Raw genomic sequence first — 72,089 nt, 5'->3', positions numbered from 1 at the left:
GGGAAACCAGTTCTTCGTCCTGGGGTCTGAACTCGGGTCAGCAGGCTTGGCAGTGCCTTTACCCAATGAGTCATCTCAGCCCCAAATTATTACCTTCCAATGGAAACAGTGATATTAGTATGTGAAAGACTAATGGATTCCAAATATTCGCAGAGCTCTATCTTTTAAAAAATACCTCTAGCAGGGTGGAGGTGCCACATGCCTTTAATCTCAGCACTGGGGAGGCAGAGGCAGGGGGATCTCTGAGATTGAGGCTAGCCTGGTCTATAGAATGAGTTCCAGAACAGCCAGGGCTACACAGTGAAAGCCCATCTTGAGCCCCTGCCCCCAGTCTTACTTTTGTGTAGTCTGTCTTTGTTTTATTTATTTATTTTTGAGACAGTGGTGTCATGAAGCCCAGGCTGGCCTTGAACTCACCAAGCAGTGAGGGTGGCCTTGATCGTGGGAGTGGCACCATGCCTGTCTCTTTACTGTATCAGATGAGGACAGCAACTATTGTTAACATGCCTATAACTGTATAAACAGTTTGGATGTGCCTGTAAGAAATCACTGCTTTCTAAAAGAAGAGGAAGCTAGGGCTCAGAAAAGGCAAGTTCATGTTTTGCTTGGGGTCTTTCTGGCATGGTGGTCAGGCTCAGACTAAGGTCTAGCCCCAAAACCACCTCAGCATCCAGTCCTCTCTGCCCCACCTCCCTCGGAGGTTCAGAAGCCACCGGAGCTCCACATTTAATGGGAGACTCTGTAACTGAGGCTCAGAAGAGCACCAGGATGGGGGATGAGCTCAGGGCCATCGTCTCAAGACACAATTCTGTAGGCATTTTAGGTGTGTCTTCTCTTGGGCTGAATGCGGAACTGGGGGTGGGGTGTATGTGGTTGCTATGGCAACAGTTGATATCAACCTGAGATCTGGCCAGAAGGGAAATAAGGAAAGGAGTAGAGAATAAATGGAAATTAAGTCAGTTGTGGCCCAGGTCTTAATCTCAGCAACTGGGAGGGAGGAGGGCAGAGAATCAGGAATTCAAGGTCACCCTCAGATACTTTGCCAAACTGAGGACAATCTAGACTATAGGAGTGTAACCCTGCCTCCAAAGACAAATAAAACAACAACAAAACAAAAATAAAAAGGAAGAAGGAAAAGAGGAAATGATTAAGTAGAAAGAACCCAGTAGGATTCAGGGTGCACGGTGTCAGACCCCAGCATTGAAGTGAAGAATAAAGCACTGGAATGGAGGTCCGGCTCCTGCTAACAGTCAGGGGGTTGTCCCATCCTTAGCACCAGAGACAAAGGCTAAAGGAAGCCCTGACTCAGGAAGCCATAGTTTACCACCTTGGTTGGGCTCAGAGGAGACGCGATGGCCAGTCCTAGTGTGTCTATGAAAGCAAACCCTTTGTGGCCACTCTGAGCCTGGCTCAGAGACCTCTCTGCTTCCTGGTGTTGGGTGTGGACGGCCAAACTCAGTTACTCTCTCCAAGGCCTTCCTGCTAAGGGCAGAAGCTTGATGCTTAAGGCTAGGCTCAGGTTTGGGAAGGAAGTTCTGAGGAGACCTCTACACTCCAGAGTATCCAAACCACGAGTGTTCCGGCAGATAGTCATCTGCTGTCTTCAGGAGGTCCTGAACAGACCAGAACCCACCGGCCGGCTGGGAAGGAAGAGCCAAACTGTTTGTTATTCCCCTGGGAAAAATTTTAAAGAAGTATCGAGCAAATTTTATCAAAACCTGGTCTGTCCAAAAACAGAAAACATATTTGTGACTGCACCGTGAGAGGCAGGTTTTAGACCACTGCGTTTCTAACAGCTGAGTCACTGGATCCTGTGGCAGCAAAGTAGGGGTTTTTCGCAGGTGGGGGAGGGCTTTAAATTTCGGTAAGTCTTTCAGACCTGGGCTGGAGGATAGCCCAGCAGTGAAAATAGAAAATAAAAAGTCTAGTTACTTCAAAGAAAGGTGGGCAGGTCTGCCGGTTAGCTGATAGGATAGAACTTGTCATTATTCCGGGGTGATTGGATCTGTTTGAAATTAAGAACCTTAACAAAGAATGCTAGGGTTAAACCAGAACACAAAGCTGGGTGTGGTGCCTTACCTGCCATCTGGGTTTGCATACTGAGACCCTTCCTCAAGCAGAATAAAACAAAACAAAACGCACAGGCTGCTGGAACTCACTAGCTTCCCTTCTGTTTGGTTGGTTTTGAGACAGGGTCTCTCTGAACAGTCCTGACCCACTTGGAACTCTTTTTCTTGTTGTTGTTGTTGTTTTATTTTGTTTTTCTTTTTTTTTTTTTTTTTCGAGACAGGGTTTCTCTGTGTAGCCCTGGCTGTCCTGGAACTCACTCTGTAGACCAGGCTGGCCTCGAACTCAGAAATCCGCCTACCTCTGCCTCCCGAGTGCTGGGATTAAAGGTGTGCGCCACCATGTCCCGCTCACTTGGAACTCTTATTAACCAGGCTGGCCTTGAACTCACAGAGATCTGCCTGCCTCTTCCTCCTGAGTGCTGGGATGAAGGGCACATTCCACGCTTGGCCTAACTAACTTCTTTGAAGGCCATGGTTATTAAGTGGTAGAATGTGACTAGATCTCCCAAGTCCACCCTGAGAAACATAACAAGAGCCACAGATCAGCTGAAAAGGACGGTTCACAGCCAGGTGTGCCAGGTGTACCTGTTGCGGGGAACCGTGGATGGATCATGAATGAATGAATGAATGAATGAATGAATGAAGTAATACTGAGGAAATGAGCAAGTTAGAGAACTGAGGACCTTGACTCAAGGCATTTGTCCATGAGTGTAACCAAGGTTGAGCAGTTAGGATGGACCAGCTTCCCAACTTGCATTTTTTATCAATCATGTATATTGTCAGCATCTCTATTAAATATCAGTAATTGCTACATTAGCAAGGCAAAACAAACAGAAACCGTGCAGCTCTTCACTGTTCCCTATCAGTCCTGATACTTTGAGATGATAAAGTCTGATAAAGTCACTTTAGATGTGTGGTTCCAAAACTCACTCATTTATTATTGAGACATTGTCAGATAGTATAACCAAGGCTGGCTTGGATCTTGCCCAGGCTGGCCTTGAACTCCTGCTCCTCCTGCCTCGGCCTCATAAGCACAGTGATTACAGGTGTGTGCCACCTGTGAGTAATTATTATAATCACTATAAATGATTTACATTTATATATTTATTATTTATTTATATGTTCCACATTTAAATTTTGTTTATCACATTGACTATGTGTCTAGGGGGCAGGTTGTGGGCATGGAGAGGTCACAGAATGTTGTAGGAGTCTATTCTCTCTTACAGGTCCCAGAGATTGAACTCAGATCCTCTGGCTTGTCTGCAAGCACCTTTGTCTGCTGAGCCATCACACTGACCTGTTTATTTTTAAAGCCATTGTCTTACTATGTAGGCCTGGCTGACTTTGAATTCCCAGAGATCCACCTGCTTGTTTCCCAATGGCTAACATTATAGTCTGTGTCCTACGATGTAATTGTTGTTAATCTTTTTGTTTGTTTGTTTGTTTGTTTTTCAAGACAGTGTTTTTCTGTGTAGCCCTGGCTGTCCTGGAACTCACTCTGTAGACCAGGTTGGCCTCAAACTCAGAAATCTGCCTGCCTCTGCCTCCCAAGTGCTGGGATTAAAGGCATGCACCACCGCCGCCCAGGTATAATTGTTAATTTAAGAATGTCACCTCCACTATAGTAGAAGATTCTTTAAATGGAAAGGTTTTAGAAGTAGGGCCTCGCACCTGTAATCTCAGCACTCAGGAAACTGAGGCAGAAGCTCTGCCAAGAGCTCCAGGCCAGCCTGGAGCCAGACCATTTTTTGTTTGTTTGTTTGAGACATGGTCTCTCTGAATAGTTGTAACTGTCCTGGCACTTGCTATGTAAACCAGGCTGGCCCCAAATTCACAAAAATCCACCTGCCTCTGCCCCCTGAGTGCTGGGGTTAAAGGCATGCGCCACCACCGCCAGGCTAACATTTTTTTAAATCTTACACAGAATTTTACAATACATTATTCTTTTCGTGTCACTGATTAGGTTATCCATTCAATAAATACTTTTCAGGATTATATAACATGTTCAGAAGGGCTATCACTCTGATCATATACATTAATTAAAAGAAGTATAAGTGTGTCTGAAATTCTTAATTTCTTTTTCCTTAGTCAAACTCAGAGTGAGTTTTTAAAACCTTCTGTCATCAGGCTGGGGATGCGCGCAATTGGGAGAATAGTTGTCTATCACACACAAAGCCCTGGGTTCAATCCCCAGCACGGAATCCATTAGTTATGACAGTGTGACACCTGTAACCAGAGGTAGAGGCAGGAAGATCGGAGCCTCAGGGTCATCCTTGCTAACAGAGTGAGTTCCAGGCTAGTCTGGCTGACAGGACACCCTGGCTCAAAAACCAAAACCAGCCAAAACAAGCCATAGCCAAACTAAACTAAGCCAACTCTCAAGGTTTAGCAGGGCGGTGGTGGCGCACGCCTTTAATCCCAGCGCTCGGGAGGCAGAAGCAGGCCGATTTCTGAGTTCGAGGCCAGCCTGGTCTACAAAGTGAGTTCCAGGACAGACAGCACTACACAGAGAAACCAGAGAAACCCTGTCTCGAAACAAACAAACAAACCAATAACAAAACAACCCACCACCAACAACAAAACAAAACCCTCAAGTTTTAGCCAGGCGTGGTTACTTACATTCCTGGAGGTAGGAGGATTCCAAGTTCTAGGCCACCCCCCAACCCACCCCAACCCCCACCCCACCCCCACCTCTGGGAAATCCTATCTCACAAAACAAAGCAAACAACAAACAAACAAACCCCACAAACCTCTATAGTTAGGTGTGGATCCCAGGAAGAGAAGGTCAAATAAAGCAGATAAGGGAAAGGATCTAAAACTGAGCCACTGTCAGCTCAGCTTTGAGACTGTTTCTTACATTCCAGGGTTCAAAACCACCTCCAACATAGTAATTCTGAAGTCTGTTGTACTTCAGAATACTTTAATAAGCACTTTAATAGAAAGTAGCATCGGGACTAGAAGAGCTCTTAGGAAACTTGTTTCCATGTTTGTTTGGGTTTTTTTTTTTTTTTCCTTAGAGACATTCTGGGTCTCTCTGGCTGGTTTTGAACTAGCTGTGTAGTTTCAGATGGCCATGAACTCTTGATCCTCCTGCCTCCACCTCCCATGTGGTAGGCTGACAGGTAAACTCTACAGAGCCCAGTTTACATGGTGCTGAGGGCTTCATGCAGGCTAGGGACCACTGAGCTATGTTCCTAGCCCTCTCTTGGAACTTTTTAAAAGGCAGCCAAACTAATTAGTTTCCAAACACTATCATTTTTGCTGCTGTTGCTGATTGCTAAGCCAAATCAAGTGTTTTCTGAGGCACAGCAAAGGAAGGACGACAGATAAGAGGACTCTTGTAGTGACATTTTGGGATAGCATGCAACCATGCAGATTAACAATCACCCAATTTCCAGGGGCTAAAAATAGAGCATGGGTAATTGGGCCAAATGAGGAGTGAGCATGTGGACCTGGCAGTGACCTCCAAGCTTTGCTGTTGTCTTTCCAGTGACTTAAACTGAGCAAACGCTGTCTCCTTCCTTGAGTGGATTGACGCTTACAAGAATGGGACCAAAGCCTCTCCCAGGACTAAGATGCAATGCCTGATTTTTACATTTCTTTTCTTTTTCTTTTATTCCTGCTTTATTTTTTTTTTTAATTGAATTGGTTTTTGGAAGGTCTCAGGTAGTCCAGGCTTGCCTCAAACTTGATATGTACTATGTAGCCAAGGCTGACCTTGAACCCCTGATCCTCCTGTCTCCATCTCCCAAACTCAGGAATTATAGGTGTGTGTCAGCACACTTGGTTGCTGTATTTTTTTTAGTGATAAACATGGGCTACTTGTGCTTCCATTTGCCCTGACAATTAATTCACAAGTCAAACAGTCTCAACCCCCCACCCGCACCCCCAGCATTTTTGGATAAGCCAGAAATCTTACTGTCACACTACCTAGCAGCACCTGGGTGACAGTTAACTCACTTAGCCTCATGCTCATTGAGATCTAGAGCTGAGAGACCAGGTGTGTCGGAGAGCACAGAGGGTTATGGGAAGTGAAGATGATCCAAGCCCATTATAGACAGGTATGAAAATGTCATTAGCCCATTATGTATAGCTAGTATAAGCTGGGTTAGGGCTGAGGAGACAGCTCTGTGAGTGTGCTCCCGACACAATTATGAGAAGCAGGTTCAGGTCTCTAGGGTTCAGAAAGCCAGACATGATTGTGAGCTTCTACAGTCCCAGTGCTCCTACATGGGAGGTGGAGACAGGAGAATGGCCAAAAGCTCTTGGCCTAACTAACGACATGGAGAATGATGAAGAGATCTTCAACAGGGGGAAAGGCGAGGAGGAGAGGCACCCACAGTTGTCCTCTGATGTTCACATAGTGCCATGGCACACGCAGACCTACATTCAAATATGTGTATGTGCACTCTCTCTCTCTCTCACACACACACACACGCACACACATACACACACACACATACACACACAAATAAAAATAAAACAACAGTAAGGGCTGCTAAGATACCCAGACCTACACGGTAAAAGGTGAGAACGGACTCCTAAGAGTTACCCTCTTTCTTTCGTATGTGTACTGTGTGTGGCAAGCATATGAAAAATAGCCAATAGGAAACAAGGAAAGTAAATGATGATGTAATTCTAACAGACAAATACACTTAGTCCAGAGAAACTCAAGGGAATGGTGGGTATGGAAGTAGAGAAAGGAGGACAAAAGATGGCTCAGTAGTGAAGAGCACAGGCTGCCCTTCCAGAGGACCCAGGTTCAATTTCCAGCACCCACAAGGCAGTTCACAACTGACTCCATGTTCCATGGGATCCAGACATGTATGCAGACAAAATACCCATACACATAAAAGTGAAAAGAACTTTTTCAAAAGAGTGGTTAGAGAGGAGGATGGGCATGAATGAAGCATGGTTATATACACATATGGAAATGTCACAATGAAGCCTGGAAATCAGCATAACTAACAAGCACTAGTAATTATAATGTATGTGCATGTGTACAACTTACATATGATTTTATCCATTAGATGGGTAAGAGGAGACCCAACAGCAAGAAGACAGAAGGGTGGAGGAAGAAGGGAGAGAGGGGGGGAGCGAGGGAGAGATTGATTTAGCACAATTCTGATGATCTTCAAAGTGAACCATACAAATATAACATCGAGCTAGCCACAGACTCCACAGCTTACAGAGGGATGCGGAGAAAGTGGAAGAGATTCTCCAGGGAGTCACGGAGATGATTAAAGGGTTTGAGAAATCGGAGCTAGAGATTATTTAGCCCAAGTTAGAAGGCTGCTGGGTTTCTTAATGACAGTATGGGAGCATAGGAAGAGCTGTTACACACAAGAGAAAGAACAGTTGCTTTTTCTTCAAGGCAGAACAGAAGATGAGGGCTCAGAAGTATGGGAGGTGGGACTCAGGTATAAAAAGGGACTTTTGACATGACTATCAGATGTAGAATTACCCCAGGGGTTCTTGTCTCAATTTTCCCTTTTGCAACTCTATCTCAGATGTTTAAGCTCTCTGTTGACGGGGTTGGGTGGTGCTTCAACTGTAGCTTGCTTGCCTAACATGCACAAGGTCCAGCGTCTAAGTTCCAGAACTGCAGAGGAATCAAGGTCTCGGTCCCTTTCCACTTGGCTTGCTTCCCTTCCTTTATTCATCTCCTCTGATGTTAATGACCTGCTATAAGTTAGTCATTTCTAAAATGTGTGTTGAAAAATCCCCAGTCTAGCATGAGACAGAGACCCTGTCTCAAAAAAGAAAAAGAAATGGGGGGGGGGGGAAGAGTGCTGAACGTCTGACTTTTGTTCCTTACTTGTTCTACTAAGATGACATCACAGGTGACACTTTCCAGTCTTCAATGTCACCCCCCATTTATATGATGGCTTGGAGTTTCCCAGCTGTTATGTGATTCCTTGTTTAAAATCTCTGTACATGCTCCAATACTTACTTCTCTTCAATATTCAGCCTCTGAATCCAGTGCCAGCTTGTGTCACTACAAATGGGGCTTTTTCCACGATACTGTCATGTACTTGGTCACCCTCAGGATCTGATGGTTCTTGCCTCTTTTCTTTTTCTTCTTTTCTCTTTTTTCCTTCCTTCCTTCCTTCCTTCCTTCCTTTTTTTGTGTTTTGTTTTGTTTCCTTGTATAGCCTTGGCTATCCTGGAACTTACTCTGTAGACCAGGCTGGCCTTGAACTCAGAGATACCCACCTGGCTCTGCCTCCTAAGTGATGAGATTAAAAGTATGTGCCACCATGCCACACATCTCTTGGACCTTTCAAACTGCTGTTGTCTTTTTAGAACATACCATTTCATCTTTGGTTAATTCTATGCTTCCTCTGACCTTATCAAGTTAGAACAATGCTCTTCAATAAATGTTTGTGAATTTATACAAAAATAAATCTTGAGGAATACCATACTTTGTTTTGGTAAGTGTTTCATCTTCATATCCAATAACTACCTTTTTATAAAACATTTTTATTTTTTGGACATAGGGTTTCTGCTTCTTTTTCTTTTTTCTTTCTTTCTTTTTTTTTTTGTTTGGTTTTTCAAGACAGGGTTTCTCTGTATAGTCCTGGCTGTCCTGGAACTCACTCTGTAGACCAGGCTGGCCTCGAACTCAGAAATCCGCCTGCCTCTACCTCCCAAGTGCTGGGATTACAGGCATGTGCCATCACTGCCCGGCTTCTGTTTCTTATTAACAGAATTTAAGTGCCAACCATCAAAGTTTTTATTACCAGTCTGGGTATAGTGGTGCACATTTTTATTCCCAGCAGAGATAAGGATATTTCTGTGAGATTAAGGGCCATCCCAGTCTACATAAGGAGTTGCAGGATAGCTAGGCCTATGTACAGAGATCCTGCCTCGAAAAACCTTCTATCACTATGGGTAGAAATGTTTAAGTGAAAATAGCAGTAGGGGCTATGGGAGGTGAGAGGGTAGGAGGCAGAGCTAACAAAGTAGAGAATGTACAGAAAAGCCATACGGAAACCTATGATTTTGTAAGCTTTAAAAAATATAACTTTTCAAAAGAGAGTTTGAAAGCAGATTCCTTGCATGGGTGAAAAACACCGTTCTCAGAAGCCATAAATTATAAAGAAAAAAATCCCAGTTCCTAGTGTGGAATACCTCTTTATGAGTTGTTGGTCAGGGAGGCCCAGAGGCACCCCAAATATTGCATGCTACTGGCTTTGTTTTGGCTCCTCACTAGAACTATATGATAAGACCCTTTTACTGAAGACACTACAGGTTGGAAGTCAGAGGAAACCTCCTTCGTGTTGGCTGCCTTTCATTGTGGCAGAATGAGCTATGCCCACTGATGGGGAAGAAAGGCATTTCCAGTCTTACCCATCTATGAAGCCTGTGAACGCCAAGGCCAATCTGCAAGGCGAGATGCATTAGTGGCATGGCTGTATGGGTTAACCAAAGGGTTTATGATTGGACTGTAGACCCACTCACAGGTGGAATCCATATTTGGTACTGTAAAAGTGGTTAAAAGTCCATGGCGCGAGGTCACAGGCCCGAGGAAGGAATCTACTACTACTATTTTGCTACCTATACATTTTTGTGTTCACTCATAGACTAGTGCTGCTCTCAGCCTTGACCAAAGCAACTTCTGCTTGTAGTGAGCAAAGGTTAACTATTCAAAGTGTTGTGAATAAATGGCTTTTGAATGTTTATCCTGACAAAGGACATCACCAATACCCTCAGCTCCACACAAAGCCCAGAAGAAAGGGTGAGAAGAATGCTGTGAAAGACTGTCCCCTGGAGAGATGACATAGTCCTGGTCCTCGTTACCTGCAGGAGACCAACAACATTCTATTATGGATCAGGGAGGAGTTCCTGGGCCTCACCCTCTACTGAGGGGCTGTCAGCAGTTAGTGGGGCAAATAGAGTTATATTCCCCTTGTCTTGCTCATCTGACTAACATGCTGACCCACACCTATACAAGCAGCACTAACTAGATTAAGTGTGGTACTCACACACACAAAAGATGCGAAAGTAAGATGAAGACCAGTTGGAAAGAAGAATGCATTAGTGAGAAGGAAAGAGAGTAAGAGAAGAAAATGGGGGCAGGGAATACAATCTAAGTGTGTATGAATGGAATTGAGAAGGAATACATTTAGAGCTTAAAGTGTTTACAAAAGCCATATAAGTAAACAAACAGAAAAAAAGCCAGGCCGTGGGCTTTTTAGTCCCAGGACTCAGGAGGCAGAGACAGGCAGATCTCTGAGTTCAAGTCCAGCCTGGACTACAGAGCTAGATCTAGGCTACCCAGGTCTATATAGAGAAACCCTATTAGAAAACCCAAAAAGAAAAACAGGTTTAAAAGTGGTGTAAGCAGACTATGTTTATGATACTCGGCTAAGCCTTCTGCTCACCTGTAGTCTCCGCAGCTGCTCAGGTGTTTCCTTATACCCTCATACCCTTCTCCTACCTCCTATCCGCTCAGCACCTTCCACAGTCTCCTCTTCCTATTTCACATGACACCTAGTTCAGGTGACAGCTCTATGGAGCAGGATTAGTATTCTCATCTGAGCATTTAGTAATCTCACCACTTGTATGTAGACAACCTATATACATGTATATATACTACACCCAGCACATGTAGTATATTATGTATTGTATGTATATATTTCCTATGTATATGTGTACTTCATGTATATATTTCCTATGAGTAGTAGTCTACATATCTTTTTAAACGTCTCACAATGACTTCCAAGTCAGATTACCAATATGAGTCTCCAGTTTAACTCATCCTCAAGGGCTCATCTTTAGGTGCTGCCTGTCTCAGAGACTTGAGACTTATATACAATGCCGTTTTTTGTTTTGTTTTTGTTTTTGTTTTTCTTAAATTTCCACATCCAGATTTGTCAGTCCTCTCCCTTTTTATATTTATCAAAGTGGTCTCAGTGCTCTCACCTATCTAACAGCCTCTACAGCTCTCAGCCTGCAGGTCATGACCCATGACCCCTCTGGGGTTGGATGACCCTTTCACAGGGGTCGAATATATCCTGCATCAGATATTTACATTATGATTGATAACAGTAGCAAAATTACACCTAGGAAGAAGTAATAAATATAATGTTATGGTTGGGGTCACTATAACACGAGGAACTGCATTAAAGGGTTGCAGCGTTAGGAAGGTTGGGAACCACTAAAGGTGGCTTTTGGTCCTTTGAAGGGGAAACTTAAGGGTTCTTTGGAAAGTCAGTTGTGTTGGATGGTGTTTTGCTGTAGCAAACACATGAAGGAGTGTTTTCCTTACACTTAAGGAATTCCGTTACACATAGGTGAAAGACTAAGGTAGACTCATGAAGGGATGTTTCACTGAAGCAGACACAGGAGAGAGGATGGACATGTGATGAAGGACTCTTTGCTAACAACTCACATGAGTCGGTCTGCCTTACATTGCATAATTGAGCTCCATTTGTTGGGACTCCATAGAAAGAAACACACTAGAAAACTTCTCGTGGTGTGCTGCAGTTTCTTACTGCTTCCGAGGACTCAGGTTAATTGCCAGAGTGATGTCAGCTGAGACAGACCTGATGTTTAGAAGGAGTATAAACAGGACTCCAGGGATGATGGTGGAGGCTGAGCTTGGCTTGTTTATATAGTTAAAGGCTTGTACCCAATTGGACTGCTGGTGTATCCGTGAGGTGTTTGCGAGTGGATCGAACTGCTGCTGCTGCTGCTGCTGCTGCTAGCCTATGAACTGAACTGCCTATTTCCAGACAACACAGACAGGAGTTGCTCAACTTTTCTAAACAGGTCCACTTCCCCCATATCCTTTTCCACTACCTCTGATGGGTGGTGGACTACAAGGGAGATTTCATTTAAGAACCAGGATTAAAAGTAGATTTTGAAAAAAATTAAAGTTACAGTCCTTGTCTTACCTTCTCTGTGTGTGTTGTGCGATGTCCTCTCTCTCTCTCTGGCTCTCTCTCTCTCTCTCTCTCTCACACACACACACACACACACACACACGTGCACGAGAGAGCACGCGCTCGCGAGTGCGAGAGAGAGAGATGCACTGCTTCCTGAGTACCCAGATTTCTCAAACATTATTTGTTGGAAATAAACAAGTGAGACTGCAGGTCCCTATAGTTTGAGATCCTGACTTAAAAATTAAAAGGATAAATATGCATATTTGCTACAGCTCTCTGTGTCATGGGTCCCACTTTCTTCATCTCAGATAGTGTTCACCTCAAATGCAGCCATTTGGGCCTGCTTTCTGCCCTACAAGCCTCTAAAACCCTACAGACACTTTTCTCCTCTTATTCACAGGATTAACAGTGACCATTCTTCCCCTTAAGGTTTGTGTCCCTAGAAAGTCATCTTGACCTCAGAGAATTTCATTCCACTATTTTCTCTGGTGCATTCTGGTCTAGTCTAGTCTAGTCTGATTCTCCCAAAGCTCTCTTTAACTCTTCTTAGGGTTCCTACTGCTTTGATGAAATACCACGACCAAAGAGCAAATTGGGGAAGAAAGAGTTTATTTAGCTTATACTTTTACATTGCTGGTTATCACTGAAGGAAGTCAGGACGGGAACTCAAGTAAGGCAGGATCCTAAAGGTAGGAGCTGACGTAGAGGCCACAGAGCAGTGCTGTTTACGGGCTTGCTTCATTCCTATGGCTTGCTCAGCCTGCTTTCTACAGAACCCAGGATCCCCACCACTGGCTGGGGCCACCCTCATTGATCAGTAATTGAAAAAATGCCCTACAGCTGGATTTCATGGAGGCATTTCCTCAACTGAGGCTCCTTCTTCTCTGATGACTCAAGCTTGTACCAAGTTGACACAAAACCAGTCAGTACAACTCCTCCTCCTCCTCCTCCTCCTCCTCATCTTCTTCCTCCTCCTCCTCCCATCTGTTCTGGTGATCATCAACACATCACATAAATTTGGTTTTGTTTTTGATTCTTTTTTTGCGAGCAAAGATTGTATTATCCTTTTATTATCTTTATAATTTTGATTAACACATGTTAATTATAAAATCTTTGGGGTACAGAGTGCCATTGCAGGACATGTGCATAAGGTCACATGTCACACCATGTACCTCATCTGGATCATGTCTATTCCGACTCACCATTGATCTGTATGTGACAGAAGATTTGACAAACTACTTAGATATGTGGACTAAATAAATTATCTTACTTACCAGACCCTGAGCTAAGTGCTTTACCCGCATTATCTCATGAAATCTTCACAATGAACTTAGGAGCTTGCTCTTATTCTATTATTAGCCCATTTCACAAATGAAGAAGCCAATATCCAGAGTTACTAAATAACTTGCCCCTAGGCACCAAATTGTGTGGGTGTGACTTGTGCCTACCTCCTTTGAAGATGTTAATTTGACAACTAAAGTGACATCAAACATGAGATTTCCAAATCATGACCCCACCACATGTCTTTTGAGCAACTTCTTTTGAGCAAACCTGAAAAGCATGATACGGAAGAATCAACAATAGAATCCGGGGCTGTTGGTTACAAGAAGGGAGACCTGAATTGTACTTGCTTAGTGAGCCTGAGCGATCCACAGACTGGTGAGGCAAGGTAACTTTGCATAACACACCTCCAGCTGTGACTGGCCTGGGCAAATAGAGCTGAGTCAAGAAACTTAGTAAGAGAGAGAGAGAGAGAGAGAGAGAGAGAGAGAGAGAGAGACTTGCTTCTCATTTCAGTAGCAGGAAAACTCATGTCTGCGTCTCTTCAGTTGGCCATCCCTGTCCACTGGGCTACTGCTACTGACCCAAGATAGTAAGTAGCATGTCTAAGGCAAAGCTGTTGAAGGCGGCTTTGGTCTGAGGTCCGCAGCAGTTCAGAGTGGTTTATACAAAGGTGCCTGTGAATGTTCTCCGTTTACTCTCTTGCCTGCCCAGGTGCAGCTCTGCCTTGTTTTCTTTTCCTTTCTAAACAGGGTTTCACTGTGCAGGCCGAGCTACTGACAAACTTGAGATTCTACTGCCCCAGTCTCCTGAGTGCTGGGATCTATCGTACGAGTGCACCACTGGGCCAGGCAGTACATAGAAGTTCACGTCTTGCTGAGAGAAGGAGGTCTAAATATTTTGAGAGGAACCTTATGTTAGCCGGTCCTGAAGAGTGCCACCTTCATTTATGGGGAGTTGGACTAGGGGCTGTAGATATTATTGTTGTTCAGTTATCATCATGCATGAAATTGTTTAATTATACTTAAATAGCTTGCAAAGTTGCAGGTTTCTGTATGGTTCATATAGCTCCCTTCAGACAGCACTTGAACTCTCTATGTAGCTAGAATGACTTTGAACATCTGATTGTCCTGCCTCTATCTCCTAAGTGTACCACATGAAGGACTTTTGAAGTGTCATTGCCGTCTTATGAAATCATTGTTGTTTTGATTGTTGAGATAATAGCTCAGTGGAAGGGGCTTGTCTAGTGTGTGTGTCACTAGGTTAATTAGTAACACACACACACACACACAGAGTAAATAAAATAATAGAAAAGAAGAGACAGAACTAGAGAATCCTCAGTGTCCCCATGCGGTGGGAGGCTGGTGGAGACACCGAGTACCACAGTACCACAGTGTCCCTAGCTTCTTGGGCAGGACTATAAGAGATGGGGTTAGCTATCTTCCTTCTTCAGATTTGCAGCTCAGGAATGGCCCTCTAAAGTGGGCCTGGTGCTTGCATTTTGAGTATGTGAGATTCATAGATACTATCCAAAACAAAGCAAATTCAGGAGAAGCGTTGCTTTGATACTTTTCACATCAACAAACATGTCAAGGCAACATACCTTGTGTGCAAAGGAACAGTCTTCTGCTATGGGAAGCTACACCAAGGCCAAGTTAAGAATCGAACTGATGGGTGACCGTATGATTAGTATGAAGGAGAGAGATGTGAGCAAGGGCTGATGTAGCCAGCCCTGTATTTAAAAGCCTTTCTGTGTCCTTAATTCATCTTACCAGGGAAAAAGAGCCAAAGCCTTAACTGTTGTCTTTTTTTCGGACTGAACACAGGGCTTCGGCACTTGAGCTAAGCTTTCTGTCACTGACCTCCAATGCCAACCCCTACTTAGTCTCTCCATACTGCTCACTCACTCTCCGTCCTGCTCACTCTGTCTCTCCGTCCTGCTCACTCTGTCTCTCCGTACTGGTCACTCTGTCTCTCCATACCGCTCACTCTGTCTCTCCATACCGCTCACTCTGTCTCTCCATACCGCTCACTCTGTCTCTCCATACCGCTCACTCTGTCTCTCCATACTGCTCACTCTGTCTCTCCATACTGCTCACTCTGTCTCTCCATACTGCTCACTCTGTCTCTCCATACTGCTCACTCTGTCTCTCCGTCCTGCTCACTCTGTCTCTCCATACTGCTCACTCTGTCTCTCCATACTGCTCACTCTGTCTCTCCATACCGCTCACTCTGTCTCTCCGTCCTGCTCACTCTGTCTCTCCATACCGCTCACTCTGTCTCTCCATACTGCTCACTCTGTCTCTCCGTACCGCTCACTCTGTCTCTCCATACTGCTCACTCTGTCTCTCCGTCCTGCTCACTCTGTCTCTCCATACTGCTCACTCTGTCTCTCCGTCCTGCTCACTCTGTCTCTCCGTACCGCTCACTCTGTCTCTCCATACTGCTCACTCTGTCTCTCCATACTGCTCACTCTGTCTCTCCATACCGCTCACTCTGTCTCTCCATACCGCTCACTCTGTCTCTCCATACTGCTCACTCTGTCTCTCCGTCCTGCTCACTCTGTCTCTCCATACTGCTCACTCTGTCTCTCCATACTGCTCACTGTCTCTCCGTACTGCCCACCCTGCCTCACCTCAAGTTTTTCTCCAACACTCCAAGTACACTGACCTCTGAAACATTTGCTCATGTTCAAAATAAGACTGCATCTTGATGCATTCCTCTTGAATCTAAAAGCTCAGCTTCAAGGCTTTCTTTCTGATCTGGGTGCAGTAACTCATGCCTGTAATCCCAGCATTTAGCAGGAGGATTGCTCTGAATTCAAGCATGCGACATAGTAAAGTTCAGGTTGGTCTGAGTTACAGAGGGGAACCTGTCTCCAAAGAGAAGAAAAAAAGGCGTGGAGGGGAGGCTCACAGAGACTGAACCACTAACCAGAGTATGCCCCTATACATACGCAGCAGATGTGCTCCTTGGTCTTCATGTGGCTCCCCTAACAATTGGAGCAGGGGCTGTATCTGACTCTGTGGAGAGCCTTTGCATCCCTTTCCTATAGTTGGGCTGCCTTGTTTGCGCCTTAGTGGGAGAGGATGTGCTTAGTCCTACTATACCAGGGTGGGTTGGTACCTGCCCTGAGGAAGTGGGGGGCAGAATTGGAGAGGAGTGTAAGGGACGAGAGGAGGGAGAGACACTGCCATCAGGCTATAAAGTGAATAAACAAATTAATGGAGGAAAAAAAAAAGAGTATTTTGTTTTTCAAGCCACGAGCAGCAACCCATGTTTCCATAGCAACATGTACCTAAGTCTATTAACATTTAACCTTCATAATTATTTTTGTTGCTGGAGATGGAACCCAGAATCTCAAGGATAGGTAAGTGCTCTTATCACTGAGCTAGCTCTGTCATTACTAATTTGGATGTCCTCCCTCAGTAAAGCTCAGTTTCTAGAGAGCTGGCGCAGTCTTATTTATTAAATCCTTAAGGACAACACTAGCATCCCTTTGTTTATTGTGGAAGGGAGCACACACATGCAGAGAAGACGGCTAGTAGGAGCTGGTGGGTCCGGGGATGGAGTTCAGGTCACCAGCCGTAAATCCTAACTTTGGATGCACAGTTGACAGAGCTCAGAAGATGCCTTAAAGTGATGACTGAGCACACTGCACTCTGCTGAGCAGGCTGGTTCTACTTCTCATTCAGTCCAGAACATTTTGTTGTATAAACCATTTTCCTTAGCTGAACACAGTGGCACACGTCTTTAATCCCAGTACTTAGGTGGCACAGGCAGGTGGATCTTGGTGAGTTTGAAACCAGCTTGTCTACAGAGCAAGAAAAACCAACCAAGCAACCAAGCAACTAAACACAACAACAGACCTTGTTCTGAGGCCAGTGTTCTGTTGGGGTTTGGAGTTTGTGAGCTTATAAGTAAACAAAAAAATTAAGCAAAGGACAGGGGTATGCCCTCGTCTGATGCTGACACTAGAGAGATAGAGACAGGAAAATTAGGAATTGAAAGTCTCCCTTGGCTACATAGTTCAACACCAGCCTAGGATATATGAGACTTTGTCTAAAATAATAAACTAATAAATAAAATCATGTGGTTATTATAGCTGTGTTTGGTTTTGGGGGCCTTCTATTCAATCCTATTTGTCTTTGTGTCTGTTTTGCATGGCAGCCATACTGGGATTTTTTTATTTGTTTATTTGTTTGTTTGTTTCATTATGGATCTGTGCGATGACTGGAGAACAGGCACTGGAAAGCTCTTTCTGCTTAGGAGCTGGGAAGGCAGGAGCTTACTACAAAACTTGAGCTAGCCTTTTGCCTGAGCCTCTGGAGAAATGGGATTGGAGCTATGTGCCGTCAAACCTTGATCAGTATGCTTCTGAAGTGTAGAATTTCCTTTTTATGTGTGTGTATGTGTGTAGTATTTTTTTTATCTTAACATTATCTCCAAATTTGGGGAGATAGGAGCTACCCTATTTAATATGAAAGACCCCTATCAAGTTGCCGAATTAACTTGGGTAGGAAGCCTGGGCCCAAGGTATCTTGTGGTTCACTTCAGCCTGAATCATCTTCCCTTCTTCCAAGTGTTCTCACCTGAGCATTATGAAGGCAAGTGCTTCACACTTAAGAATTTATGAGCAATTGGTCTGACATACATTCAGAGTTACTGAAGAGAAGCAAGTTAACTACCCAGGCAACTGATGGGTTTGGCCACTCAGTGAATAGAAACCAAACATGGTGGTTTGTTCCTGTGATCGCAGCGCTGGGCAGGTTGCCGCAAGAGGAGGAACATGAGTTTGAGGCAGCTTAAGATCCAGGATGAGTATATAAAAAGCTGCAGTGAGGATCAGTGTGTTCACCAGAGGCACACGCATCAAACAGGTTCAGAGATTCAGTCCACTATCCTCATAGTATAAACACAGTGGCTTACAGGCAGACACAATGCTGCACAAGTGGTTGAGAGTTCGACATCTGGATCCACAGGCAGCAGGGAGACTGACACCAGGCTTGGCTTGGACTTTTGAAACCTCAAAGTCCACCCCCAGTGACAACTTCTTCCAACAAGGCCGTGCTCCTAAGCCTTCTCCATAGTGCCACTCTCTGACGGCTAAACATTCAAATATATGAGCCTAGGGGGCCATGCTTATTCACTGTTCTCACTTCATCTGACTTATATAAAAATCCACATTGTAATCTACTTTTATATAATTCATGTAGAGTAAAGCAGTTTACCCTTCCTTCACCCCTCTGAGACTACAGGGAGCCCTGTGGTTAAATACAAAGAAACTGAAATCATGTGTTTAGCTCAGCATTAATTTTTTAAAAGGATTTATTTGTATCTTTTTGTCTGGATGTATGTATGTATACCGTGTGCATGTCTGTTGCCTGTGCAGGCCAGAGGGTGTGTCAGATCTCATGACACTGCAGGTATGCATGGCTGTGAGCCACCATGTGGGTGCTGAGAATTGATCCCAGGTCCTCTGGAGAAGCAGTCAGTGCTTAGAACCACGGAGCCATCTCTCCAGTGCCAACATTAAGTTACTTTTAATTTTTTAATTAAAAATTATTGTGTGGCCAGGCGGTGGTGGTGCACGTCTTTAATCCCAGCATTCGGGAGGCAGAGACAGGCAGCTCTATGGGTTTGAGATCAGCCTGGTCTACAGGTGTGTTCTAGGACAGCCAGGGCTACACAGAGAAACTGTCTCAAAAACAAAACAAAACAAAACAAAACAAAAAAAAAAAACAGAAGTGTGTGTCCAGAGGCCTACTTGACCCTAGTCCATGTATGAGACCTGAGGAGAGAGCACTGGGGAGCTGGCTCTCTCCATCCCCTTCACGTGGGCCCTGGGAATTGAACTCAGTTCTTGGGCCATCACATTTGCAATAAGAGGCTTTTATTTCCTCAGCCATCTCTTTGACCCTTTTACTCCTAACAATTTAAACTGAAAACATGAATTCACAGATAAGGTACTGACTGTGTGTATAGATGCACAGGGCTCTTCTGTTGTCTTGAAGCAGGGTCATCCCCAGTTGGCCATCTTTCTGCCTCACTTCCCAAAGGCTGGTATTACTAATATGTGCTACCATGTCTGGCTCTTTTAAAAAACATTTTGATATGTCAGCCACGGAAAGTAGTGAAAATCTTGTGAGGTTTACTGCATGAGGGGAGTGAGGGTTGTGTTCGGGTGGGAGGCAGGATCACGTGTGCATTCTGAAGAGATTACTAGCTTCTGCAGAGAGCGGGTTAGAAGGCCTGAACATTGTGATGTTTCCTTGAAAGTGTGCAAGTCAACACAAGCATTTGCAAGATAAGTAATGCTTTCAGGGAAGAAAGAGGTCTCGCAGAAGAGAGACACTATTGCTTTGTAGTTTTGCCTTTTTATGTGTCCTTGTAAAGGGGGACAGGGTAGAGCTGGTTCCTAACTAGTGGAGAAAGGGAAGAAACAATACCTTTCCCCTAAAAAGTCCTTGGGAAAATGATTGATCACTGGGGTAACTGTTAAACTCCTCTTCCAAAGTGAACGCTTTCGGCTCGAACATAGCCCCACGGCAGAGCATTTGTCTGGTGTTAGAGGCGCTCTGTTCAACCTGGCCCAGCCCAAAGTATCTCTCTCTGTCTGTCCATCCTTCCATACACTAGATACAGAAAACACATTTCTTTGAAAACTCAACTTCTAAATTGGCTTGTGCCTGGAATCACACCACCACTTGGGAAGCTGAGGCAGGTGGACTGCTGAGAGTTCAAAAGTCAATCAAGGTTATAGATTAAGACTATAAACAAAATGCCGCATGAATTAAAAAACCAAATATGAAAGACAAAACCAAATCTGATGTTAGTGTCATCGTCCTGGCACATGGAGACCTAAGGCAGGAGGATAAATATCTTTGTTTGTTTGTGTTTTGGTTTTTCCAGACAGGGTTTCTCTGTGTAGCCTTGGCCGCCCTAGAACTCACTCTGTAAACCAGGCTGGCCTCGAACTCAGAAATTCACCTGCCTCTGCCTCCTAAATGCTGGGGTTAAAGGCGTGTGCCACCACACCCAGCTGAGGAGAAATATCTTGAGGCCTGTCTGAGATATACAGTAAGATCCTGACTCTAACTCCCTTCATGCTTGGCTTCATAAGTGCATCTGTGTACACGGTCTTCCTACCAAGGCAGTTTGGTCACTTCATATTGCTCAAGAGGCAGAGGCTCCTAACTTTGTTTTGTTGTTTTTGTTTTTTTGAGACAGGGCCTCACTCTACTGGGACTCTCTAGGAGACCAAGCTGTCCTAGAACTGAAAGAATCAGCTGTCTGTGGCTCCCAGGTGCAGGGACTGAAGACCCGAATCACCACACCTGGCCTAACTTATTTTCTTCTAATGCAGCATGTCATCAGGTGGCCCCGGCTTCCTGGCATTCTCTAGGTAGATCTGGCTTGGATTCACAGAGATTCTAATGCCCCTGCTTCTAGGGTTCCCCGATTAAAGATGTGCACTGACCACACCGGCTCTATGTTATTTTTATGAGATGGCCATGAATTTACAGAGATGTGAGGATTAAAGGTGTGGGATACCACTGCCCAACTCTGGTCTCTTCTTTGAGGTTTCTTGAGATTTAATCTCATCAAAAAGACACCACTACTTTTTTTAAAGATCTCTTGTTAAGATTTATTTTAATTTTGTTTATGTATTAATGTGTCTCACCTGAGTACAGGTGGCCCATCGGCTCTCCTGGAGCTGGAATTGCAGGCAGCTGTGAGGCACCCGTGAGGGCACTGGGGATTGAAGTCTTGTTTTCTGGAAGTGCAGCAATACAGAGCCACCACTCCTGCCTCACGAAGACTTCTTCATCTCCTGACCTTGGAATGTGATATACTAGTTTTGACACAAATGTCCATCCAGACCATGGTACTCATTTTTTTTTTTTTTGTAACTTTCCAATACAATCCTCTGCATGTTTTTATTCTCTTCTGTTTGTGGTTATTTACTGATGAATTTTGTGTCTTTAGCCTGAGACAGGGTCTCATGGTCTAGGCTGACTTTGAACTTACTTGGCTTTGAACTTCTTCCTACCTCCAGTTTCCAACTGCTAGGTTTCCAGGCCTGTGCCACCACTCCTGGCTTAATAGTTGTGGTTTATTTATTTATTTTTGGTTTTTTGAGACAGGGTTTCTCTGTGTATCCCAGGCTGTCCTGGAACTCACTCTGTAGACCAGGCTGGCCTCAAACTCAGAAATCCGCCTGCCTCTGCCTCCCGAGTGCTGGGATTAAAGGTGTGCGCCACCACTGCCTGGCTAATATTTGTGTTTTTAAAACTGACTTACAATGCTTCTTTGTAAATCAGTGAACCGGCTTTTGTCATGTATATACTCACATGCTGTTCATGCATTTAGGGGGCTGTGCAGATAGCTTGTTGGTTTTTATGGGGCAGAGTGTTTTCCTCTTGTTTGGAAACAGCCTTGGTAACCTCTACTGGCCTTGAGAGCTTTCAGCAAGTCTCCTGTCTCAGCCTCCCAGGTGAGGTGGATCACTAGAGCTCACTTGGAAAAAGCCAAATGTGGGGGTTAGGGTGTGTTAGGGTATGTTAGGGTGTGCTTGCAATTGCTGAGCTGAGGCAGGCAAACCCCTGGGGCTTCCTGCTCAGCTAGTTTACCCTTCTTTGTGAATTCCTGGCCAGTAAAACAAACAAAAGCAGCAGGGTGTGGTGGCGCACGCCTTTAATCCCAGCACTCTGGAGGCAGAGGCAGGTGGATTTCTGAGTTCAAGGCCAGCCTGGTCTACAGAGTGATTTCCAGGACTGCCAGGGCTACACAGAGAAACCCTGTCTCGAAAAACAAAAACAAACAAACAAACAGACACCTCAAAACAAAACCATGGCCACCAAGCCCAAGCTCAATCATTTGATGAAAAGAACCCACTCTCAACAGGCCCGACCTCCACACACTCGCTGTGGCACACATACACACATATTAAATAAAAAATATGATGTGCATATGAACACACACACACACACACACTGTGAGGGTAGAGGTAGAGAGGGAACATGTTTGTGCATGCATATGTGTGTCAAAAATAATATAGTATCTAATATGTATACATGTATATTCGATATATGTATATATAATGTATATTTTTTTTTTTTTTTTTTTTTGGTTTTTCGAGACAGGGTTTCTCTGTGTAGCCCTGGCTGTCCTGGCACTCACTTTGTAGACCAGGCTGGCCTCGAACTCAGAAATCCGCCTGCCTCTGCCTCCCGAGTGCTGGGACTAAAGGCGTGCGCCACCACGCCCGGCTAATGTATATTCTTGAAAGAGTGACTTATTTAGATAAAAGGGTAATATCAATATATATGTGTGTGTGTGAATATATGTTTATTTTTAGCATTTATCTTAAGGAAACAGAACAGGAGCTTGGGGATGCAGCTCATTTGGTTGGTAGAATGGGTGCTATTCCCAGCACCACAAAAATAAATACGTAAATAAAACATTACACAGTATTGTTCTTTCAAGGGTGTCCATTAAAAAGGTGTTTAAATGCTGACTGGGCCTGGTGGAACAAGTCTTGGGCTAGCACTTGGAAGGTATAGGCTGGAGGATCAGAACTTCAAGGTCTTCCAGGGCTAACCTGGGCTACTCGAGGCCCTACTCAAAAATAAAAAAAAAAATAATAATAAAAATAAAAAGTTGTTTATAGTGGGAAAATTGGCAAAAGTAAACAATAAAACAATGCCCTGGTTATGTCAACCATGCATATCCACATATGGTAAGTGACTCAAATGCCACAGGATAGCTAGTGATATTAAAAAATGCATGAATTGCTAAAAATGAGATAGGCCCCGACTCACAAATATCAAAACTAGAGTGCTAAGCACAGATACACTATTTTCATGATATTGATTAATTCCGGGTACTGGAAATAGTGGGTAAGACTTTTCTTTTTTCCTACAACTATATTTGAACAATAAAGTTTAATTTTAATGTAGCAATTAAAAACAATGTACCTTATAATTTTAGAGATATAACATTGTGTATAAAGTTTAGCTTTGACAGAAAAGAATTACCCTAGCTGAAAATATCCTCTAGAGTCAGGCACACCTTGAATGTTTGACCCTCCTGCCTCTGCCTCCTAAGGGATAGGGTTATACAAATGAGCCACCTTATTTGACTCTAATTCAATTTTTTTGAAAGAATAACTTCTCTTTAGATAAAAAAGATAAAAGAATCAACAGAAAAGTTTATCAAAGAAGATTGTGAGGAAAGACATCATAAACTCTTTCTGAAAGTCTTATTCTTTGCTTTATTTTGCAAGAGTAAAATGAGCCCCATCTTTCTGGGAGATGACCTGTGCCATTTCTCAGAAGCAGCATGGGCCACTGTTTCTGAAGCATATCAGGTGAAGGGCTGAACAGCAAAGGCCTTCCAAGACACTAAAGGACAGTGTAGTCTGACCAGGGCTCAGCTGAGCCAGGTCTAGCTGTCAGTTCCTATCAGTCCCCCAGAGATAGCATGAACCATCACCTCTAGAAGTTTTACAAAATTTAAGTGAAATTAGGGGACAGACTGCTTGGGATTGCCCCATTCTTCAGGGGTTCCCCTGGTAAGCATTGGGGGGGATTCCCTTAAATATGGCAGAACCCTAACACTAAGTATGGGGGCTACAGGGGAGAACAGGCCCCTGCTTGTTAGTTGGAGACTGGAAGGGGTGGGGGAATTCCTAAACACTCCATTTACAGCGAAGGAGAGCCCCTTGTTAGTCCCAGTTCCCTTAGTACAGGGCATTTGGTGGTAGATATATGTTTCTGATTCCTTCAAGGTTTCTGATTTCTTGTAGGTTTAGATACAGACAACTGAAATACACACACACACACACACAGACACACACACAGACACACACACAGACACACATTCTCTCTCTCTCTCTCTCTCTCTCTCACACACACACACACACACACACACCTACTCCTCTCACCAATACTACTTGGCTATTAATTAGTTCAATGGTCATAGAATTTAATTTACATAAGTCTAGTATTGCTATTTATTTTTTTCTTTTGAGGCTGGAGCTCCTGAATGCCAGGCTGGCCTCACACTTAATATAGCTAAGGATGAAGTCTGATTCTCTTCCTCTCCTTCCAAGTGATGGAGTCACAGGTCCATGCTAGTACGCTTGGTTTTTACAGTCCTGGGGATCTAACCAAGGCATCCGTGCTTTAAAGCAAGACACCGGACATGCCTACATATTCAGACCCTAGTATCATTCACGTTTTTATTTTTTTTTATACTCCAGATTTTACTCGTCCTCCCCTCTAAGCCCACCCTGCATCCACCCTCTGACTGTTTCACATCCCACACCTCCTCTCCACCCCTGTCTCCACGAGGATGTCCCCACCTCCCACCTAACCAGATCTCTAAACTCCCTGGAGCCTCTAGTCTCTTGAGGGTTAAGTGCATCTTCTTTGACTGAACCCAGACCGGCAGTCTTCTGCTATGTATGTGTTGGGGCCTCATATCAGCTGGTGTATGCTACCAGGTTGGTGGTCCAGCATTTGAGAGATCTCAGGGTCCATGTTAATGTATCATTCACTCTTTGAGACAGGGTTTCTCTGTAGCCCTGGCTGTCCTGAAACTCACTCTGTAGACCAGGTTGACCTCAAACTCAGAAATCTGCCTGCCTCTGCCTCTGCCTCCCAAGTGCTGGGATTAAAGATGTGTGCCACCACATGGATCCATCATTCATTCTTTAAAAATTACTTTTATGTGTGTGTTGGGGGCGGGTTGTCTGTGGAGAACAGAAGAGGTAATTGGATCCCCTGGAGATGGGCTTCCTGGGAGTCCTGAGCCACACGGTGGCTCCCCACCCTGAGTGTCACTCATTCTTAATTAGCTCATGTTTAAAGATAATTTCAGAAAGAAGACATGTGGAAATTATTTAAATATTTGTCCGTTAATTTTGTGAGACAAGATCTTGTGTAGCTTAGGCTGGTCTAAAGTCTATAGCAGAGGCTAGTTTGAAATGATCCTCCTGCCTCAGCTTCCTCAGTTCAGGGATTACAGTAATGTGCCACCATACCTAACAACAGTGTAGACTTATAAAACATAAGGAAGGATGTGCGTGTGAGGAAAGGCATTTACTCATTGTGAAAGCCAAGTAGGACTTGAACTGTTTTGATTGACTCTATTGCTATAAAAATACATAGAAAGCAGATTCTAGCCTAACTTAATATAGTTCCTATTCTACATTAATTAGGGATACAAGGCAAGTTTATTAGTTTTTTAATAAAGCAGATGATATGAATAAATAACAATGACATTTCTCAATCTTAATCTTATGATTGATTGATGTCAGTAACCACTTTTTTTTTTTAAGGAAAAGAGGCTGGGGTGGTTAAAATATAATGTATTTATTTGCAAAATGCTTAGAGTCTTAAAAAAAAAACATTGAAAACCAAGCATGTCATTGTCACACTTTTCCATACTACAGCAGCCACAGCAGGCAGGTTTTCCTTCTTCCTCCAAGGTGTACAGCACAGAACTGTCTGAAAAATCACCAACCAGAATTCACCAACAGAGTCAGTCTGAGGGCCTTTATCCAAGTACAAGGCCTATGGCACCTGATGGCAGGTGGCAGTAAGGGTAGATGATAGGAAGACACCCCAAGTCAAAGCCTTTGGTGGCATGGCAGTCCCTTCAGTCAGCTCACGGAAATTATGTTGTCATAGGTGACAAGTTTACACAAGTAAACTCAAACTCACTTTAGAATTCATCAATTTTATTTCATATACAGGCGAATTAAGTCAAAGTGGCTTTGAAAAATCTAAATCAACACAGCTCAACATTCATCTTGTGCTTAGATCAATCAGAAGTGTTAAGGAAACTGGGCATGGGGGCTCTCACCTTTAATCCTAGTCCTGGACTAAGGCAGGATTGCTGTGAATTACAGGTAGCCTCATCTATACAGTGCTTTCTAGGACAACCAGGGGTATAGAGTGAGACCTGTATAAACAAATCAAAAGTTCCATTGAGGTAAGCCAGGCATGGTGACAGAACCAGGCTGGAGAAGAACGAGTTCAAGGCCAGTAGGCTACATAATAATGCTGTCTCAAAAAAAAAAAAGTGTTAGCAAATATTAAATTATAACACTGAGAAAATGTGCTTTAAAAACTTGTGTGTATGGGTGTTGTTCCTGTACGTATGTCTGTCTGTGCACCATGTGTGCCTGGTACCTGAGCAAATCCCCTGTTGCTGCTATTAAAGGCTCTGAACCTCCTTACACTTACACAGGCAGCCGCCATACACAGGCTCTGGGAACTCAACTCTGAGTCCTCAGAAACAACAGCCATCAATCCAAATTTTAAAACTTGAAAGATGAGAGACCACCATTTATCAACTGCTCTCTCCACTCTACTCCCACCCCAAAAGGGAAGCTTCAGGTGGGTGGATGTCTGTGGGTTCAAAGCCACTCTTGCCTAGTGAGTTCCAGGACAGCTAGGGCTACATAGTCTTTAAAAAGAGAAAATTAAGAAAGGCGGGGGGGGGGGGGGGGGGGAAACAGGAAAGAAAAGCCTGACATAGGCTCAAACATACGAATTTTTAAATTAAGCTTGTGCAACACGGTGGTTCACACCTGTAATTCCAGAACCTGAGATACTGAGGCAGGATCTTTGTGTGTATCCCTGGCTGACCTAAAATGTAGACTAGGCTGGCCTTGACCCTGTTTCAAAAATCGCTCCCAATAAATAACAGATAAATCGACCTCACTTTGTGAATTAATGAGTGTAAACGTGCTAATGTTTTCCAAATAGAGCATAGTTAATGGGGAGGGTGAGTTTAAGGGTCCTTAATTGGCAAGGCCTCTTTCTGAAAAACAAAAACAAAAAACTAAGCTAATATAACTTAGGGAGGTTCATTTCCAGCTTAGACCGATGTAATCACTCTAAATTCCATACGCGATGCCAAGAGCTTTTCTCAAAATCCTAAAAATTAATTCTCATCTGCACACCCTGTCTTCGGAGCTGCACTCCCTTCGCGGCCGCACGCGGCGCCCGCAGCAGCAGACTCCTCCCCGTTCATGGGGAAAACCCTGCCTAATATTTATAACGCTATGACATACTGTAATACTCACAAGGTGGTTGTAGAAGTATAAACACGACTGGAGATATCTGATTGGCTGCTGGTGATGTAACACCCATGTCAATACTTCCCACTGAACGCACGTGTTCGACCTTTTATTTAAATTTCCATTTCATCACAGCAATAAGACACTCGGGGCGGTGCATTTTCTGCGAAACGATCGTCGCCCGGGGCCAGAGGTGCTGCCCGGCGTACACAAGGAGCCCAAGGAGGTGTCCTCGCGAGGGAGGCACCGCCTGGTCCAGTCTTTTGTGCAGGAACAAAATAAGTTCACTTCCTCGGGCACGGCCCCCCGCCCCCCGGCAGATGACAGGGCCGGGCGCGCTCCCACCGCACTTACTCCTGGAGTCCCAGGTGAAGTCGTGGCGAGAGCCGGGGACCGTGCGCACGGGCGCGCCGCGGCGAGCCGGCCCCTGACACCCGCCAGCTGTTTGTCCTGGCCGAGCCGGCCCCGCCCCGAGACCCCAGCCCGTGCCCCGCCCGCTTCCTTCCCGTGGCCGCACCCCCGCCCGCGGGCCCGAGCGGCCGGCCCCTTTCCCGGTCCCCGGGCGCCCCCGGCCCAGCCCAGCCCGGCCCAGCCCGCCCCCTCCCCCGGCCGGCCCCCACCCTCTCCCCCTCCAGCGGTTACTGCTACCCCGGTGCATTGTGGGCGCACGGTCCGTTGTTCATTTGCCATTCGACCTCCGCCAGGGCCTGGTCGGACGGAAACGCTCCGCCGGCTTTATTGTCGGCTCGCTATGTGGCGGAGCCTGGCGGCTTAGCGCGCCTCTCGCGTCCGCGCCTCGGCAGCCGGCGGCGGCGGCACGACTCTCCCCGAGGACGGAGATCTGTTGGCGGGCCGGTGTGTGCGCGCAGCGCTGAAGCGGGGCAGCGGAGGGGCGCCCGCACTCCTCCTCAACTTCGAAGGCCGCACGCGCCCGGCTCGCCGCTCCGCTGCCCGCCCACCGCTCCGCGCGGGACGCTGCCCGGAGCGCGGCGGGGCGCGGGTGGAGAGGACGCGGCTGGGACGGCGGCGGCAGTAGACGCGTGCGGCGGCCCGGGAGCGAGCGCGAGCCGGCGGGAGGGTGAGGCCGGGCCGGCGGGAGCGCAGCGCAGAGCGGCGCAGCGCAGCGCCGGGGGCGGGGGCGGGGGCGGGGGCGAAGCGTTGGGGGAGCCGCGGCGAGCGCGCGGGACGCGGCCGGAGCCCGGGCGCGAGCCGAGGCACCGGGCGGCGGCGGCGGCGGCGGCGGTGACCGCGGCGCGCGCCATGTCGTTCAGTGAGATGAACCGCAGGACGCTGGCGTTCCGAGGAGGCGGGTTGGTCACCGGCGGCGGCGGCCCCACGAACAATAACGCTGGCGGGGAGGCCTCTTCTTGGCCTCCGCAGCCGCAGCCGCGACTGCCCGCGCCGCCCGCGCCGCAGCAGCCGAATGGGCGCGGGGCCGACGAGGAAATGGAATTGGAGGGCCTGGAGCCCCAGGACTCGGAGGCCGCCGCCGGCGCGGCCGCCGCCGAGGACGTCAAGGAGTTGCTGCTGCTCCCTCAGGACACGGGCGGCCCCTCCTTGCTGGGCGGCGGCGCGGGGGGCCCCCTGCTAGCGGAAAGGAACCGTCGGACTCTGGCCTTCCGCGGGGGAGGCGGCGGGGGTCTCGGCAACAATGGCAGCAGCCGCGGCCGCCCGGAGACCTCGGCGTGGCCCCTCAGGCATTTCAATGGGCGAGGGCCGGCGGCCGTGGATCCGGAGCTGGACGCGCTGGAGGGGAAGGAGTGGATGCAGGACGGGGCGTCCCTGAGCTACAGCACCGAGGAGGAGGGGGCGAGCCCGGGCGATGGCAGTGGGGCGGAAGGCGGCAGCTGCAGCAGCAGCAGGCGGTCGGGCGGCGATGGTGGGGACGAAGCGGAGGGCAGCGGTGTGGGAGCTGGCGAAGGAGAGACTGTCCAGCACTTCCCGCTCGCGAGGCCCAAGTCCCTCTTGCAGAAGCTCCAGTGCTCCTTCCAGACCTCTTGGCTCAAGGACTTCCCTTGGCTGCGGTACTCCAAGGATACCGGCCTTATGTTTTGCGGATGGTGCCAAAAGACCCCCGAGGATGGAGGCGGCGTGGACCTTCCCCAGGTGGGGCATGATGAGCTTTCGCGAGGGACCCGCAACTACAAGAAAACCCTGCTCCTGAGGCACCACGTCTCCACCGAACACAAACTCCACGAAGCCAACGCCCAGGTACCGTAGATCCTGCCCTTGCTTTTCGACCACATCTTTTGGGAAAGGTTTATCAGTGGGGAAGACTAAAACTAAAGCAAAGAAGGGGGAAAATTAAGATCCTCCGGGGGAAGACTCACTTCGTCCCGATCGAGAGAGGTTCGCGAGAGCTTTTGCGTAGGGGGTTAGAAAGCCTGGAAACAAAGTTTTCCAAAGTTGTGGATTTATTGGGGGAGGAGGGGTAGAAGGACAGTTTTCTAATGATATCGCTGGGTTTATCTTTCTCGACTTAGGGTTTGCCTGTGAGATTGAATCCGAGAGAGAGGCTGGGAGAGGTTGGAGATTTTAACCTTTGATTGACTTTGGGTCAAAAAGAATTTTTTTTTAAGTCAGCGGAGATTTTAGAACTGTCCTTTCTTGTGTTCGTGGACACTAAAGTACTAGAAATAGCCTGAAGAATGGATTAAACAGTTTCCTTAAGCTTCGGGGCTACTGGCTGTCCACTCTGAAACTCACTCGTGTCAGGTCGAGATAATGTGAAATATGAGAGGCGTATGCAAATGTACAGGAAGTTAGTTCAGTAGCGTAAATAATTTTACGATGTCCGTCACTGTTAAACTTGTTTGGTATAATCATTGTACACTTTAGCTAATTACTTACTGATATGTCTCTTCTGAGTGTATTATCCTTTTCAAAAACATGGTCGTGAATAGCTTATATGAAGGGTGTTAATCTTAGCTCTGGCAATGTTTAATGTGAAGTGATTTGGGCTTAATTTGCTCCCTGGAAAACCTAGTTACAGAACAAGCCTACCTATAAGCTTTAATTCCCCCCCCCTTTTTTTTTACAGGAGCCTGACCATTTTGATAGCCCTTTTCAAGTCAAATAGCTGTTGGTCAGTCTTCCTTTTTATGACTCAGACAACCTGTGGTGGTGGGTGGAATTGATTCTTTTGTGTTGCTGACCGACACTCAGGTATTAGTACCTCACCATGGTGTTTATGGGAGCCATCCTGCTGCTCAGCACACTTACACTATAGTTTATTAGTCACACAAGTAACCCAGCTTAGAGAGGCTTTAGTTTTAAAAGCATGGGGTTATTTTGTTTGTTTGGTTTTCTTTTTTCCCCCAGAAGGCAGGGAAATGGAGCTTGTTTGGGTTGAGTTTCTTACTTGCACAAATTTTCCTAAATCTTAGGTCTCTCCCCTATCCGTCCCCATCCCCCCCCCCCTTCTTTCTCTCCTCTCCAGGGTCTCTGGCCCCCTTGGAACTCTTAAGTATATAGACCAGGCTGGTTTCAAACTCACAGATCTGCCTGCCTCTGGAGTGCTGGGATTAAAGGTGTGCTACCACACCTTCTGAAGGTCACTTACTTTTAAGATGTAAAGCCCAGCCCATTTAGTAACTTGCCTTAAACCCTGTGACAGCCTGAGGCCAGTGCCTATAAAGACTTCTGTGATGGGGTTTGAAAAGGAGTGAGTTTTGAGCAAATGCAGGTTCTGATCTCAGTTTCCTGCATCACTACCTTTGCAGTTTGTCCTGGAGATTTGATAAACCTGACACTTGGTTAGGTGTATCAGACTCATTTACATTATCCAGGAAAGTACATTTGTTTGCCTTTTATAGAAGAAGCATTTCAGTCATTAAAGGGTTAGGCATTTCAGTCTTTAAGAGTTAAGTAATAAATACCTGGAAGTATTTAGTAAGATGATAGAAGCTGTGGCTTGTGAAAATGGAAGGCTGAATTTTCCAAGTATTGGTATGTAAGTATTTTAGATTTTCTTTTAATTGGAATGGGTTTTTTAATCTAGTATTTAGGATATTCTGTTCTGTAGGCAAACATGAGTGGGACTAAAAATTAGCTGCTCAGTGATCCATAACTCAGAGAGGGGATTAGGTGGATAATGTTATGGTCCACCCTAGTAAATGGGTATATCCTGCAGGCATGTACCTAGGGGATTAGGTGGATAATGTTATGGTCCACCCTAGTAAATGGGTATATCCTGCAGGCATGTACCTAGGTCTCCAGAGTTCAATTCTAGGGGAAAACCTTTTCTCAACTTGACTCTGAACTACCCTTTCCATTCCCTGATGACATGGTGTGAAGGAAGAGCCATCCCACTTTTTAAGACTTGTGTTAACTCCTTAAACTTATGTATTGGTTTCCTTGATTGATTTTAGGTGTCACCACTTTACCATTTATCTTCATTTGTGACTAACCTTTGTTTGGCGACTAGCTTATTCTTCCAAGAAACACCTGGAAAGTCTCTTTCCCTTGTTAACCGTGACAGGTTCCTAGCAGGATTTGATGGGGTGGGGGTTGGGGGTTGTGTGGTTGTTGTTGCCCTGTAGCCTTTGGTTACCTTTAGGAGGCAGTGTAACATTCTGTAAGAACATTCTTGGGTCCTGGTCCTCTAACCATTAGTTTGTATCATGCTTATTTTATTATAGCTTACTCTTAGACAAGCGTTAAGACAGTGTCTCATAGCCCTGGTTGACCTCATGCCTGCTGTGACCCTCTTACCTACTTGTCAGTGTTTGGACTCCAGGCATGCCCACCACGCCCCGCCCCACTGAGGGTCTAACTAGTGTTGGGTAGCTGATCTGGTACCTTACCCTGGATAGGCCCAAGCTCACTGCTGAGCAGCACTCCACGCCCAACATTTATTTCCTGGTCCCTCCTTCATAAGTGTCAGCGTTTACAGTTTTATCTTAGTACAACAGGATCTTGGGTAGCATGGTCTGACCTCAGACTGTCTTTGCGTCATCCATTTTGAAGCCACTTTGTAATGGTATTACTCTTGAATGGAGAGCAGATTATGTCCCCATTCACACTTTCCAAGACTGAGGCCCATAAGCCTGGGCATTTTGAGTTTTTCTCACTATCAATGTAATTCAGTTTCATAGTGCCCTGCATTGTTAGCTTCCTCATTTGAAAAATGAGGTGGAAGCTGCTGAAGAGAGGGCTCGGTGGTTACGAGTGCTTGTGCGTGCTCGTCACAAGGTGAGGCCTGGTTGTCATCACATGGTAGCTCATAGCCATCCATTATTCCAGTTGCCAGGGCATCCAGCAGGCACAAATGTGATGCGTGTGTGTGTGTGTGTGTGTGTGTGTGTTCATACATATAAAGCTCATGCCTGTAGCCCCAGTGCTGGGAAGTGAAAATATGAAGGTCATCTTGAGGTATTTACCTGAGAGACAGTGTACAAATAAAATAGTGTATGTGAGTTCTGAAACTCAGGAAGGGTTGGGTTTGACCTGGGCATGGTGTCAACATTCTCTTAATCCCAGTGCTGTCTAGAACTAAAGGCATCAGGAGCTCAGATATAGAGCAGCCAATAGGGCTATGTAATGAGACTCTGTAGGCTGGAAGGGATTTACTCTCTCCTTTCCTCACACTTTTCTCTTTCCTTTGAGACAGGGCCTCACTTTGGGGCAGACTGAGTTTGAATTCATGATCACCTTGCCTCTACCTCCAGTTCATATGGATAGTTCTAAGACTATCCATAGGAATAACGACTGCACACCAGTGTGCTTTCTTAATTTTTTTCCTTCCTTCCTTCCTTCCTTCCTTCCTTCCTTCCTTCCTTCCTTCCTTCCCCCTAGCCCCTAGGATTTCTCTATGTAGCCCTGGCTGTCCTGGAATTGTGTATACCAGCCTGACCTCCCTGCATGCTGGGATTAAAGGTGTGTGTTAACACATCCAGCTCTCATTTCAGTTTTTCTAGAGGTAAGGATCACATTTAAGGTCTCATTTATGCTAGGCAATCACTCTGCCGCTGATCTGCTCCTGAAAGCCTCCTTTTTTTAATTAAAAGACCTTTTGTGATGTCATAAATGTTTAATTTCCCTTTTTATTATGTGTGTGTTGTGTATAGTGGGTCTGTACACTTGGGTTGCAGGTGCCTGAGGAAGTCAGAGGCATGGGATCTGCTGGGGAACTTAGTTCCTGGGCTTGTGAATCAGTCACCTGATGTGGGTGCTCAGACTGAGAGCAGCAAGCGCTGCATGGTCATCGCTTCAGTCTCTGCTGTGCTGCTGCTATTATTATTATTATTATTATTATTATTATTATTATTTTGTTATTGGTTTTTCGAGACAGGGTTTCTTTGTGTAGCCCTGGCTGGCCTGGAACTCAGAAATCCACCTGCCTCTGCCTCCCAGGTGCCACCATGCCCAGCTGTTGTGCTGCTTTTAAAGACAGTATTTTACTTTGCTTCATAGCCTGGCTCAGTATCCAACAGAAGACCCAGTACCCTGGTCTTGTAAGTGATGGATGGGACTTCAAGCTTGTGCAATGCTGGGCGTTCTTGCTCATTAGTGTTTTGAGACAGGATCTCTTCATATAGCCCTGGCTAGTCTGAAACTCACTTTGTAGATGAGCCTGGCCTTGAACTCCAGAGATCTACTGACCTCTATCTCTGCCTTAGGAGTTCCTGGGGCTAAAAGCATGTGTTGGTTTTTTGAGTTAATATGTTGTTATTAGTATATTATTAAAGTTTACTTTTATTTCTCATTTTCTTGGGAGGTCAGGTAAGGGAATTGAAAAGCTAAGGCCTCTTGCCCGCTGGTGCAAGCTTTACTGTTGAACTGTGTCTTTAGTGCCCCACACCCCCCTTTTTACACAGAGGCATGGCTTCTTTGTGTAGCCCTGACTGGTCCTCCTCTGCTTCATGGTGCTGGAATTAAAGGTTGTGTGCCGCCTCCACCACCCAGCCTCCCTTGCCCCCAATTAAGACAGGATCTTATCAGGCATTGCCTAGTCTGGTCTGGAACTCTTAGCCTGCAAGCCCTGGTAGGCCTTGACACTTGTGAGTGTCCTGGTTCAGTCTCCTGAGTTGCTGGAACTACAGACATGTTCTTTGCCCAGGACTTGTTTCTTATTCTTTATATAAGTCCTTTTTTTCCCTTCTCTTCTTCCTCCCTCTCCTCCTCCTCCTCCTCTTACTTTGTTTTGGTGGTGACCAAAATCAAACAACAAAACTTGAGTACTTTCTTAACATTTTTCTTTTTGGGAGCTAGGTTTTTGCAAGGTTTCGCAGCCTTCTTGGAGCCTAAACCTCTGGTCATGTCCTGCCTCTCTGCTCCCTGGTAATTGGAAGTCCAAGTCTGTCTGTGCACTTGGATTCAGAGCCTGTCTTTTTAGTTAGGCCTTAGTTGTTAGGGACCGCCCCCAAGGAGAAATGGGGCTTTGGCTTTGGTGGTGGGGCTTGGGGTTTTATTGTTTTTGAAGCATGGTTTCTCATGACCTCAAACTCTTATGATTATTTTAAGATGCGTGTGTGTATAGGCTGGAGGGCAGCTTGGTGGATGTTACTCTGTAAGTTGTGGGCTGCCAAGGCACCATTAGCTGTCAGATTTATTTATTTATTAAATATTTGTTTATTTATTATATATAAGTACACTGTAGCTGTCTTCAGACACTCCAGAAGAGGGAGTCAGATCTCATTACAGATAGTTGTGAGCCACCATGTGGTTTCTGGGACTTGAACTCAGGACCTTAGGCACTCTTAACCGCTGAGCCATCTCACTAGCCCAGCTGTCAGATTTGTGTGATAAGCACTCTTAACCAGCTTGGGGATCTCTGGGACTTTTACTTCAAATTATGCCTCTATTGCTGGGTCTACAGATATGTATCTGTAGGCTTGGGGAAGAACTGTGTTGTTTGCGGGAGGCATTTTGATCCTAGGGTTCTGTGCATGCTAGCTAGTCAAGTGCCACTGACCTACATCCTCCCTGGGAGGAATCTAAGATTCTTATAAGAGAGGACCCTCCATTGGAAAGTAAGACACTTGTTTGGTGCTGGAGATCTCTGTAGTTTTTTAAAGTATCCTCAGAGTCAATTTCAAGAATTATCTCATTCAGAATTTGGCCATTTGGCCCAGAAAGATTTTAAAATTGCTTTAATTATAGTGATTACCACTGTAGCTTGGTTCAGACCACTTTCTACCCAATTGTGAAATTCTCAGAGCCCAAATCACTCATTCTGTCAACTCTGTGCAGTCTGCTAAGCCTACAACGTACACCCAAATTATTATTATTGTAAGCTTAGTTAACCTTTCCAGAAATTAAACATGAATTCAACCCAGTGATGTGATTGAAATTACTAGTTGGAATACGTTGATGTCAGGTGGAGAAGAGAAAGGTGAGGCAGGTCTGCCACCAGCCCTTGCTTTGGAAACAGGAAGTCCCAAAGGTTAGCTGGTATACTCTTGCTTTTTTGGCTAGTTTTTAACAACTTAGAAAGAAAGTCTTTTTTTGTTGTGATCTATGTATACATACTTGGTATGTATGAGTGCAGGAGCATGTGTGCCTTACAGCATGTGTGTGTATGGACACAAATGGCTAACAACATGATTTTAAGTAAGAGAATCAAATGTCTATGTGTTCCTATTTAGAAGTACCAGCATACTGCATATGTGGGTTTATAATTTGAGGAGAAAGCTTGTAATAAAGATCTATACTAGCCGGGCAGTGGTGGTGCAGGCCTTTAATCCCAGCACTTGGGAGACAGAGGCAGGCAGATTTCTGAGTTCCAGGACAGCCAGGGCTATACAGAGAAACCCTGTCTCGAAAAACAACAACAACAAAAAAGATCTATAGGGCCCCCAATGGAGGAGCTAGAGAAAGTACCCAAGGAGCTAAAGGGATCTGCAACCCTATAGGTGGAACATTATGAACTAACCAGTACCCCAGAGCTCTTGACTAGCTGCATATGTATCGAAAGATGGCCTAGTCGGCCATCACTGGAAAGAGAGGCCCATTGGACTTGCAAACTTTATATGCCCCAGTACAGGGGAACGCCAGGGCCAAAAAGTGGGAGTGGGTGGGTAGGGGAGTGGGGGTGGGTAGGTAGGGGGGACTTTTGGGATAGCATTGGAAATGTAAATGAGGAAAATACCTAATTAAAAATTAATTCTAAAAATAAAATAAAATATTTATGAACTTAAAAAAAAAATATCTATACTAGAGGCCAGGTGGTGATGGCAGGACAGGCCTTTAATTCCTGCACTTAAGAGGCAGAGGCAGGGGAATCTCTTGAGTTTGAGGCCAGCGTGGCCTACAGAGTAAGTTCCAGAACAGCTAGGGTTTTACATACACACACTCACACACATACACACACACTCTCTGTCTCTGTCTGTCTGTCTGTCTGTTTCTCTCATGTATGCAAAACCAAGGATTAGAATCACTTGGAACTCAGCTCCTCATTCCCAAAAAGAATTAGAATTTATGGTGGCTGTGGTATTGTAATACTTGAATCCTCTACCACATAGGCAGACAGAAGTAGGCCCATCTTCATGTTGGTCTACATAGTGGATTCCAGGCCAGCTAGGGCTATGTAGTCAGACCCTGCCTTAAAGGAAGTAGAATTTCTGGGGATGGTGTTTGAGCCACAAAAGAGAATAGCATCAGCACACAAGGCACTATAATAGAGATGATAGACTGCAGAGGAGAACTGAATCTTTTTTTAATGGACAGTTAAATGTGTTAGCACCAGTAGAAGATTGTGATTATATTTGCTATGACCTTGTTTGTCTTCACATTCTAGAAATCGAATTTTATTTTTAAATTTGGAAGCGGAAATTATTTTCTCTCAATATACTGTTCCTAGTGAGTTATTGAAACAAAGCAATAATTTTTATGTGCTTTAGGTTCATATACTGATATTTGTGAAAATGTCTTTTCTGCTGATTATCATAGACAAAATTCTGAGCAAGAAAGGAAAACAATCTTTTACACTAAGTATTTTTCTATTGTTAATGGGTTGATAAGCTATGGTCAAGTTTGTATCACTTCCAACTAAGGTTAGCTTTACTCCTTCACTCAAGTGGGACTTGCCTAGTGGTTTACAGGTTGGAGTGAAGCTCTCCAAGGTAGAAAGGTGAAAGATAGTAACCTGACATCTCTCCCAGGTCTCATGGCTCCTTCATCGCCTCCCTAGTCTCGAGGCCTTTGCTTCCTCTAATACATTACATCACACTCTCCCTCTCTGTAAATAAGCCACCATGGAACAGTAAAGCCTGGCTGGCCTGAAAGTCGCTCTGTATATATACCACGTGCAGATCTCATATTAGCTGAGTCCACAAGAGAGTCTCCTGTGAGACATGACATGGATACCAGGAGCTCAACCTATTCTCTGCAAGAGCAGCAAACGCTCTTCACCTCTGAACGCTCTCCAGCCCCTGAACTCCAATCACTCTTCACTGAATGATTTTAAACTAATGGTCTTTGTGTCTCCATAACCCCAGTGATTGGGCTGCAGGTGCATATACCTGGTTTCATGCAGTGCTGTGGATGAAGCACAGGACACAGGACTTTGTGCATGCCAGACAAGCACTCTACCAACTAAGCTACTATGCTAGAACTATTAACAGTAGTTCCCAGCTGGTCACAGCATTTGTCTCCATTCTCTGGTATTGATTCCTCTTCACATTGCTGCCATAGTTCTTTCTTCAGTCTGTCAACCAATCCAATGTATCTTTTGTTAGGCCTGGACCTACACACACACACACACACACACACTGTCTCTCTCTCTAGTTGTCTCTTTCTCTCACACTTATAATTAAAAGTTCCATAAGGCATACATAACAGCAGTTCTTGCCCTTTTTGAAAGATAAGCTTTTATTTACTTGTGTGGCACTAGGATTTGAGCCTAGGGTTATCATAGGTAAACATCCCAGCTCATTACCTTTTCATTTAAAGTCAGGCATAGTGGCATATGCCTTTAGTCCCAGCACTTAGGCAGAGGCAGGCTTATTTTTGTGAGTTCCAGGACAGCCAGAGCTGCACAGAAAAACCAAAACCAACAAGGCTTGAACTTGAGATCCTCCAGTCACTGCCACCATTAAAGCCTTTGTCTTCAGCTCAGCTCTATTCATTTAATTTATTGTGGTCCTTCTGTCTATAGCTCAGAATGGCCTGGACCTTGTTATTCTCCTGTTCATATCCTAGGTGCTGGGATTACAGACATGTGTCACTAGGAATGGAAGTGCTGCTGGTTTAGAAATCTGAAGGACACGGGGGGGGGGGGTTACGTGTGGGAAATGTTTTGTTTATTTGTGCTTTATGAACACTGGGTTACACCTTGCAGTTCTCTTATGAATCTAGACTTTTAAGAATGCTACAGAGCATCCTGGTTAGCTTTTTAAAATGGTATCTCATTTGTTTAAAATGTGCAGCCTCCTGCCATATTAATTTCTTATCTTCAAAGCATCTCTGTCCCCACAGGGAAATTGGAATGGGCACCAGCTATTAGATAGCATAGACCTGAATCATTTAACATTTTTTACTCCAATACAAAGATTTGATTAAAGGAATTTCTTAATTTACTGGATTCAGCAAATAATGTCTTTTTATTTGCTGTGTCTACTTAGTTGTTTTGCAAAAAAAAAAATCTTTTGGGAGAGAAGATATATTCATGACTTTTTTTTTTTAAGATTTATTTCATTTTATGTATCTGGGTACACTATAGGTGTTTTCAAACACACCAGAAAAGGACATTAAATCCCATTACAGATTGTTGTGAGTCACCATGTTGTTGCTGGGATTTGAACTTAAGGACCTCTGGAAGAGCAGTCAGTGCTCTTAACTTCTGAGCCAGCTCTCTAGTACTTATTGACATTATTTTGAAGATTTTTTTCTTTAAAAAATATTTATCTTATGTGTATACATGTTTTGCCTGCATGTAGTATATGAACAACATGTATACCTGGTACCCAAGGAGGCCAGAAAGAGAGGGTGTTGAATACCCTGGGACTAGAACTATAGGAATTCATGGTGAGACTTCCCATCCAAAAAGGGAAGGTAAAACCCACATTAGGAGCTGATTATCTAATTATTGCAACCATCTTAAAGCTACATCATTAGATCCTACATTTTCTGAAGTGGTCCCACCAAATTATGTAATTATGTTGCATTTGTCACATAAAATGTCCTTATTTTAAAAAATTACTTGAAATCGCTTTAGAAATTACAGAAGCCTAGCCACAACACACCCATATTATACAAATGAAATACTACGTAACCACCATTGTTTTATTACCACTGTAGACCACCACCCACCGCTTGCTTTCACAGAGTGACTCCTTTCTCACAACTCACTGAAGGATAAGCTGTGTACAACAGCTACTAAGAAAGCCCTTTACCAAGCTGGCAGAGCTCAGGATGCTTGGGGACATTTGCTGCTATTAGAGGAGGAGGGGGACCCAGGTTCACCTTCCCCACACTTACAGATTGGCTCAATTGTATATTCCAGCCTGGCCTACAAAATGAACTTCCTGCCTTGGCTTTCCAAAGTCTGATCATAGGGCTCCTGATCATACTGCTTGTTATTTAAACTTTAGGTAGTTGTTTATTTTGAAATGCTAATTCACTACCCCCCACAGACTTCATAGAAGTGCTGCCATATTTTATCAGATTCCTTCTTCCAAGGGATCTTCCCTTTTTTTTCTGCAATATCTACTAGGTAGAACTGAGAACCAAACAAATGAACCTGCTTGTTAGCAGGTATACAGCAGCATGCATAGCAATGTTTAAAGCTAGGTCTGCACCACAAGAAAAGTTGTCTTTCATGCTTCCAACTGTCTGTGAAGAGCAAGGTACCGTATTCAGATGGTTTTAAAAGGACCCAGGTTTCAGCCCAGCACCCTGGAGACAGAGGCAGGCGGATTTCTGAGTTCAAGGCCAGCTTGGTCTACAAAGTGAGTTCCAGGACAGCCAGGGCTACACAGAGAAACCCTGTTTCATCAGCTCAGTGTGATTGGCTCTCTTCATAGAAAGATAGAACTTTATTATGGACACTTTTAGAATTGTCATTTTTATGTAAGTCTTTTGCTAAGTAGTTTGAAATTTTGTAACATGGCTTATATATCAGATTTATGTTTTAAAAAATAGCCTCTTAGAACTGGGGTAGGTCTCATGCATATTCTTTGCCAGGGAGAGGAGAGAGAAGGGAAGGGGAGAGGCTTAGTGAAGCAAAAGCATCCCCTCCCAGAATTGACACTGCCTCTGCTCTGCCTCAGTGCTGGGATTAAAGGCTTTAGTCTACCATGCATGCTCCAGCTATCCCCTCATTTTTGAAGCCTCACTTTTTTCAAAGCAAAAAGTTAAGGCACTAATGAATAGGTTTGTTTCACCTACTTTATTCTTCTAGAGTATTTGAAGATCATTGAGCCATTTTAGTAGAGGAAAATGGCTACTGTAGAGCATGGAGCATTCTGTATAATAGGATGGGCTTGGGATGTTTGCTACAGCAGAATGGCTTCATGAGACTTAATCTCCACTAAGATTAGTGGGAGATGAGACTGCCAAAGGCATAGTGCAACTAGATTTGTACTGTATTTCCCATTCTTCAGTCTGGAGCAGTTCCTTCTACTACAGGTTCGCAGGTGCTCCATCCTGCTCCATAGTGCTGAAGCACCAGTGAGTACTAGAATACCAACAGTTTGTGCTGCTGCTGGTTTTCTTACTTGACTGTTAACAATGGGAAAGAGTGCAGAAATACTGGGAAAGCAGTATGAAGATGGTGGGGATATAAAAAAACTCTGCAGGATTTGCCTGTCTAGTTACTAATGAAGACAAGTTAGTAATTAGAACGAATTTTAATAATATTACTACCACTCAAAGCTTCAGGGAAGAGTGAGTTGCCAAAGGACACGTTCTGAAATTACATCATACTCTAGTTTTTATAGCATGTAAATCTTGAAGATTAATTTTATTATTTGGGGTGGGGGTGTAGTTGCTTTGCAACCAAAAGATGGTGCTAGATTCTCTGGAAATGGAGTTAACAGATGGTTGTGAGCCAAACATGTTCTGCTGGGAATTGAACTGAACCCACTCCTCTGTAAGGGCAGCTAATGATCTTAACCATTAAGTCATTTCTCCAGCCATGTCTTAGTGTTATATGTTTTTTCTTGCAGTGCTGGGGATTGAACCCAGAGGGCATACCCTCCCCCCCCCCCACGCCACCTTTAGGCTGGTCTCAAACACACTGTGTAGTTGAGGATGGCTTTGGACTCTCCCTCTCAGCTTCACCAGTAGTATGATTACAACTTTGAACTACATGGTAGCTTAATTGGTATATAGGAACCTTATTTAAAGGGATGCTAAATAGAATTAGAATGGATACTTGCAAACCCAATGAAAAGCAAAATTTATATACATTAAAGCCTCTTGAATTCAGGAATTTTTAATCACCTTATAGATGAGATAGTATTTGTGATCATAAAGAGAAGGCATTTTGAAAGTTGACTAGAAAAATAACTGGATACGCTCATAGTGGAAAGAAGTTTCCACTAGTTTAGATTTAATTAACATCACTTATCCGAACCATTCTATTATAGTGTTTGCCTGAACTTAAAATTCACCTTTCTAATAGTGTTAGATAAGGTGATAGGCCTACTTACTTTGGTATTTAAGGCATCTGCTTTCCTGGCTGATAAAGCAGACTGATTTGATCTCAAGTAAATGATAATTTCTTTTTTGGGGTGGTGGTGGTGGTGGTGGTGGTTTCCAGACAGGGTTTCTCTGTGTAGCCCTGGCTGTCCTGGAACTCACTCTGTAGACCAGGCTGGCCTCGAAATCCGCCTGCCTCTGCCTCCCGGGTGCTGGGATTAAAGGCGTGCGCCACCACGCCCGGCGATAATTTCTTAAGAAAATAATTGTTACTTTTATTTTAAGTTTTAAAATTCATATTCTTAGCTTATGTGAAAAGAAGCCAATGAAATCATGCTGATCCTTGGATGTCTTTCTCTTTCTTCCCTCCCCCCTCCCCTCCCCTCCTCTTTCTTTCTTTCTTTCTTTCTTTCTTTCTTTCTTTCTTTCTTTCTTTCTTTCTTTCTTTCTTTCTTTCTTTCTTTCTGTAATAGCGAGTTGCACCAGCCTTGGTACACTTCTTTTGGAGTTTAATATGGTGGATATTTCTATCTCAAAGTGTATAACTAACTATTCATGAATTGACATGCTTGAATAATGATTTAACAGTTACATTTGTTTCCCTTGGACTTATAACAATTTATTATAAAATTTATATTATAAGATTTAATTAATGTTAATATTTTTCTCCAATTACAGGAGTCAGAAATACCATCGGAGGAGGGGTACTGTGACTTTAATAGTAGGCCAAATGAGAACTCTTATTGCTATCAGCTTCTTCGACAACTAGATGAACAGAGAAAGAAAGATATTCTTTGTGATGTCAGCATTGTGGTGAGCGGGAAAATCTTTAAAGCTCATAAGAACATCCTGGTTGCAGGCAGCCGTTTCTTTAAGACTTTATATTGTGTTTCAAACAAAGAAAGCCCTAACCAAAACAATACTACCCACTTAGATATTGCTGCAGTTCAAGGTTTTTCAGTCATCTTGGACTTCCTGTATTCTGGGAACCTGGTGCTCACAAGCCAAAACGCCATTGAAGTGATGACAGTGGCTAGCTACCTTCAAATGAGTGAAGTCGTTCAAACTTGCAGGAATTTCATTAAAGATGCCTTAAATATCAGCATTAAATCAGAAGCTCCGGAGTCTGTGGTTGTGGACTATAACAATAGGAAGCCAGTTAGCAGGGACGGCCTGCCTTCATCCTCACGGGAGCAAAAGATCGCCAGCTTCTGGGCAACGCGGAACCTGACCAACTTGGCAAGTAATATAAAAACTGAAAATGAAGGCTGTGATGTCGACGAGGGCCAAGTAGAAAACTACCAGATGCATGACAGTAACTGGATCCGGGATGGCTCTCCTGAATTGGCTGAAAATGACTCTCAAGGTAAAACAAAAGTGTTTATTTGGAATAATATGACTTCTCAAGAGACTGGCAAAGCAAGGAGGAAAAACCAAACCACAAAGAGATTTGTTTATAACATACCACCTAACAGTGAGACAAAGGGAGAAGACTGCTCAGTGATGCAGCCCCCTGCTGCCTACCCAGAAGAAAGCAAGGCCTTACTCATCAAGGAAGAGCCAGGTAAGGTTGTCAGTCAGTGTTTGCACCTGCTGAAGTTTACTTTTAATTATTAAAGCAATAGAACTAAGGATACTTAGTGCTTAGTTTTGGGTCTTTTGTGTGCCTATGTGAGTTTAAGTTTTAGAGTGGGTGGTAACTGAAGTACCACCTGCCAAAAGCCTTATTAATAACTATGTAACTGACTCTTTCTGACTTGGGATAAGGTTATATCTCCATAAACACCATAAGATCACTCACGCTGTCTTTAATCTTTAAGTCAGAATTGTTAATATCCTTAGCCCATTGTACATCACAGTTTGAAGAGCTTTCTTATAACAAGTGATAACTGTGTTATGTAAATTTATTAGATGCTAACCAAAACTAAAAGTGATTTTAGGGTTTGCCTTTTCATAATTTGGAAAAATTTTAAATTGTACTCTGAAATCCCTTCAGTATTATCAAGGACAGTATCCGTATTCTCCTATTGGCAGCCTCTGCACTCTTTTATGACTGTTTAGTTGTAATGTGTAATTAATCACTTTGTCTCTTGAGATTCAGTTGCAGGATCTAGTTAACATTTCTATTTAAACAGTTATTGTTACAGAAGTTTGCTGATTCCAAGATGACTCTGTTTAGCGTGACTCTGCCTATTTCAGGTCTCCAGAAGCAGGAATGCTTTTCTTATTGACACCTGACTGTCATTGTCATTTGAACAGCTGGGGGGGGGGGGGCTATTAGCCTGTTTTCTGGGGCTGGGGCTGGGGCTGTTTCTGTGGAATTGCAGTTTTTCCTTCCAGGCCATGGAGCTCTTATTTCAGTATATTCCTAGACAGTGTATCTACTGTGCAAGAATCCGTAGTATGTCATATTGGTGGTAAAGACCTTTTTATCTATCTGTTTTTTTTTTTTTTAATGAACCGAGTGAAGGACTGTTAGAAAATGGAAAATGTAGACATTTACCTTATTTTAAACTGGTTGTTCCTAACTTTGAAACATCTCAGGGATTTGACATTTCCTATCCATATTTTAGGTTTGTGCACCATTACTTTAGTGATTGAATGCCTGTTTATCTCAAGGGGCTTGAGTTGGGTACACTTACACTTCAGCATTTTCATGACAGAGGCAGGTAGATCTCCGCAACTTAATGGCCAGCCTGGTCTACATAGCATGTTCCATTACAGCCAGGGCTGTCCCAGAAGCAAACAAAACCATGCCTGTTCAGTGTCTATGATAATGATGGAGTATTTTATGTTAAATATTCTTTTATTTATCCATTTATCTGCTGTTTTTCTCTCTTTCTCTGTGTGTGTGTGTGTGTGTGTGTGTGTGTGTAAGTGAACCATAGTACACACATGCAAAATTCAAAGGACTGCTTTGTGGAATTCTCATGTTATGAAGGTTCCAGGAATAAAACTTAGGTTGCAAAGCACCTTTCTTTCCCCACTGCTGTTCTTTTTCCTTGTATTTTATGTCAGTTCTTATCGGCAAGTCCCTACTGAGACTTGTGTTAGAGACAGGCTCTAGGACAGGCTGGCCTCTAATTCACTATGTGGCTGAGGATCACCTTTCTATCCATCCTTAGACTCTTACCTTCCAAGTACAGAGATTAGAGGGCTGTGTCAACACTAACAATAGACCCCTTAGCTGGCACTTTGTGTTTGGCTTACTAATATAGAAGTCTTAACAGTTCAAAACTGGTAACTATCAGGACTTTCTGCTGCATTTAGTAGTCCACTGTGGCAGTTAACTCTGTGAGCGTTTAAACGCGTGTGTGTATATGCGTGCCCACACACATACAAATTTTGAGCACTTGGAAATATGCATACAATAAAAATCCTTTGGAAAATTAAGCAGGTATTTTGAGTGGTGGCAGAACCAATCAGAGCTAACACTGTTCTTAACAACTACACATAATATTGGAGTGACTTAAAACAATAATATTGACCCAGATTGGTTACTTTCAGAAGTCTTTAGCATTTATTTAGCAATTATTTTAGCAAGCATTTTCTTACCATCCATATCAATGCACCAGGTCTATCAAAAATTGTGGATAGTTTAATGAGTCAGTTTATCTTATCCTAAAAAAAGATAATTTGATGCTTTTAAATCATTGGTTGCACTTTGGTACCTGAACTCATAAATTTGGTTTCATCATGACAAGCTGCATTTCAACTGGTGACACTTTTATAATTTGATAATGTCTCTAAAGAAGAGTTACAGCATCATTCAGTGGCAGAAAAGTGGGTTTTCTCTCACCTAAACAGTATGCAAGATACAGGAAAATAAGAGGTCAAGCCAGTGTTTGTGGAATTCACATATAACTCATAGTCTGGCCTTGCCGGTGGGCAGCCCTGTGAGCAAGTCTGCATCTTGTGATTGCTCACAAGGCTGTTCCAGAGCCAAAGTGCTCCTATCAAAGCTCGGCCTATAGAGGAGAATAAGAATGGACAGTTGTAGGACCACTCCTTTGTTCTGTATGTTCATCTAGTACAAAAAGATGAAGCGGACTCCTTTTTAAGAATTCCCATAAAACATGGAGCAGCACTGAGCACCTGGTTTTGTTAGTAAACAGGTGGCACTAGCTTCTCAGAAGCCCCCATGACTACTCACAGAACACCTTCCAACGCACTTGCCCCTGCTTTGCCCTAGAGTAATACAGACTTTCACTTCCAACATAGTTTTAAAGAGAGGTAGAAATCTATTTCTTGTGACTTTTTTTCAAGTCAGTTTCTCTATGTAGCCCTGGCTGACCTGGAACTTGCTCTGTAGACCAGGCTGGCCTCGAACTCAGAGACCTTCCTTACAAGTGCTGGGTTCAAAGGCATGTATGTGCCTTTCTTGTAACTTTAAAATATAATGACACTAATCTTTGGTTAGTTTCTATGCCTTTGTTTATATAATAAAAATCCAAATAAACTCTCCAAAAGGGGTGTCTTCTAGAAAACCTGAGTTAAACTCTCAGCACCCACACAGTGACTCACCACCAGCTGTAAGTCCATTTCCTGGGACTTAACACCCTCTGAGGGCACAGGCACAAATGTGAAAAGTAGCGCACATACATGCAGGTGAAAGGAACACACGGTTTTTTAACAGGAAAGAAAATAGACCTTATTAAGAACTTTATCGTCAGAAAATAGTGTGAGCCATTTTTCTTGGGAGTCTCGCTGTGTAGCTTTGGCTGATCTGGACCAGCTCCCCATGTAGCCCAGGTTGGCCTCAAACTCACAAAGCTGCTTTGCCTTCCCAGTGGTGTGATTAAAGATGTATATTACCATGCCCAGCTGGGCTTTTAATGTAAAAGCTAAACTATAAATACGAAGCAGCCCTGACCCGAAAGCTATACTTTATGTTTGGTGTGATTGAAAGGACTGTAGGTTGTATATAAACAGAAGGAACCTTCTTGCAAAGCTTTGTTTAGTCCTTGTCAAAAAACTGTCTCTTAATCTTAGCCATAGATTGGAAACCTTGAGCAGTACAGGTCAGTCAGGATAACTTTTAGCTTAGGGATTCCAGTTGAAGAAGTTCTACATACGGTGAGTGTACAAACGGTTGAATCAACTGGGGGAATAAGAGCCCAGGTTCAGTTAGCTCTTGAGAACTGCTCCTCTCTGTATAGACTCTGATGGGTGTGGGTACTGTTTACAGGGTTATATGAAAATTAAATGACAAGTTATGTCTGTGTCCTTAAAGTTAGAAAAGACTATTGAAGTTATTTATAACAGTTTTCCAGTGCTATGTACTTTCTGCCAAATGCTAGATAGATGGTCTTGGCTTGTTGACAAAGATGACCTTAAGCAGCCTGTGTGTATAATGACAGTTATTCGAAGTTACCTTCAGTTTGAGTCAAAATTAACTTCTATAATGCCCCTGTTCTGCCATTTATAGTAGAATTTGGACATAGTTTTAATCCCTCTATCTGGATTAGAAATGTAAGTAATGCCTCTGAACCCATGTTTTTCTAACTTAAGTGCCATTTCATCTATTATTGAATATAGAAAACTGACGTTTCACTTTGCAGGGAAGTTTGACCAATAGAACAAATGTGGTGTTTAGTTAAGGTATGGTTGCCTTTCCCAAGATTAGTCTCCTGGTAAAAGTAGGAGTCTTCAAAATCATGTCTGCTGTTAAAACCTTAAAAAAAATGTAGTTCTGAACTTGAAAATATGTTAACATCTATATCATCATTGTGTTTAATTTTTCACTTAAAAGTAAAAAATTAGTAAGACATGCTTTTGCATGATTTTAAAGCTCTCTTATAAACATCTGAAAAGTACTAGTGGATATTTTGATATCTAAATTCAGTGCTTGGCATATTTAGATTTGTGAGCCCTTAAAAGGAAGTGTGACTTCTATAGTTTATAACTACAGCTCTAAAAATGCATCCTTTTGTCCTGTTATGTTGAAACTGGGACTGCACCTTCTAACATTCTCTGGAGGTTTTATTGAGATGGCACATTTTGGATCTTAAGCGATCATATCTTGTTGGACTTACTGCTAGGCTTGATTCTATCCATGTGATAGATGTATACACAGGGAGACATGGAGGGAACCGGGGAGGGGTAGCATGTTTGTCCTTTGATACCAGGTTGATAGATTTAAAAACTGAAAACTCATTAATCAAATAAAGGGAAAAATGATGTTAGGATATTAGAAAATTGAATTGTAACTATATGAAATGAAATCTGAGATTTGAAGTTTAGTTACTAGGGCTTTCAATGTTGGTTTAAATGCAGGGCCTTGTTAGTGAGGTATGCACTTAATCCTTAATTTTTATTTATTTTAAAAAATTCTGACACAGGTTAGTACAATATGTCCTACCTTTCAATAAATTTTGTGTATAGCTTAGGAAAAATTTGAACTTGTGATGCTCTTGCCTCAGCTTCTGAAACATTTTGGTAACTTATAGGGTGCTGCCACAACTTGTTTCTTTTGATTATTACACTTTGGTTGTTTTCAATGTGCACATTTGCAGAGTTAGTGCAGTGTACATTTGGAACTCGGGACAGTTTGTAGGAGCTGGTTCTCACCTTGTACTTGATGGCTCCTGGGGTCCAACTCAGGACAGTAAGTGTGGCAGTGAGGGACTTTACAGACTCACATCTCACTGGCCCTGGCCTCACCCTTGTAATTGGTGTATTTGCCTCCCAGGGAAACTGCATATAAGCTGGTTTTTAGAAAGCAATTTTGAGGAACCGGGGCTCAAACTGCATGGGAATCCTAATAAAGCATAGATCTGAAATAACTAGTAATTCTAGCTATAGAACTTTTATTTTTAAAGTTCTATGCTAACCAGCATTTCTGTTCTCCTATATTTATGGTGATAGTTGCTCATTATTATTTATTAAGAAATTGACACATTTATTTATATATGTGTGTGTGTGTGGTGTGTGTGTGTGTATTTGTGCTTTGCGACTTGCAGAGAATTAGTTCTCCCCTTGCCATGTAGCTCACAGGGACTGAACTCAGGTCAGTGCATACCCACTGAGATATAGCTCACTTGCCATTAAAATAATATTTTATGACTATTAGACATTTTTGAGATCTCTCACTATTTTGACCTTGTTATTATAAGTTTGTTAAAAGTAGAGTCTAAAACCATGGAGTTTACTTTGGTTGAGGTGTGAGTTTTAGGTGTAGCTTTGTTACTTGAGAATCCCCAGTGTACCTCTAACAATCTAACAGGAAATCATAAAAATCTCTAAAAACCCAAACTTTTAAAGAAAATTAATTTTGAGAATAAAAAGTTTATTTTGTGTATTTTCCGTTTTTTCTTGAATCTGAATATTTGTATTTTGTCATGGAGAAATATTTCTGCAGAGTCTGGCTATGTGCCTCAGCTTAGCCCCTTGCTGCAGTTTCCCAAGTGCTGGTTTACACATCTGGTCTGCATGTCGTGCTTACACTGGCTATACTATAACCCAGTAGGGTGTTGGACTTAATATGCAGTCTCCATTTATGGGACTTGGATTCAATTCCAGGTATTTAGGTAAATCTTGGTTTTGTTTTTGGTTTTGGTTTTTTGAGACAGGGTTTTTCTGTGTAGCCCTGGGTAAATCTTTCAGGCATCTTTATTGTAGAGTATGCTGTGAAAAGTAAGCCAGTTTTGTTTTGTTTTTTTTTAAATCACTTTTATTAGAAGCATGGCTTACAGCTTACTTTAAAAATTGGGCCATGAAATCTTACTGAACATACATTTTAAAAATACTTTTAAAAGAGGTAGTAATTAAGTTGTTTGCCACCTTTTTTTTTTTCTTTTTTCCTTCATGACTTTTGCTCTTAAGAATTTTTTGTTTATTTTTATTTTGGGGAATTATCTTAGCAGTTGAAACTGGTTTTGAACCAATGTTCTTGCCTCTGCCTCCCAAGTGCAAGCCTGAGCTATAGGTCTTTGCCACATGCTCACATTTTATTGCTCTTAACAAAATGCACACATTTTAGTTCCTTCTTTTCTGTTCTATCTGGCTGTACTGGTGCTTGTATCGGATCTGAAAAGGCCTTGTGTGGATCAGTCCTTCAGGGCCTTAAGTTGTCTGAGCACTGTTAATGTGGCCCTCTGTAAGTTTGGAGAAGAAGGAGTCTGTTCTATTTTGGTAATGCTAGGCATGAACTGGGCTGGGGCCTTTGCATTCTCACTAAGCTACCACCCCACCCCTCAAGTTTATATACTACTGAATATTTGGTTTCTGGCAGCAATATAGTTAGTTGGCCAGGTTGTTTTAAATTTCTCTCTCTTTAAATTTTTGGTTTGTATGTTTTGCCTGCGTGTATGGCTGGTCACTAAGTGCATGGTTGGTGCTGTGGGAGCTAGAAGAGGAGGCCGTGGTGGTGCTGGGGATTAGATCCAGGCCCTGGAAGATAAGCTGGCGCTCTTAAACCACTGAGCCAGAGTACCTGTGGGTGTGTGTGGACAATGTGCCTTTTTTGTTTTTTGTTTTTAATAAGGTGGGGCTTGCTTGCTTGCTTGGTTCCTGCTTTGCTGAGTATGCTTCGCTGGCTGGCCAGAAAGTGTCAGGGGTCTGCCTTTAGAGAAAGCCCAGCATTGGTAACTGAGCTAATCACTCTCTAGCCACAGTAGTTTGAAAAATTTTATTCTTAAAGCTGTACTCTTTGAAAAAGGTTATAATATGACAAATGATATTTTCCCTTTTTCACATCATAAGAAATCTAGAAACAAAAATTGTAAATCTCAAGATAACAAACAATCACATTAAAAGAACTGAGGTATGCTCAGACTTAGACTATAATCTTTGTATGTCAGAGGCCAAGTTGTGATCTTTGTTTTATGACTTGGCAAAAAGAGTTTTTCAAATAGAGATTTGATCTCTAATTAGATTTGAGTTACGGAGTGTACTGACTAGGACTATTGGCATAAATATGTCTTTGAATGGTGAGGAAAAGAAACTATGATGTCTAGCATAAGCAAGACAGGGCAGTTGCAGTCTGTCACTTGAGTTTGAGTGATGGAAAACAAGTTTCTAGGGTGCTACAGGAACTAGTATTTGCATTTGGGTTGTAAATGAAATTACTGAATGGGAAAGAGAAAAAGATACCTATGCCTGTTCATGAAGAAGAGGGCCTGATTTTAGTTCTGCAACTATCTGCAGACATTTTTATATGCTATGATAATTTATGAATGCTGTGTTTATATGAAAATGAAATTTGTGTAGATCATTTGTCTCAAGTTTTATATGAGTTTCAGCTATTTTCGTTTTTTTCCTGCCATCAATTCACATGTCATTCACATGAGTATTGGGATCCTGAAGAAGCCAGGCTAGCCTGCGCTGTACTTAGAAATAGCGAATACAGAGGACCCTAAGCAAATTCAGGGGACTCCACCCCAGGCAGTGTCACACACAGGCTCTAGAATGATTCCTAGCCCCCCTTTTCTGTGCTGTTGCCTTGGTACCAGGATTACCCTGATTTGATGGTAGTACCTTGTTCCATAGTGTTTTATAACTTAAAACACTATACGTTATAGTATTTCATTTAGTTATTTCCGTTATGGTTTCACACTGCAGTTCTGTGTAAATATTTTTAAGACAGTTTTACTAAAATGCCCAGAGTGACCTTGGACTTGATCATCTTCCCACCGAGTTTCCTGATGCGCTGGGATTATGAACTTGTGCAGTGTTTCTCGACAGGGGCAGCGGAGCGTGCCTCATTTGGGGACAAGGAGGTTACTTGTTGAATTAATCATCTCCTTAGAGGCAGATTTGGGGTCCTCACAGGCTTAGGGGGAAACCTGTCCCAGGACACCCCTTCACCTCTTTTGGGGGTCCGTGAAGGAGACAGCAACTTATGTAGCTTAGTTGGCCTCAGCTTGATTCTTACTCTGTGTTGCAGCATATTTGATCACACTGTGGAAAAACCTCGAGATTGTGCTGTGTACTGGAAAAACCTGTTTTTAGTTGTAGTGTGGCTCAGCCTTAGCATACATACACTTTTCATCCAAGAGCTTTCTGCTTGAATATTGTAAATAAAGTCAGCCATAGGTCAAGAGCCATTTAATAGGAAGGGTTATCAACAACAACAACAACAACAAAAACATAGTAAGGAGTCAAGAGGACTCCTGGTAGAGATGGCACAGGAAGGAGAGAAAGGGGCATTTCTGATGGTTTTTAAGTGCACATGGGTGTTTTGCCTGTATGTGTATCTATGTATAACTAACTTGCTTGTCTGGTACAGACAGAAGCTTGGATGTCAGATCCCCTAGAACTGGAGTTTCAGACAGTTTTGAGCCACCACATGGATGCTGGGAGTCAAATGTAGGTCCTTTTTTGTAGGTAGAGCAGCCAGTGTTCTTAGCTTTCCAGCCCAAGAGTAACTGTTACTCTCCTAACAAGACTAATTCCTAAATAAAGCCACATACTTGTGAAAGCTATTAACAACAGCTTGAAAATTGGCCCTGAGATTGTTTTTGAATGAAGAACAAATGAAGTACTTGGTTCCTTCAAGAGTCAGTCCTTAGTTTAACTGTAGCACAGTATATTTTTTATTTAGTTTGTTTGTTTTTTTTGGTTTCTTTTTGTTTGTTTTTTTTCTCGAGACAGGGTTTCTCTGTGTAGCCCTGGCTGTCCTGGAACTCACTCTGTAGACCAGGCTTGCCTCGAACTCAGAAATCTGCCTGCCTCTGCCTCTGGAGTGCTGGGATTAAAGGCGTGCGCCACCACGCCTGGCTTTACTTTTGATTTTGAAGGAAAACACACCTGATTTTGGGTGAGGAATTTCCTACCTAGATCTGTAGGATTAAGATTACACCTGGACATTAATTTTTCTTCAATGATGGGTATTGAATCCAGGGGCTCATGCATGGTAGGCAGGTGTTTTCCACTGATCCTCAACCTCACAAAATAAAATGTATAATATTTTAGGGTAGGAGATAGGAAGTGCCTCATTTAAAGAACTAGCTGATACATATAGATCATGAATGTGGCCAGCCTGGTTAAGTGACCACTCAAAGAACCAAAAAAGCCCACTGGTTGAGGAATGCATGTAGCAGATCACTGTAGTAGAATAATTCAGGAACAGAACAAGCATGTATTTCAAGCCATCTTGAGAGAATTATGATAAAAGGTTGTCTGAACATTTAAGAATAATGACTTCCAGCAGGGCATAGTGGTAGAGCTTTTAATCCTAGCAATTATTGCAGCAGCTCCGTGTGTTCTGGGCTACTATTGGGTTGCAAAGGTCAAAGTATTCTACCTAGTGTTTAATACTAGTGTTTGTGAAGAGTGAGGTGCTCTAGCTAGTTATCTCATGTCCCACTGTTGCATCTGTTGAGAAAGCAGATACTAACATTCTATAATGCGCCTAAGCTCTGGCTTCACATCTCTGCTGGGGTGTGTGTGGGGGGGTGTGTCTGTCTGTCTGTCTGAGGGGCGGGGGAGGGGGGAGAGGGGGAAGAGAGAGAGATGCCTGAGGAGGATATTGTATATCCTGCTCTGCCATTTGCCACCTTATTCCCTTGAGATACATACAGGCTCTGTCACTGAACCTTGCTAGCAATCCCAAGTGACCTTCTTTCTGTGCTTGAGCAGTGCTAACATACAGAATCATCCTTCAACACACTCCGCATGAGCCGGTCAGGATCTGTAACATCTCTCTCTTCCATCATAGTCACATTTCTGAAAACATTTCCCCATTCTTCCCAAAACAAGCCATTCTTTTTTGTACTTGCCTTGTTAACCTTCCAAGTATTATCCTAAGAGCATTCTAGATACTTTGTGAATGGGATAAATAATTCTAGGGTCCTTTTATATACTTGGCATTTTTTGAGTGGTGTTATTCTTTGCTCCCCCCTGGCATTGTTTATCATTATCTGATAACTCAGGCCATTTTTGTTATCAGCCCAAGCACCAGATCTGTAGTCCTTTTTTTTTGTTTTAAGATTTATTCATTTATTTATTTATTTATTTATTTATTTTTCGAGACAGGGTTTCTCTGTGTAGCCCTGGCTGTCCTGAAACTCACTTTGTAGACCAGACTGGCCTCGAACTCAGAAATCCACCTGCCTCTGCCTCCCAAGTGCTGGGATTACAGGCGTGCACCACCATGCCTGGCCTAAGATTTATTTATTTTATGTATATGAGTACACGATTGCTGTCTTCAGACACACCAGAAGAGGGCATCAGATCCCATTACAGATGGTTGTAAGCCACCATGTGGTTGCTGGGAATTGAACTCAGGACCTCTGGAAGAGCAGTCTGTGCTCTTAACCGCTGAGCTATCTCTCCTTCCCCAGATCTATAGTCTTATTTATTAAATTTCTGTTTTTGGAAACAAGTGGAATAATAAAATTATTCACATTAGGTGGCATTTATTTAATTTGAGCATTTTTACAAAAAAGAAAGTTCCCACAGAAAATCAGTTTTCAACGTTTAGTTAGAATTATTTAGTTGGCTTAGTTGACTTATTACAATACAGGTTGGGTACTGCCACCCGGCTAACCCTTTTGACAAAGGTCCCTATTAGTGCTGGTATATGGTCTTTAAAACCCCGTACATGGATGAAGAGCAGAATGACCTTTTAGAGGAAAAGCAAGCTGCCCTTTTAACCATCTAAACACTATACTTCTTAGGTGTGTTAGACTCAGTGCTCTAGAGTAAATGTCACTCTGTACCCTCTCTCCCACCGTTTGCTCTGCTGCCATCGGAAGATGACCTAGCTAATCTTTCCACAATACTAACTCTCCCAGCAATCCTTGTGCTTGCTACACTACTGTACCTACCAGCCCTCAGCTTTGGGTACTAAGAGCTGCCTTCCACCCACCCTTTCCTCTCTTCTCTTCTGCACCGAAACCCCTGCAAAGGGCGGGCAGGCAGGCACTGGGCAGCAAATGCACAGCCTGGGGCTTAGGATTGCTTTGTAATTGGTCTCTGCATCTCCTCTAAGAGTCCTTCTATTTTCATTCAATGACAGCATGAAGTAGATTTTTAGAATTCAAATAGAAGAGCTGTTTCTTATCTAAACTACTTATATCCTTTTAAAAAACAAAGTATAGAATTTTTAGCATAACCCCCTCAACCGCTGTTTTATATAACCGGTTCACAGTCGCGTGATCCTACTCGTTCCTCAGTATTTGAGCGACTGGGGCTTTATGACTGTACACCAGCATGTGCCATATCACACTCCACTGTATGAGTGAATCCAGAGCACTTTAGTTACATTCTGTAAATACCTTTCCAGTTAAATGTCTACCTCTTTACAGAAACTTGTTGTATTTACTTAGGGGGTCCAGAGCACTCAAGGATGAGCGTGCCAAAGATGTCTTGAGGCAAGGAGATAGTTGACAAGGGAGGGATTTTAAAGTGTTTTCAGATACTTAACTCCGATGAGTGGAGGAGGGATTTGGCGCCAGCCATAGGCATCATCTAGTATTAGAAGCAGGAACCTGAGTAGTAAGGTCAGGCTAAACTAAAAAGCTTATTAAATCATACTAAAAGCTATAATAAACCATTGAATCTTAAGATCTTTTATTTTAAGATTTGTGCTTCAGAAAGATCTTTATTCTTAAACTGCAGACTATATTTGGCAAGCAAGGAGGTAAGAGCTCATTGGCACAAGAGGAGTGAATGAAGTTAGAATGGAAAGGATTTACAGCAAATTATTGATAACAGTGAAAAGCACACCTCATCGTCATGGCTTTAATAGAAATACTGCCTCTCTAGGTCTGTCCAGTAAATCAAATCAACTCTTAGCCAACAACAATAACTGTTCTTGTTAACTCTCCACCTGGAATTTTAACCAGATCTATTTTTGAACTTAGAACAACTCCAATCTGCTTTTTTAGAACTTGTCGTTCATATCACACGCATTAACAGTTGATCATCAGTCAGCACATGATTATAACATTTTGTTATTCAACTAAAATTCCTATATCAGCTTCCTATATATGCTGAGTATACACGAGCTAACAAGGCGTGTGGTCATGCCAGTTAACAAAACTAGGGCTAGTACCCGAGACACCTAGGTTCTTCACAGACCATTGCTAACATTTTTATGGACATGTTTTTATGGTTGAAAGCTGTTTTCATCATGGGTTAAAAATTCAAATTGTGCTAAAAAGGTGGCTCCTCCTCAGAGGACCCAGGTTTGATTCCTAGCACACACACAGTGACTCACAGCCATCCACATGGCACGTACATGCATTCTGGCAAGACAGTGATACACAAAACAAGTAAATCTTCACTGTTTTAGGTATTTTTGTCCGTCACATAGCTAAGGGTGGTTACAGCCTGCTTCCTTACCTAGGCTGTTTAGTTCAGAGCTCTGGATTTGGTTCACAGCATCACACACAACATTGCAAATAAAAGCGTTTAATTAAAGGTATTTTTTCACATTATAGCACAGTTTTCACAACTATTACCAAGTCAGAAATACCATGGCTAGTGAGATGACTTGTAAAAAGGGTCTGCTCCCAAGGCCTGGCGTTCCAAGTCCTGGAACCCACACTGGAAGGACAGACTGGACTCTGCAAGCTCATACACTTACATATGTGGGGTGCATACAGTATTACATAGTTATCGGACACCGAGACAAGCAAAGACGAGTAAAATATTTTATGGTGGCTTCACCTGGAGTTTACATGCTCTGTGTGTGGTGTTGAAAGGCTTCTTAGAACTAGGAAGAGAGGACTGTTCTTGGGTGGCTGGCTCTGGTGCAGTTTGTAAATGAACTCATTGTGTGTCATTTTCAGATTTGGATGGTGCACTACTCTCAGGGCCTGATGGTGATAGGACCATGAACACAAATTTATTGGCTGAAGCCTGCAGTGGTCAAGATGCTGGAGATGCTGGTAGGTACAGTAAGATTTTTGGCAAGAATGTATCTGAGAGGTTCTGAAGACTGTGGAGTGCTAGTGAGCCTACTTGTCTAGTTGGGTGTAAATGCTTCCCATTGGAGACCAGTTTCAAGTTAGCTACGGTTGTGAAGACTTTAGGAACTTGGCAAATGTTTGGTTTTGTTTTGGGGGTGGTGTCTGACACATGGCCTCACATACATGCGCACATGCACAATCATAAAAATAAAATTTAAAAACTCATAAAAATAAATAAGAAAAATGTTGATAAATTCTAAACAGTGATATTTAAAGCAGTTTTACTTTGGGAAACATTGAGTATAAAGGCAAAAATTACATAACTATTATTGTAAATAAAATAGATTAATAGAATTGGACAGAAATCTGTTTTGTAATCCCATAAAAAGTAAATCTTGGTAAAGGTTTTTATTGCTACGTTGTGTGTGTACATGCTTGCCTCACCAAGAAGGGAGAGATCTGTACCTGTTCAAAACAGTTTTAAAAAGAAATACTATTTATTTGTCCATACATGTTCTGGCACTGAGTGAGAATACATGTGGGAATTGGCCTTCTCTACCCTGTGGGTACCAGCGACCCTAGTCTGATGATCAGGCTTAGCTGCAAGTAGTTTTACATTGAGCCATCCCACTGGCTGCTTGCATATTAATGGTGTATGAAGAAAAGCATGGAACTTGAAGTATTTTTTATATCTAATTCTTGCATTGTCAGTTTATTAGTTCTAAATATATCCTCTGTGTGTGTGTGTATAGCAAGTACCATTTGAGTGTATTAACAGATTTAATATGGTTTCTGAGGTCAGTTTTTGAAGTATTTTGAACAAATAAAAAATATCAGGTATTTCTTAAATTTATTCAACAAATAAGTAAAAGTCATGTGTGTTTTGGACATTAGAAGCACAATGACCTGTTGTCTGATGTCCTGTTAGCAACAAATGCGTTACTTTACTTAATTACTTAAGGAATATGAATCATAAAGCCCCAACTCAGGTAAGAGGTGGGAAAGTTGAAACTGAGGCTGCTGTCCCTGTCCCAGCCCCACCCTAACCCCACCCCACACATTTGGAAATGTTCACACTAACAACAATATACTTAGGATTATAGCCCCAAAAGGCTTTCTTGAATTAAACAACAACAAACCAAAACTATTTATTCCAATTTCAATAGTGGTAATGTGCTTTTTAAAGAAAAAAAATGTCAGATTTGTTTGTTTTGAGACAGGGTTTTTCTGTGTAGCCCTGGTTATTCTGGATTTTTCTTTTTCTTGGATTTTTTGAGACAGGGTTTCTCTGTAGTCTTGGCTGTCCTGGAACCCACTCTGTAGACCAGGCTGGCCTCGAACTCAGAAATCAGCCTGCCTCTGCCTCTAGAGTGGTAGGATTAAAGGTACGCACCACCACCCAACTCCCAAAGATCCTTTTTTAACTTTCTTCTATGTTCTTTTATCAAAGAAAATCTTAAATTATTCTAGGACAATATTTCTAGCAAGTGAGAAAATTTTGTATTTATGAAATCCAGGAGTTTATGGGAAGAAACTTTTACTACAGATAGCACCCCTTGTCAGAAGTACTAGCAACTAGAGGTGTTATAAAGGATGGAGTCTCTCAGAGTTTGCAGTCTCTACTGATAGAAACAAGAAGCAGCAACTAAAGGTTGTCATCTCTCATCTAAAAAGTTAAAATGCTCCAAAATCAGAAGTTTTTGAGCAGCAACATAATATTCTTTAAAAAAACAAAATTCTAGATTTGTGAGCTTTCGGGATTCCAGAATTTTAGGATTAGAGATATCCTACTTGCGTATGAATAAGTTTTGTGCATGCCTATATTGGAAAGGAATGTTGCAGGCGTGTCAGAGTTAAAAGTGCCTTGCAATGGGAGCATACTACCATGCAATGGGAGCATACTACCATGGAAAAACTAAGCAGAGGTTCTTATTGTTGGAAAGGAGCAGCCCAAAGGGGCAGTTGGAGAGCAGGCTTTCATCAGGTTGTCTTGGTTTGGCTATAGAAAGTGCAGGCTCACTGTGCGTTAGATGGGTAACCCTGTTCCTTGCAGCCTGTCAGGCTTTGTATTAGCCTGGTTTTGGTTTGTACCCGTTTTTTGAAACAGGGTCTTACTCTTCCTAGTCGGGCTTTGTCTCAGCCTCCCAGTTTTGGGGTTTTGTTGTTTTAAAAAAAAGAATCCCAAAACTGGGAGGTACAGGTTGGTGGTGAGGCAGGGGTTCCCAAGTTAAAGGTCATTCTCTGCTACCATAGCAAGTTCAAGGCCAGCCTGGACTGCATAAGGCCATGTCTCAAATTGGAAAAAAATGAAATTGCTGTGGCTGAGTGCAAACTGGGAAATAATTTGGCAGCCACTAAAAAAGAAGCCACACACTAGAATTGATGGTTGATTGGATCAAGTGGCAAAAAGTAAAGATAAATGTATATATCTACAGATGTGTCTGTGTATATATCTATATATCCTTATACAGGAAAAATCTTTGACCCAATAAATTATATATAAATTTTAAATAGGATTAAATTAAGAAAGAGGTAATTCCTGACTGTGTTCTGGTTTTTGTTACTGTAGACTAGGCCTTTGTTGCTGTTTTCTGTGGCTTTTTTTTTTTTTTTCATTAAGCTCAGACTTTTGGAGGTTCAGGTGTTTATATCCTTAGAGTATGGGAATTGAATCCAGGACCTCGTGTTTTTGTTCAGGTTTTGGAGGGAAGACAGAAGGGGAAGGAGTTGGATAGTTTTGAGATTGGGCTTCCTTGTGGCACATAGCTGACTCTAAATTCAATCTTCCAAGTGCTAGTATCCAAGTGTGAGCCAGCACATGCAGCTTGATTTAGTTTATGTTAAAAGATAGCTTATCATTGTTCTTATAATTGTATTTTATTTTCTCTGGCTCTAATTAAGAGTTTTTCCCAACCATTACTTCAAAATCACTTTTCAATTGTACTAGGAGCATCACATGATTTCAAGTATGGTTTGATGCCTGGCACTTCAAGTGATTTCAAGTATGGGTTGCTACCAAGTACTTCAAATGACTTCAAATTCGGATTGCTACCGGGTGCTTCAAATGATTTCAAGTATGGATTATTGCCAGAATCTTGGCCCACACAAGAAACGTGGGAAAATGGCAAGTATTAGTCAACTAAACAACTACAAAATTCTAAAATTCCATGATTAAGTGCTTCTGAACTGTGTTTAATTGTTATTTCTATATGGTTAAATATAGTATTGATAGGTGCTTTCTCTTTAATAATATACTAACCAGTACATTTTTCCCTTTAAGGTGACTCATCTCTAATCATGAACAAGTTGAAATGCCCTCATTGTAGCTATGTAGCCAAATACAGGCGAACACTAAAACGGCACTTGCTCATTCATTCTGGAGTAAGATCATTTAAGTGTGAAATTTGTGGAAAGATGTTTACTAGAAGAGAACATGTAAAAAGACATTCCCTGGTAAGTGCCTTGAAACGCTGCTGATCAAGGAGGTGTGTGGTTTTATGCCAGGGATATGTCTGCTGATCATGGAGGTGCGTGGCATATACTTGGCAAATTTAAGGAAGTATGCTAAGCTGCTTTAAACAATTATTTTTGAGGTGATATTGTACTTCATTTAGAAATAGTAACTGTCCTTTCATTACTAATTGTATGGCTTAATTTGAATGGCTCAAATGTTTTCTTTATCTGTACTATTGTTATATTAAGTTTTTCCTCTTTCAATTAGGTGCATAAAAAGGATAAAAAATACAAATGCATGGTGTGTAAGAAGATCTTCATGTTAGCAGCCAGTGTTGGAATAAAACATGGTTCTCGACGCTATGGAGTATGCATGGACTGTGTAGATAAGTCACAGCCAGGAGGACAAGAAGTTGTAAATCAGGGACAAGATCCAGAGTTCCCTCGGGATGAAGAGTACGAGGAAAACGAAGGCGGGGAGCCCGATGAAGAGCTGCCTGAAGACGGACAAGATGAGAACGATGCACCTCGATGGGATGAGTCAGGAGGCGTTTATGTCTCTGGATGATTAGCTGACCCACTATATTCCTCAAGAATGCTGCATTGGACATACTATGAATCGACAATTCAGATTGTTGAACTTGAAGGCTTGCAAAATATGGTACATGCTGGATGGTAGTTTTGTTGCTGTGAAAAACTGTAGGGTTAAAGCCTTATAGCAAAAAAGAATTTTTTTATATTTGCACAGGACTATACAGCAAACAACCATGTGGTTGGATACATGGAGTCCTCACATATTTCAGTTAGTTGTCAAAGTAAACTATTTTTTATTTATAGGATATACAGTTAACTATTTGGGTTGTATGAAAATATAGTCCTTGTCCCTTACAGAGCTTGCTTACATTCATGTGCCATTTAACATGAATGCGGAAATCCATTTATGGAAGTACAATGACAGTGACCCAATTGCTCTGCCAATCAAACCACTCAGGCTAGTTTGTACTAGTAGAGTTCTGTTTCTATTTTTATTTTATTAATTTTATTTTTTTTAATACAGATTTTCAGTGAGGGGCTTTTTCAACCCCATTGGTTCTATTTTCTTGTATTTTTTTTTTTCATTTTATTTGCTTCATAACTTAAACCAAGTCTCTTCTAGTCTTAGATATTATTTCTTAATTTTGTGCTGATAGGCATGCTTATAAGAACTGGAGAGGTAATTTATTGGAATGAACTAACTGGCTCCCCGCCCTCCCTCCCTTTTTTGACATGAATTTTACTACTTCACAGATGAAGAATGATGTTACAAAGTTACCATGGTGAAGCTGACAAATACCACTAAACTGATTATGACTTAGAAGTAACTTTCTCCTGCTGCTCTGATCTGATAAATGGTTGCTCTATGATGTGTTCTGACATGGGGTCTGGTTTTGGGGATCTGTTACTTTGGCACTATTCTTGTTTGCCTCTTAGTGTACTATACCTCAGCCTTATTTGAAATACAGAAGTCTAATTGAAGAATAGTCCTAGGAAGATACATAAAATGATTTGTTTTATAATTCATCCCCCATGTCCAGTTTGGTTAGCTTGTTATGCAATATAAGTGAAATATCAGGTTTTTTTCTCCTGTGCCCTTTTTTATCATTAAAATGAACACAAAATGTGCATTCTCTTTTGTTTCATACTTACCGGGATGTTGAGTGTTTTTAAATTATAGCTGATAATATATTTTTCCATTCCTTAAGTCACCACACCTTGATGAAATCTTTATAATCTCCATGATTCAGCAATCTACAAAAATACTACAAGTAAAATGTTGAGCCTTTATTGTTGCATTATCTAAATTCCTCAGGAGTCAGAGTTCTTCACACAGTTGAGACTTAGTTTATGTAGCCAGGTGACAGCAGCACGCTCAGCAGCTTGTGACAGGCTAACGTGACATGTGTCAGGAGCAGAGCATATATATAAAAAACAGAGACACCATATTTTCAACTTTCTTTTAAATACAAATTGAGTATATTTTCCTATTTTATATCAAGTAGCTAAATTATGACAGTTGTGTGGAGAAACCACAGAGCTGCTTTGACAGATACAATCTTTTTGGTGCTCCATCTGTTCAAAGTTGAAAAGTTGATTTTCTTTTTGAAAGAGACAAACTTCATCATTGCCTCTGATTTCAGTAGAATAATGGTTTGATATTGGACAGTGACTTCCTGCATGGATACATCAGAGATGAAGTAGTCATGTTACATACATGGTGAGACCCACCTATTGCCCTCTGACCTGTATGGCGGTCTCTGCATCCCGTGGGGATGGCAGAAAAGAGTTTCTTCTGAGTTTTGTTTGAAATGAAGAGAACACCTTATTCTCTGTGTTTGAAACAAATGAGTGAAGTGTAATTCTAGAAAAGTCCAAAGTAGACTTAAGTTGGGCAGAGATATTATGATGAAAAAGTATTTTAAACGTAAAATGTTGTGCTTTGTGAATATGTAAGTATAGCATAAAGATTTCTTCCATCCCACCTATCCCCTTCCTTTAAAATAAACCATAGTTTACAATTGGTAGATCTGTCTATATATAAATATATATTAAAGAGCAAATATATATATTTAAAAAAAGATCACCTAAATCTGCTTTATTAGACAGTAGTTCACTTATTGCATAGAAACTGGACGTGGCTTTACATTCTTAATGTACTTTATTTTACTCGAGATATGACCTTATCTTGAAACAGAATTTCCTTTATTACTTAAATCATTTATGTATATCTGGTAAATTATGACCAAATTTTTGTTAGATTGCACACAGTAAATTGAAATAGACATTTGGTACACTACGGGATTGTTGTGCTTTTGTTTGGTTTTAGTTGGAAACAGGTTGGATGGAGACGACTTATTGCTGTTAATTTAAAATAGTCTATAATTGTCTGTTGCCTTTTATGTCGTGTCGTGACAGATTTGGCTATATTTTTAGTCATCTGAAATATACTTTAAAAAGTTTGTTTTTAGGTAATCCAAAGGAAAAATGTTTATACTCTTGAATATATATTTGCCTCAGCCTATATTAAAGTTTCTTTGAAGGAAACACTTTACCAGAAACAGAATTGACAGATGTTTCTACTTGCTGACTGACTGCCTAAGTTATTTTGTTTCATGGTCTTGAGGGCTGACTTTTCTCTAGACCTTTTTTTAAAAGTAGTTTTAGTACTAAGGTATACTACTGGACACTCCTATTTTTTTAAGTATATTCCTTTTCTGACAGTACAACTTCAGGAAGTTGCTAAATCTCTAAGAAGTTTTGATTGGTCTCAGAAAGGTAATGGATTGAATACTCAGAATTTTGTCTGAAAGTCTGGCAGAGTTATGTTGTACATTTGGTGAAGTTTTTCATGTAATTTATATTTTAAATAAAATATTTTTAGAGTTTTTAATTTTAATGAAGGGGAAGAACATACACTTTCATATTCCACAGTGGTAATACTATGTCATAGATTCAGATCATGTGTTATTCTCCCAGACAGTTTCTTCCATATGGTCTCTCATTTGTCAAAGTTCTTGACTCAATTTTTTTACTAGACAAGTTGCTAAATTTTAGCACCCTACAAGAGCTTTGTGTGTGTATGTGTGTGTGTGTGTGTGTGTGTATGTGTGTGTGTGTGTGTGTGTGTGTGTGTAGTGCTGGAAGAGGAAACTGGACAATAACAAATAGCTGAGTTTGGGGGCAAATACTATTTGGCTTAAGTAGAGCCATCCTAATAAAGAGTGAGTTAATTCATTGCAGAAAAACTCAAGCACAGTAAGTACACAGTGCATATTAGTTGTTTAAAAAGAAATGTGAACTAAGAGAAGAAGTAAAAGCTGGTAGGAAGGGATAAATCAGGGAAGTGAGGGCCCGGGCATGCAAAGGGCCGGAGGATGAGGAGTCGGTGTGGGAGGCCTGACAGGAAGGAAGCTCTAGGAAACATGGGGTAAGAGATGAAGTTCTTTGGTTTAGGACTCACTTTCTGGTATGCCCACACTTTTGTGTTGTCTGCCTTATTTTATCTAACCTATAAGGTAGGTGCTATTCTATTTTACAAATAAGGAAAGGCTCAGAGAAATTCAGACATTTGCCTAAATGACCGCAGCTTTGTAGAGCAGGGCATTAGTCAGGTCTGGTTCTGAAGCCCTGACTTCCTCCCTGTGAGATAGTCTGTTAGGAGTCCTGTTCTCTTTGGAAGTCGCTTTTGTCACTTTTGACTCAAGCACACCTCACTGCCATCCTCTGTAAGTGGCTGGGAGAGTTTCACTTAATTTTAAAAGGATGGTTTTACAATATGAAGAACTAGATAGAAGCCCCAGCTTGTGTGCCGTTCACACCCAGATCCTTAAGCTTAACTATGGTACCTAATCTACACAGTTAGAACTAACAGGTGTTTTCTTAGTTTAGGATTTAAAGTAGGATTATTTATTTTGTTTCTTCCCTATCTGCTGTATCCCAGTTTTCAAGTGAAGTTGAACTAGGTAGTTTAAAACACGTTAGGGATAAGCACACTTTGAAAGATGTGTTCTTGCCCTGAATTTTAGGGCACTGGGCAGTAAGTTTGGAATACTCTAGCTATTGAGAACAGAATTCGGGGTTTAAGGAAGGATGATTGAGGCCACTCTGATATGGGAGAAACAGCATCCTAAACACTGTCAACAACTCTTCTGCCTGCTGTTTGTAAAAGCTCTCTGGCAAGAGCTTTTACAAAGACCAATTTTCTTTTTTAAATGTAATTTACCTACCTAATATTTAAATGTCCTGAGACATGTATGTAAACTTCCAAAACCTGTTTGTCTGTGTATTTAGAAAATACACAAGAATCTTTATCAAACATAAAATATAAACTTGTGAGCACTAAACTGCTTCTGGCTTTGTGAATTTTATTGATCCTTAATTGTGATTTATTTGCAGGGGTGCTAGTTTAGACTCACTGGGTGAGGGAAACACCGTTATAAGATTAGACACCGAGATAGATGCCTTTGTACTTGCAGTTTGGATTACAGAGTCTGAGGAGGGTTGCTAATGGTTTCTTGGTATGGAAGTAAGAAATAAAGCTACCTCTTTGCAAGAATTCTTTCACTAATAGATGGCAGTGGCTTGTATTCATTATACTTTTAGAATTTTTACAGGATTTAAGAAACACTGGGAAGTACCCTCTGGTCACTTCTAATCATCTCTCTTGGAACTGGGACTGAGACTGAAAGGTGAAGCACTACCTCATGTATACTGTTTATTAGACAAAACAACTTGTAAACACATTTCAAGCCTGAGAAAATTTACTTAGAGAGAGTTGCCTACTTATCTCTTTGCTGGGTAGACCTCACTTGCTGTGTACACAGGCTAACCTCAAACTCAAGGTCATGTGTCCCAGCCTCTGAACTCCAGGACTACTAATGTCCTCTACTGCGACCAGCTTTTTGAGTTACTAATAAAACAGAGGTTGGTGATGGGCAAAGGAAGGTGGCATGGTGCATATGTTGGGTATGGAATTAAGATGTGTTCGGTGTGGTTTAAAGAGGGAATGATTAGGAACACTTAAGATTAAAAAGCAGTTTTGAAGTTTTCAAAGATGAGATAGGGGGCAGAGCAGTTCCACCACTGAGGGCTCTAGATGTGAAAAAGATTGACAGCCACCCTGGCTAAAGCAGTATTAGCCAAATAGGTTTGTTTCACAGTGAGTCTTATACTTCTAGAGAGTTAGAACCATGATAGTTGCCAACTTTATCTCCTTGCTCAGTACAGGAAGTAAGATTGATAAACTGTGTACTATGTGTGTGCAGGTAGCTTAAGACTTGTTTCAATGCTGATTACAGCAATTTAGAAGTCAAGTTTAGCCTTAAGTAAAATGCTATGTAAGCTTTTCTCTACAAATCACTGTCATAGTGGGAGCTGGCAAAAAATAAAAAATATTGGATTTATCACAAAGTGGTTTTAGAACTAAGCGTGGCATGGTGGCTCACTTTATTCCCAGCCTCCTTAGAGGCAGAAACCACAAGACTTCTGTAAAGTTGAGGCTCGCCTGGTCTAAATACTAGCTTCTAGGGCAGCCAGAACTACAGAGGGCACGTGTCTCAAACAAAGAAAAAAAAAACAAAAGAATTAAAATGAACTGGAAGAAATCTAAAACAAACAAGGTGGCCCCAAGCTGGCTACGAGGAGCCTGCCTCTGACCCTAGTACACGAGGTAGAGACACGCCTAACAGCAAGTTCTTCCTTACTGTGCCCTCCATCTTTCTTTCCACAGGGTCATAGTTCAGTGTCTTCAAAATACGGTTCAGTCTTAAAATTTGACAATAAGAAAAGGTACGAATTTTCAGGTCTTAGGGACAGAAGACTGATTTCTTGGTACACATCACAGCAGTTACAAGTTTCAAGACAAGTGGAAAACTGAGTCAAACAGAACCAGAGAGTTCATTGCAATGATATCATGGACAGTTCCAGGGCCCAGGACTCCTTCAGTAATGCCTCCAACTTGTTCCATTTGGAAGTGTTGCCTGCTGTGAAATAACAGTGATCACTTGAGCCTTAGGGGCTCCCTTTTCTATCAAGTATAGAACATGGCTGACAGGCCATATTTCAAGATGAAATGACCAAACAATGTGCAGCAAACAGCATTTGAGATTTATATTTACACTATCTTCAACGTTTAGAATGCTTCAAAGGATTAACCATTTGCTACAAAACCATTGGACCAGGCATTTTAGTTGGCACATTTTGTACTTGTTAAGAGGCATATTGGATTTTGTCATATGACAAAAGGTATAGGCTGTCGGGTTGTCCCCGTGTTTTTAAAATTGTGTGTGCAGGCTTGGATGCCATGGTCCATATAAAAGTTAGCCCATGACAGACTAACTTAGTAGGGTCATTTCTTTCTGCTTTTATGTAGGTTCTGGGGGGGGTTAAAAAAAAAACTTTATTCACTGGGTCAACTCCCACCATTGTTTTGAGACAGGGTCCTTAGCTGCACCTGCAGCTAGCCCAGCCTTAAACAATAAGTGGGCCACATTTGGATATTGAGAAATGCCATCTCCTCATAACCCTGATGACGTCTTTCCTTTCTAGGGCTGGAGGTGTACAGTAGGAAAGGCTAGCACCATCAACTAACCAGCATAGGACCCTTTCTATCACAGTATTAAGTAGGGAGACCTTAATTGGCGGCCAATGGTTCCCTGCCCTGCTGTCCAATGTGTTTCCCTGGTTCCCAAGAGGGAAATCACAAATCCATCCAGTTCAGACTTTTACTTGCTGATTAAAACCAGGGACCTTCATAATACAGTTGGCTTTGTCATCAGTCTGTCCAGTAGCTCTTTAGGACAGGGTCCTAAAGCACAGAATCTTGGTATAGGCTGGCCTGGAACTCCCTATGTAGTTGAGACTCTCAGAACTGAATACAATCCTGGCTCAGCTCCTGAATGCTCGAATTACAAATGTGAACCTATGCACCTGTCTAGAAGCTCAATTGGGGTGGGGTGGGGGGAATGTGGAACCTGGAAGTACCTCCCTCCACTTGACCTTTCCTTTTTGGGACATGGTCTCTTACTAAATGTGGTTACTCTGTTGGCCAGCAAAAGCTCCAGAAATCTGTCTTCACACCCTCCATGCAAGGGCTCTGGACTTGCAAACACTCTACCAACTGCCTTTTCCCCTGTAGGCCCAGCTGTGATTGAGTGCTGTACTGCTGGCTCACGTCCATACATTAATATCTATTTGATGTCATTACTTCTAAAGTTTGTAACCTGAAAACTCTGGGTAGAGTTGCTGAATGAATGAATTCCTAACACCGAGTACTATCAAATTGAATCAGAAATCTGTTATCAGACATAAGACCACACAAGGACTCTCATTCTGTGGAGGTGTCAATAAATACATGCTAATTTTTTAAGACTGAAGATCTTACTACATATTTTCCATTTAAAATACACTTTAAAACTGTGATGGTGCATGCTAACAAACCAGCACAAGTGGGTAGAGGCAGAATGATCAGGAGTTCTAGTGATTGACTGTGTAATGAGTTCAGGACCAGCCTGGGTTATACAAGACCTTGTTTGGAAAACACTAACACATTTCTCTTCATATTAAGATTAAACTTAAGAGCTACACTCTGGTTTCTTTTCAGGTTGTAGTCTTTTACTCCATGGACTTTAGGGGATATGGATGTAGCTCAGTAAGGATTACTTGCCTAGCGTGTGCAGGCCCTGGGTTCAACCCCTAAATGTCCATGAGTTTGGTTCTAAAGGATCTAAAGTTCTGTTGCTGGGGCTACGGAGATGGCTTAGCCCTGGCTGTTCCTGCATAGGAGCCTGGTTCAATCCCCAGCACCCACGGGGCAGTTCACAACTGTAACTCCTGTCCCATACATGCAAGCAAAACACTTAAAGTACATTAAAAACAGAAAAGTCCTGGTGCTCTTCCATCTAATGAGACTTCTAGCAGGAGTGTCTATAATCAGAAAAGGCGGGGCAGAATACTGCTAGGGACATAGTCACTGGATAATGACTGAGGTTGCTATGGGGTCACATCCTGCTCAGCGCATCACAGCTTCAATGCTGGTGTCAGCAGGTAAATGAAATTAGTAAATGAAATTGAAAAAGCTTCTAGAAGCTAATTGCTAAGTCCACCCAGTCACCATTATTGAGCATTACTAGTGGCTGCATCCATTGACACTCCTTTATTTGACCCCATAGAATTGGCCGCCCAGCTTGGTTCAAATGGTGCATACCTGTAATCCCAGCTCTTTCCAAGGCTGAGGCAGAAGGACCTCGTGTGAGGAATTTGAAGCCAGCCTGGGCTACATAGACCCAATACAAAGTGGAACAAAAGATGGCGATCCCTAGCAGTCTTTCCTGTAGTATTCCTTTCAGTTATAGTGACCACAGTGGTTAATCTTTGACTTCTCCCTGACCTGTCGTCAGAGCTCCTGAGTATTTAGATGGCACCACATCTAAATGGCATTTGGTGCACACAGGATCCCCTGGCACACTCCCTACTTAGGTAATGGTAACTCCCTCCTTAGTTGCTACTGGACATTCTCAAAGATCTTGAGCTTTGTTTGACTCCATTACAGTGAACTGATAGTTACACGGCAAGGCCACTTAGAAAGATGAACTACTTTGGGCTGGGGAATGTGGCTCAGTTGCTGGAATGTTGGCCTAGCACATGCAGAGCCCTGGGTTTGATTTCCTACGCCAGGTAAACCCAAGCACAATTGTGCACAGCTGTAATCCCAGCATTGAACTGGAGGCAGGAGGGCTGTGTAGCAAGGTGGAAGCCACCCTGTGCCCAGCTGAATCAGCACGTGTGTGTCTCTCGCAACTACAATGGGAAGAACGTTTCATGAGTGCCCCACACCATGTTATTTTAGTTGAAACCTTCAGTAATTCTTCCTTGAACTAAGTGAAGTAGAAATCTACTTTCTTGGAACTCCCACTCAGTAACCCTTCCTCCCATCTCCAGAAGTCGCTATTGGAAGGGATGCGCTCTCACGTGTTCAGTGGTGGAATCGGGAGGGAGGTATAATGGATCTGAAGCATGCTTAGTGCCTTAGCAGTTCATCGTACCTAGGAAAGAGTCCTCTTTCTGTGTGAGAACCCCATGTTGCCTGTTCTTGGAAAGATTTAGGCTTCACTTTGAGCCTAAGAATTGAACAGTTAATGTGAAAGACTATTGCAAACGAGAGGGGACAGAGCAACTAGAGAGAGCTCTGCAAAGCAGCGTGTGACTTGGCTGTACTTGGTTGGCGCTTGGAGAAGCCATCTTAACCTTATGTTAAACTTGCAACGTGGAATCAATGTATATGTGCTTTAAGAATTTCATAATTTGGTTTAATGCAGCATATTTTAATACATATTTAATTACTAAATTCCTTCCAGAAGATATATTGCAGAAGATGAGAGGCTTTCTTCTTTAATTGCATTTCAGATCCGTATCTAAAGGAAATGAGAAATACTTTTATTTTTCTTATTAAATTCTTATGAAACCAAATCTCAAAGTCTCAAGCCTTTTTCTTTCATTCTTTTTCCCTTTTCTTTCTATTTTTTTGTTTGTTTTTGTTTTTTGTTGTTGTTGTTTTCCTTTTTGAGACAGGTTGTCCTATGTTGCTATTCCTGACTGTCCTGAACTCACTATGTAGACCAAGCTGACCTCAAACTCAGAGATCTGCCTGCCTCTGCCTTCCAAGTACTGGTGTGAAGGCCACCATGCCTGAGTCTCAAGCTGTTTCTTCCTGGGCTTCTTTTGTTCTTTTTATACAGTATATGCATGTGTGTGTGTGCGTGTGCACGCATGAGACTTGCAAGATGCACACATATGCATGACAGAATGCCTGTAAACACCTGTTGCATCAGTGTCCTACTCTGTCACTTTCCACCCTATTCTCTTGAGACAGGTCTCTCCCCAAATCTAGACCAAGGCTGCCAGGCAGCAATGATGTCCCCACACCCAGCGCTGCTGGGATTACAAATACAAAGATTCATGCCTGACCTTTTATGTGGGTGTTGGGGTTTCAAACATAGGACCTTTTGTTTGCACAGCAAGAATTCATCCAGTTGGCATGTCCCCAGCCTTGTTTTGCTTTTTGAGGTCTCACAGAGCTAAGGTTTGCCTTGAACTTGCTGTTGCTGAAGAACTGTTAATTTTATACTTTTTTTTTTTTAAGCTGTCTGGTGGGAGAATGGCAGCAGGCCTGTTTTTATAGCCAGTTCTGACATTTATTGCTCAATAGCATATTTCTGAATTTCAACCTTCAAATATATGAGTCAAGTTGAGCTTGGTGGCACATATCTGAAACCCCAGCATTCAGGAATCCTGAGGCAAGAGAACCTTAAGTCTGAGGCCAGCCTTGGGCTACATGGGAAGAACCTAGATAGATAGATAGATCGATGGATGAATGGATGGATGAATGGATGGATGGATGGATGGTTAGATAGGTAGGTAGATAGATAGATAGATAGATCAATGGATAGATAGATAGATAGATAGACCCCATGGCAATAGTTTCCTCAAATGTACTTCCCAAGGTTTATTGCACACCATTTGAAAGAGACTACCACAGACTTCATCTTTCTCTTGTTGAAGAATCCAAGACTAGGAAAGAGTCCAGGGCAATGCAAAGCAGCTGCGGGGCCGTGTGCCAGAGCGCTGAGGCCACCACGCCATTTGCAGTGGCTCTGACAGGAGCAGGGTTGGACTCCAGCCTCTCCCTCTCTGAGACAGCAGTGGAGTTGAAGGTCCTGTGTGGTTTTCTCCTGGCCCTGCCACTCCCTGTTTCAAGTTCTGTGTAAGCCGCCATTTCTTCAGAATATGGCTGCTTTTGTTTGCTTTCTTTTATGGCTGTGAGATGCATTCAGCCTACGCCTCAGCATGCCAGGCACACATCAGAGTTTTGTATTAGTATCATGACTGTACACCTCCAAATGGCTACTGGTGGAAATGAGCACAAATAATGTAGGCAAGCAGAAAATAAATAAATATGCATAAAGCTGACTTACCACTGAAAAAGTCTGCTCCCTGCGTATATACTGAAAGTAACTTGAAGAAATTCAGGTTTGATGTTCCAAGTATATGATGTAGTAATATATATAACCATTTAGTAATATCCTGCCTTTTAAGAAATCCTATTTAAACTAGGACTGAGTACTAGCTGGAACTAGTACTCTAGAACTGAGTACTAGCTCAGGATGTACTCATACTCACAGAAGTCTTGTCTTAATCTCATGAGTATGTGATTAACAGGGTTGGGTCACAGTACCCAGTTGCTGTCCTGATTTTGTGTGTGTGTGTGGGGGGGGTGCTGGGGATCAAACACAGAGCCTTATGCAGGCAAGGAGAGTTCTCGATG

At 42.6% G+C, this 72,089-nt stretch overlaps 1 protein-coding gene and 1 long non-coding RNA gene across 2 annotated transcripts; one reads left to right on the top strand and one right to left on the bottom strand.

The window, feature by feature from the left end:
• Positions 1-25,652: 25,652 nt before the first annotated feature.
• Positions 25,653-27,799, bottom strand: LOC147005680 (uncharacterized). Its single transcript, XR_015046645.1, has 3 exons — positions 27,345-27,799; positions 26,117-26,215; positions 25,653-25,758 (listed from the first exon to the last, which is right to left on the bottom strand). It is a non-coding gene; the product is annotated as an uncharacterized LOC147005680 (long non-coding RNA).
• Positions 27,800-28,535: 736 nt separating this feature from the next.
• Zbtb10 (zinc finger and BTB domain containing 10) lies at positions 28,536-65,210 on the top strand. Its single transcript, XM_021159033.3, has 6 exons — positions 28,536-29,549; positions 42,600-43,485; positions 56,660-56,758; positions 59,727-59,903; positions 60,060-60,232; positions 60,501-65,210. Exons 1-6 carry the CDS (start codon positions 28,599-28,601, stop codon positions 60,798-60,800), a joined length of 2,586 nt encoding a protein of 861 aa, XP_021014692.1. The 5' UTR covers positions 28,536-28,598; the 3' UTR covers positions 60,801-65,210.
• Positions 65,211-72,089: the final 6,879 nt, after the last annotated feature.

The sequence above is a fragment of the Mus caroli genome, unplaced genomic scaffold (assembly GCF_978045245.1).
Source record: "Mus caroli unplaced genomic scaffold, Mus_caroli_1 scaffold_3, whole genome shotgun sequence".
Classification (NCBI taxonomy): domain Eukaryota; kingdom Metazoa; phylum Chordata; class Mammalia; order Rodentia; family Muridae; genus Mus; species Mus caroli.
Note: the sequence above shows the minus strand (reverse complement) of the source record. Positions and strands in the feature narration are given on the sequence as shown.

What these genes read in the sequence shown, in the direction of transcription:
- Zbtb10 (XM_021159033.3), top strand. Translation starts at nt 28,599, where the DNA reads ATGTCGTTCAGTGAGATGAACCGCAGGACGCTGGCGTTCCGAGGAGGC. An exon ending in TCCACGAAGCCAACGCCCAG is followed by an intron (nt 29,550 to 42,599) that starts GTACCGTAGATC and finishes CTCCAATTACAG; the next exon opens with GAGTCAGAAATACCATCGGA. An exon ending in TCAAGATGCTGGAGATGCTG is followed by an intron (nt 56,759 to 59,726) that starts GTAGGTACAGTA and finishes CAATTGTACTAG; the next exon opens with GAGCATCACATGATTTCAAG.